A 60597-nucleotide genomic window follows, 5' to 3' on the forward strand; every position below is an offset into this window, starting at 1 on the left:
GATCAGTTACACTATGCAAATTTTAAATGAAATTTCCAATGAAAATATGCCAAACTTTTCTTCACAAATTGTATACATTGTATCCAAATTATATCCATTTAAATGATAAAGTTTAAATGGAATGTAACTGAAAAAATGAAACCAATTATTTGGCTGAAACTAAACTTGATCAAACTTAAAATGTAACTCTAATAGTGTCACTTAAAATTACTTGTAATACTCAAATAATTTCCATGTGATGTTTCTCAACACAAAAAGGTGGAAGTGCACTTGATAAAAATTCTTCAAACCTTCTTTAGATTTAAAACGTATGTTTATGTCAGATCAACTGAATTTAACGTGACACTTATATGTTAGACAGAACAAGAAATTAATCAATCAGCTAATCACTCAATCAATCAGTCAATCAACCCAGACGATATACGAGATGATGATGAACACTGGAGGGGAACATAGGTATGGTGTTTAAAAAAAATAGCCTCCACCACTCCATCAAAACTCCAAAACTAGGAAGTCCAGAAAGTTGAGAAAGACACAGTTTTGCCTGTCTATTCTTTCCTTTCCTTTCAAACCATTTGCATCAGTAATAGTGTAGAGCACTTTAAAAAGCACTGACTGACAAATCTAGACTTTTCTAATCAAAGTTTAACTGCTTTTGTCTTTGAAACTCTCTTGTGCAAAATATAAAAACTAACATGCAACGTCCTTCTCTCAAAAGCACAGCCAGCTTTATGTACAGCTACCATGAACACAAACTTAGAGTTTAGATGATATTGTGTTGGTATTTTCTGAAGTGAAAACTCATAGACTATTATGTGTGTTGATCATTGTTATGACTTCCTCTCTGCCTCTACAGTAGAGCTAAATTTTCCTTACAAATACAAGCAAGTGATTTTGTAAAGTGTAAATGAATTCATGTTTAAGTTAACCCAACAACCCTGCTGTCTGAAGTAACTGGGGGGGAGGGGGGGACGTAGAAGGCAACATACAAAACCAAGAGTATGAACTGAAGAACAGCATGTTCTAATTGAAGCATGGGCCACAACGTTTTCTTGATATACGAATCTATGGTTTGGGTAACAGTTGAAGCAAGCCACCACCTGCCCCTGTATCACTTTCAGTCACCATGGTCCTGGGACAATGGGAGAAACCAGATAGCTTTAACAGTGTCAAAAGCACGCTGACAAGCTGACCACTCATATTTGATTTTAGCCTTCAGTTCTATGACAGCAACCAAACAGTGACAGCCAATGCAAACTGGGAGCTGGTTCCACAGAGCAGGGCCCTGAAAGCTGAAGGTGCTGTCACCCGTTCTACTTTTGCATACCGTAGGAATGACAAGTAAACCAGGAGTCTGAAAAAAATGTTATGATGGGATAGAATGAAACTATGAAATGATACGTGACTATCTAAGACCTTTTATGTAAGTTGAAGGATTTTAAAATTCATTCTCAATTTAACAGAAAACCAAGAGAAGCTGACGGAATAGATATATGTTATCTTATTGTAGTCCCAGCTAATGTCTTTAAAACATTCTTGGAGTTTAACTAACTAACTGGACTGCATCATATTTTTCTTCATGGGTAAATAAAGCTAGTAAAATGTATATTATGCCATCTGACAATAGTGCCTAAATGAAGCCTGGATAATAGGAATAGAAATGGTCCTGGCATAGAACCCTGCGGAACCCCATAATCAGCCTTAGCATGTGATGAATACTCGCCATTATGGCAACACCCCAAAAAACACAGAAAGCTCATGAGCAAGTCAGTCAAGAGTTATGCTGGATACCTCACAGTCAACAATTCCCAAACAGTCTTATTTGGGGAAAACAAACATTGTTCAGAGGAGAAGGTTTTAAAACCGGTTCAACAGGTGAAGCCACTCCAACCTCCCAGACAAACAGGGCAGTGGATAAGACATTTCACACAGTTTTAGTGATCACATCCCTCTTTAACCAAGTCCAAAAGATGCACATCTGTAAATGGCTCTAAATGTTTTGGAAATCAAATGCCATCATCTGTGATGGGGGTCTTCTCTGTACCTGGTTTGAAACTTGCTGGCTCATAAGAGACGCATTAAAAAGAGGAAAAGGAAACAACTCCCTTTTAGGTCAACGGAGTATTTATGGGCCCTGAATTTTCTAAACTACACGTTGATAGAATTGATAGTCTATAACCAAAGAAAAAGAGAAAATACTCACTCTCCCAGTAAATATTCTCTTTAGCAAAATCCCCATGGTGAACCCAATAAATCAAGTTGCTCTTAATTTGAGATCTTTGCTGGTTCTTTGCTTGAGTCCATTATGAAAAGAAATATTTACAATCTGAATAAAAATTATTCAGAAACAATTATTTAGCTGAGTCTAGTGAGCTGTCTCTCTTTCTCTGCAGAAGTTGCAGAAAGGATCATGACAGTTTTCTTGAAAAGTACATCCAAACATAAAATCTGCAGTGAAAGGTGTGAAAACCTAAAATAAACTGTAATGGGTCTTTTGTGGTCAATAATATGATATTAATAAAGCAGACAAAACTGAAACTTTTTTTATTGCTTTTTGTTCACATCACAATGAGAATCAGACAGTTTCAGAAACAAATGATGTTAAAAAATATGAAACGTTAGCTGGTTAACCAAAGAGCATCTGAATCTCAGATGTCTTTAAGTATGTCCTGTCCTGGTGTCTCCTTCCAAGTAGGAGGCCAGGTGGCTTTGATGCTGGGTCTGTTCATCAGATTTTTATAGTATTCTGTCAGTTTTGGGTACCGCTCTTCAGAAAGCCTACAGGAAAGAAAAAGCTGAAGTGAGTTCATTGCTATTTTTATTCCATCCAATCATCTAGCCAGGCTACTAAGAGATGTTTCTGGTCATTTAGTCCACTTACCCAAAGCGGTAGAGATAAGCAATGGCTGGAAAAACAATCACGTCGGCCAGGGAAAAGTTCTTTCCTGCCAGGAAACCGCTTGATGTCTAAAAAGAAAAGGAAAAGTAGTTATGTAAGAAAAAATTTGAAAAAAGCTAGAAAGCACACAAAGTAAAATAAAAATAGAAAAATAGCCATCACAGGGGGTTATAGCCTGGCTTAATAAATGTTCTGCATTGATTATGTTTAAAAAACAAGGCAAGATTGACTTTGATTAATAAGGCTTGCTTTATTCTACAGACATGAAGATTAGCACTGCAGACTGATTCAAACTACCAGCATGGCCTTGTTCAAGTATAACTACATGGATGTCTAAAGATCAATAATTAACACATAAAATTTTGTGTAACACCCTTAAGGGCCAAAGTCTGAAGAGCTAAATTGTTCTTTTACAGCTTGCTGACCAGGATAGTAGTGTTAATGCTGTTAATGCACACCATTTCAAAACCTTTTGTTATTATACCTCATTTTTAAAAATAGTTTTAAAAAAAACTGGTAGAAATATTCTGAGTTTTAGTTTAGCACGTCAGACTGTAGGCATACACGTCATTCACATACCTTCTGCAGGTATCCCTCCCAAAGCTTGACCTCAGCGGTCAGAGCTTCTTTGTTTCTCTTAATGGCAGAGTCGTGTCTCTCTCCCTCTGGGACCTTCCAGTTGTAGTAGATAACATTTGCTAGAAAAATATAACACACAAAAAAAATAAACCAACAAAACCTGACATACAATTATTAAAGTGTATCTCTACAAAACCTAAATAAAATCTACCCACACACCAGCAGGGAATTTTACAAGTACCAAATCGCATGACAAACAAGTGACTTTACATGCAAAGCTAGTCTGAGCATGTGATCACTGGTGGGATTAACATGTGACCTGTTAACACCAGTCTCTGTTATGAGAGTTGCTCACCAGAGAAATGGACTAAGGGATTTCTTATGGCTTAATTATGTGAATGCACAGATCATTAGTGTCTGCAGTGTGATTTGAACAACTAAAGGTCTCAAGGGGAGGCTGAGGAAGGTTGGTTGCTGAAGACAAGTGACAGTTGTTAGTGTGGTGTTGCCAAGTTCAGCAGTTCAAAATCCCAGAGCACAGACCTCTGAATGACAACATCAACCAGGCCACACAGAAAGAGATTTAGCAGCCTTGATATATTCTTTACAGATTCACTAAATCCCTGTGGTTCTAATGTAGTTTGGGGTACACACACTGTGATGAAGGAAGTTCAGGTTTCAACAGTTATGTCACTGCACGGCAAAACAAAACTGAGACATATTCTGCATCTCCGAACTAACATACCCATTTTGTCTCCGAATGTGTTAACCTCAAACACACGCTGGAACATCAATGCTTGTTCCGCATCGCAGTCGGGGATCAGCTTGGTTCCCTGTGACTTGTACTTGGACTGTTGGGGGGAAAAAAACAGCAAGAAGCTCTCGTTCTTTACATCTGTGGTATAGTGTGTCTGTTTTTACAATGCACTGTTAAAAATATAATCACAAGCAGCTCTGCTACCTAGGAACTCCATGGCAACATAGCATTTCAAGTAGGGCCAGATTCAGAGTTCTCACCTCTAAGAAGAAGCATGCACCGCATGACTCATTGATGATTTTGTCCCCACATTTGAAGGCAGGAAGCTTTAAGAGACAGTGCAAGGAAAACCATGAAAACTTTGTTTGGTTCAAGTGTTCTAATTTGTGAATGCCAAGTGAATACTCCATTTACTCCAATTCAGGAAAACAAATGCAGATTTCAGAAATGAGAGTGTTTACATAGTGTGATATGAACCTACCTGACCCCTGGGGTTAATGTCCATGACTTCCTTTGACTTGTGCTCCCCCTTCTCAAAGGAGAGCAGTTTTTGGTTGTATCCTTGCAGGTTCTTCTCCTCCAGAGCAATCATTATCCTCCAGCAGGGAGGAGATCCGGAGCCCCACAGCAGAGTCATGTCCTTGGCCATGATTTCAGAGTGAAGCGCTTAACCTAACAGCTGAAGTTGAGGAAGGTTTAAGACTGAAGCTGCAGTGGATGAAAAGGCTGGCTTTATTGCTCCAGTCCTCTATGTCAGGTTTCCTGGAATAAAGCCCCATCCCATTTCTGTGCTCCAGCCAAAGAGCTGTCACACCAAGATAGCTAATGCCCGTAAAGGTTAAACACGACATGATGTCAACCTGATCCTGATGAATATTTAAGATGTGTATTCAAAAAACAAAATAAAGTGAGATTTAGTAACCATTTCTTTGTGAATTGTCTTTAAAATAGAATGCAGCCACAAGTACTACAAAAGACGTGTGGAGGAGACGTGACTTCTCTTGCTTTTTATAGAAACTCTTTGATCCGAAGGCGGCCAAAGAATGTGAGGGTACACGGGAAAGGGGAAACATGAAAAAACTCCAGCGAGTCAGGAAAAAAACAAAACAAAAGAAAACCCTTAACATTAACGGGTGAAAAACTTTTCTAAGACATTATAAAAGACAACGAAGCCACACGGAAACAGTGTTTAAAGTAGGATATAGTGGAAGTTAGAGTGTTACTGCTATGCGCCCGTCTGGTTAGGGCTCTTGCAGCTTTTTGCAGTTAATTCTCTGAACATTTTATTGCTAATAACTGTTGCATCTCAATATTGATCGTTTAGAAAAGGGAAAAGAGTAAAAACGAATTGTGCTTTAGGTTATATTTGAAACGATTCCTGCAGTAGTTCGTTGTTTTGCTGCTGCTGTTGCTGGTGAACGACGCCCTGAGAAGTGAAACTCACGGTGATTCAACACTTTGTATTCAAATCTGCACACAGTTCTGACATGACCGATAAATCACAATTACACTGAATGCATCTAATAGGACCGTGACAATGCAAATAAAATAAAGTAATAATATTTTATTGTTGGTGCATACTCGGCAGTTTGCTTCTCTGAATCTTTGACCTCTTTGCAGCGGGCACATACGCAGCTGTGATATCATTGTATCACTAAGGCAATGACGCAAACTGTGTGTGCGCCTACATTACTGCAGTTGCTATGTCGGCATTTTGAGTCCGTTTCAAAGGTCAGTTTGTTCGTGCATGCAAAGAACAGTAGTGAATCCGGTTTGATAATAAATCATATTACAAAATTAACAAAGGCAGCATGTACAGAATGACAAATGCTTTTTTTCTCTCTCTCTCTTTTTAAATGCTGTTGGTTTTGTCATGTTGAATTACAACCTGTTCCGCATGCACCAATCACCCTCGTGCATGTTCCTCTTTTGTGTTTGGTGTTTAGAAAAGAAAGGTTTTTTGAAGCATTTTGAAAAAAAAAAAAAAAAATCCCAATATTTTACTTTTATTTTGGAATATCAAGCAAAACTACCCATAAGGTTATAAGAGAGTTCCTGTATTTAAGAATGTAAACTCAATGTATTCTAGTACACAGCTTAAACTAAATTCAGAACTTGTACATGACTGCGATACTCGCTCATGACTCCTCCCACTTTTGTTTTAGTGAGGCTTTTTCATGAAGTGACATTGCAACAATCATGTGGTCTGTGTTTGTATGAGCAGAAATCTGTGCCATCAGAAACTGAATTTGAATAAGTTATATGAATTAGCCTAATTTGAAATTCAATTTATTGGTTTGAAAATGATCATCACTAAACTGAAATTGAATTTTATAGTTTGAAAATGAATTCATTTGCTTTGTAATTGTATTTTATCCTTTAAAAATTTAGCTCTCGATTAATTTCAGATTCACTTCTCACTATTCAGTTTCAGTTCTACAATTCAATTTCAGTTCCAAAATTCAGTTTTTTGGAACTTACATCCAGTTCAAGAGTAATCGAGCGCAGATTAATAGAACTACGTTTTACTAGCGGACCGAAAGTGTTACTGCAATCTACAGCGTCTTGAGCTGAATTAAGACTTCAGAAGTCATTCATCATGTCGAATGACCACCGGATAAACTCTCAGGTTGGTAATAAATGTATTACATGTATAAGGGATGCTGTGTAAGACATAAATAAAGCTAAAATACAAAGGTTTGGACACCGTTTTGCATGTTTCCCTACTGTAGGGGTCTCTGCAAGCATACAGGGCTCTGAGAGGGTACAAGATGACAACTTTGGAATTCTACTCGATCATATTTGTTTGTCAAAGCTGAATTAAGGGGAAACTACGCTAAATTAGCTTTTGAGCTAACAGCTACAATAAGCATAAAAGTTATTGTACAGCTATCATTTGTTAACATGACGCTTGTTATTATACATGTAATGCATACATTCATTTTCAAACTATAAAAGTCAATTTCAGTTTAGTGATGATCATTTTCAAACCAAAAAATTGAATTTCAAATTAGGCTAATTCATATTCAGTTTTTAAAAGCATTTATTCAAGTTACAATTCACATTCAATCTGAGCAATTTAAATTCAAATTTAAGTTATTCAAATTCAGTTTCTGATGGCACAGATTTCTGCCCATATGTTTGTGTCAGTATGCTGAGATGGCAGCAAAGTATTTAGAAGTTTTGTGTGTACTGATATTTATCTTTAGCCACAAGTTCACACACGTTTCAAGGCTGTTTCTAACCTGCAATGCAAATGTAGGCAGAGTAAAGTAGGACAAAGCACAGAGGTTAGCATGCCCGAGTAAACCACAGGCTGCTGGTTTAATTACTACGATCATAAATGTTTTAATTGCAGTTGCATTAAACCCCAAATAAACATAATGAGTAATACATTATCATCAGGTTGTTCTAAAAGTTTCCTGAACAGCCATCAATTAATCCAAAGCTCTGTTGGGTTAGAGTGAGAATGCTGACAGAGAACATTTAGATTTAACATTTAAAATTGTGTTTTAAATATAAAAAGTTACAAATATTTTACTAAATGTTGTAAAAAAAAAAAAGACTCGAAAAAACATGTTTTTTAAGGATTTGAGCTAAATGTGGAGAAATGTTGCCGTTAATTTCAGCGTGTTTCACTTTACAAACGGCACCACATAGTAAAAGGGACTGTGTTTGCTCCCAAGGGGCCGTCTGATTGTTGGGGTTGATTGTTTTCTCTGTGTTATTGCAGATCTTTACCTCACAGTATAAAGCCCCTTGAGGCGACTGTTGTGATTTGGTGCTATATAAATAAACTTGAACTGAAGTGAATGTGCTTATGTCACTGAATAGCCACACCTGTGAGCTGCTATGTGACTCGACTATGTCTTTTTAAAAAAAACTTTTCTCCAACAGTGAAGTGGTTGAGCATAGTTTACATTTATAAACTGCTTGTATAACTGCACAGATAACCTTTCCTGTGTACTCTGCAAACACAGCTACTGGAAAATAATGGAAATGACTTTTTGTGATCCTTTTTTCCTCCATAGGACTTAAGCTGGCTCTCCCATTAAGAAAGAAAGAAAACACACACACAAACACACACGTAGAAGTTTGTTTGTGTCTGTAGACAGACTTCCTGATGTATTGTGAGTATGAATTGTGGGTGGCAGGTTGATATTTCACAATAGAACATGTACCACATTATTTCTTTAATCACATCAAAAGGGACATCTCAGCAGTAATGAAAACAAGAACATTTTGATTTAATGTCCCCTTCTGTCAAGACTGCACAGGTGCAGGATGAATGTAAGGTGGGTGTCTCAAATAACAAATGTGACAAAGTCACTCCAGAGCAGCGCAGACAGCAGGAAAAGTTAGCTCATCAGCTGATGAGTTTTTTCAGTCTAAGATGCTTTTAAAAGTCTCACTCCAACAGTGTCCTTCCTAGCAGGAGGCCAGCTGCTTTAGATGCTGGATCTGTATGTTTTTTGTACATAAATAAAGAGGAAATTTGAAATGAAATGAGTTCAGCTTTAAGCCTGGGCGTGTTGGGGAGTTCAAAGACGATCTTCTGCAAACCCTGGTTGTAACGTGTGGTTAAATTAGTTGCTGTTGCCTTCCTCTCAGATCAAATGTGTCAAGCTCTTCTTCTCTGAGCTCTGGCATCAATATGACTGTTCTGTCCTTGCAGTGAGTTTCCATTTTTAAAACTTGACAGATCACTTACACTATGAAGATTTTCAATGGAAACAAGACTCACCTTGTCTTTACACCAACACGCACACACATGCACACACACGCACACGCACACACACACACGCACACACACAGGTCACCGTGTTTTCTGTTTTCTCTCTAGGCTGAGCCCACATGGTGAAAAAAGAGAATCCAGCAGCAGAGGGCAGTGAGGTTTTATATTCAGCGGGAACAAATTGTTGTCCGTGTGTGCCACACTTCTTTTCAAAGATAAAAATGATTTTGCAAAGGAAACAGCGTAGTATTCTCAATAATAACTCCTCTGGCAATTCCCACATTTGTTTTAGGAATTAAAGCATCCTTAAAAATGGCATAGCCTTTCCGGATCACAGACTGGAGAAAAGAGGACAGAAAAGTTGAGGAGGCACACATTAGAAAATAAGTAAAGCCTTGAGTAGATCTCTCCACTTTACAGCAGGCAGAAATGCTGTAGTGACGTCAGAAACATGGCCTGTTCAGTTTCTTGCTCAGTTACCTGCTCAGGTTGCAGGTCATGCATTAGCTCAGCCATCAGTTCGGCTATTTACTCCACCACCTATTCAGCGATCACCTTCATCTGCTCCTCCTGTACAGCAAATTATGTCAATACAATCCGTAAAGGACTGTTATGCAACCACTAATTCAAAGCAGAGAGACAAACCTGTTAAGACTATTTCGGTTCCTCAAAAGGTGGCCTGCTTGGAGACAGTAACTCTCTCCATGGCTTCCCCAGAGACTGAGTTTCAACTCTGGACACCTGGAGGCTAAGAAGCCAGCTGAGGACTGCACCCTGCTGTCGTTGCCAGAGCAGAGTAAAAGCCCTGCGCAGCTCCAGCCTGCTTTGTGTTTGCCAGAGGTATCTGAGCCTGCTGGTTCCGTTCTGATCCTGCCGGAAGTCCCTGCACCTGCCAGTTTACATTCCAGCTGGAAGGTCTGACGGGCCTGTCCAGCCATCTGCCTCCACTGGAGGGTCCAAGGGGCCTTTCCAGTTGTCTGCCTTTGCTGGAGGGTCCGAGGGGCCCATTCAGCAGCCTGTCTTCGCTGCTGAACGGTCCTGGTCCTGCCTCGTCTGGTCCTGCCTTGTCTGGTCCTGCAGCTGCCACACCACCATCAGTTTCTGCTCAGTCTGCACGTCCATGTCCTTTGCCAGAACCTCGTCGGCACTGGCCATTTTCCAGGCCATTAGCTGGGCGTCTTCGCCATCATGGGCGGCCTCCTGAACTGTTTTGCTGCCACCGGAACCGTGGCAGGCCTCCTGAAGGATGTCGCCAGCATCACCGCCCGCCGGGTAGGCCTCCTGATCTGCTCCGTCGCCTCCATTGACGTAGTGGTCAGCCTCCTGAACTGCTTCTATGCTGCCGCTGCCTTCGGCACGGTCGGCTTCCAGAACTGTTCAGTGATGGACTGTTGTGCTGATTGGCCTCCGGGTTGCCCCTCTGAACTATGTTTTGGACTCTGTTTTTTCGAGTTCCACTGCCTTTGTGAACATTTTGTGTTTGGACTCCTGGGGGTTTCTGTTTTGTTTTGTGTCATTCGGCTGCTTTCCTGAGCAGCTGAATGAAATAAAGCCTTTGTTGGGCTTTTCTCACTGTTGCTGTGGTGTTGAGAGTCCAGCTCAGGTCTGATGCAACCTCCAGCCCCAGAAATCTGTAACCACTGGCCCTGTCCACCTCTGTCACGTTGACGATAAGAGGCTGCAGGGGAGGGGGGTTCTTCGTGAAGTCCAGTATCAATTCCTTGATCTTGTCCGTATTGAAGATGAGGCCGTTTTCCTCACCATAGACAAGAAAGTTGTCCACAAGATGCTGCTCCTTTGAAGATGCTCCAGTCTGTGGTCTCTAAGCAGCCCTGCAGGCTGGCTTTTGCACTGTCAGTCCAGGTGTTAATAGTCCTGACTGTGACTGGGTTTGTCTTGAGCTTTTTGTTATAGGTGGGTTTTAGCCGGATTGCCAGGTGGTCAAACTTTCCGAAATTAGGTTTTGGTTCAGCTGAGAAGGCGTTTCTGATATTGCTGTAGCAGTGCTCCAGTGTTTTATTTCCCCTGGTGGGGAAGGTAGCAAACTGATGCAGTTTAGGCATAGTTTTCCTGAGATTACAATGTGTTTCCCATAAACGATTACAGCAGCGTTTGGGTGTTTATTTTCGTGCTCGTTGATCATGTCGTACATCTCCTTCAGTGCAGCCTCCTCCTTAGCAGAGGAGGGATATACACGACACTCACAATGATGCACTGCAGTTCTCTGGGCAAATAAAACAGCCTTAGCCTTGGAGTCAGAAATTCCACATTTTCAGTAGTTTGAAATGCTCTTACAGTCAGTACACCACGATTGCTTGACGAGGGCGTCCGTTCCTCCGCCGCGGATCTTGCCACTGTCCGTAGCGCTTCGGTCCGCTCTGAAGACCGTTTAGCCGTCTGGTGTTATTGCCACGCTCTTTGGTTCTGTCCATCAAAGGTTTTGGTGCCAGATATGTGAAGACTTATCAAAGTGTCTGAAATCTACAATTTCGGATGAATATAGTCCACATGGCTCTCGCCTCCTCATGCATTGCTAAGAAGACTGTCAGTGTGAACTGCAAAAATAAAATCTGTCCGGGGCGACCTTATGGGCCGAGGTTTTGGTTGGCCTGTGGGACTTGGGTCCTGGCTGGTGTGCCACCGGGGTTGTGGGTTGGTGTATGCACTGAGGCCAGGCCCTTGCCCGGGAGCCTTTGGTGCATTGGGAGGTGTTCACACAAGTGTGCACACAGATACCCACAGACAAACCTTGTGCCACTGCTTTTCCCCAAGTTCACTTTCTTTCTTTTAATAAAAAAGGTAAAAGGTTCTGATAGCCCTTATGGTCTGAGAAGCACAGACCATCATTTCCAAGACACAAAGATTTATAGTTGGGTGAAGTGACCTCTCTGCAAAGCTGATGGAAGGGTGTAGTGCAGATTCTTAACTTGATATCCAAACATCAAACCTAAAGTTTGATTTTGGTTAACATTATATTAACAATAAATATCCCCACTGCAAAGAAACAAAACACAGACGAGCTATAAAATTAAAACTCAGTTTTTATTGCTTATTTTGGTCACAGCACAGTAATACTCACACATTATTGTCACAAATTATATTTAAAAAAATGTATATGAATCACTAGTGCAGTGTGGTAACAAATGAGCGCCTGAATCTCAGATGTCTTTCAGTGTTTCCTGTTTCGGTGCGTTCTTCCAAGTAGGAGGCCAGCTGGCTTTGATGCTGGGTCTGTTCATCAGACCTTTATAGTATTCTGCCAGTTTGGGGTAACGCTGTTCAGAAAGCCTACAGGAAAGAAGAAAGTCAGTGTGAATTCATTTCTACTATTATTCTATTCATTAATGTGTCTGGTCATTTAGTCCTCTTACCCGTAGTGGAAGAGATAGGCAACGGTTGGGTAAACAATCACATCGGCCAAGGAAAAGTCCTTTCCTACGAAGAAACCGCTCGAGGCCTAAAAATAAAAGAAGGAAAATGTTGTGGAGGGTAAAAACCTAGAAATCACATATAATATAGATCATTTAACTATGATAGATGGTTAACACTTGACTTAATAAATATTCAATCTCAATTATATTCTTAAATTCAAAGGCAAGATTGATTCTGTGATATAAGCCTTATTGCTGTGATGCTACACTGCTAACCACCATGCAGCTGTTTTACATCTACTTCTGTTGCTTTAATTATACCTCATATTTACATTTATGCTACTGTTTAAGGATTTTCTTAAAGGGAACTAAAATGAAGCCTCATCACTCCTATCCTGCAAAAATGTTTTTATTCAAAGAGAAAACACTACTTTTTCCAGAGCACCTATTTTCTTAATTCTGGAGCACATGTGTGGCCAGTGTTGGGAAGGTTACTTTTAAAATGTATTCCATTACAGAATACAGAATACATGCCCCAAAATGTATTTTGTAACGTATTCCGTTACGTTACTCAATGAGAGTAATGTATTCTGAATACTTTGGATTACTTAATATATTATCAAGCTTTTTACAACTACATGAACGTACTACTGCTGTGTGATTTATTACTATTACTGAAGGTTACTCGCCATACCAATACAACTAGATTTTTAAATCGGGCTCGTAGCCAAAAACTATCTTTACTTTGTTGTCTGGGTCAACTTTGCTAGCGAGAGACAGAGAGAGGCGTTGAAAGGCTGCTCCAACGGAGCTTATTGTTTCAGAGAAAAACATGAACACAGTGTACAGTCGAGTCTTAATAGCTTACTTACAACTGGGCTACATTACCCATGAGGCTACATTCTTTAGGGCTATGCCTGTAACAATCTGCCTATTGCCTTCATATAAAATAATTTTTATATTTTTGAACAATAATTTTTAAAAAAATATTTTGTCACGTCATTATGCAGGCTGCAAGTAGAAGTGACATGGGCCGCGAGATATAGACACTGGCATTAGAGCCTCTTAATGCGTGTTTTGTTTGGGTTTCCACTGGCGTGGAATTACCAAAAATAGAGAGGGCATAGCCTAACATATGAAACAGGAAAAGAAGGCCGTGTAATCCATTTATTTCAACAAAGTAACTGTATTCTGAATACCGCCTTTTTAATACAGTTACTCATAATTTGTATTTTAAATACGCAACGCCAGTACATGTATTCCGTTACTCCCCAACACTATGTGTGGCTAAAACAACAAAATCTAAAAAGAAATTTATGGACCAGCTTATTTCTGGCTAGGTTTACAATCTACTCCTGTGGCTTTCCAACGTTTGTATTCTGGGTTTAATTTAGTCGTTGAGATCGCGTGCACACAGGTCATTCACACACCTGCAGGTATCCCTCCCACAGCTTCAACTCAGCGGTCAGAGCCTCTTTGTTTCTCTTAACGGCAGAGTCGTGTCTCTCTCCCTCTGGGACCTTCCAGTTGTAGTAGAGAACACTTGCTGGAAATGTGTAAAAAGCAAAAAACAGAATTTAATATTGTGCCAAGGTGCTAAAGTGCCAAATCTCATGACAAGCCAATTACTTTACATGCAAAAGCTTGGCTGAGCATGTGATCACTGGTGGGATTAACAAACATCAACATGGGTTTTTAGTGTTGCCAAGTTCAGCAGTTCAAAATCCCAGAGCACAGACCTCTGAATGGCAACATCAGGCAGGTCACACAGAAAGAGATTTAGCAGCCTTGATATATCCTTTACAGACTCACTAAATCCCTGTGGTACACATATTGTGATGAAGAGAGTTCAGGATCAGAAGTGCGTGAGAACAAACTTACATGATTTCTCAACAAGCGCGTTAACCTCAAACACACGCTGCAATATCTGCGCTCGCCCAACCTCGCAGTCAGGGATCAGCTTGGTTCCCTGCGACTTGTACTTGCACTGTTGGAGGAGACATTAATTTATTGTTTAACATATAATCACAAGTAGTTCTCCAAACTAGGAACTCTATGGAGACATAACATTCAGATTCATTTGAGTTCTCACCTCCAGATGAAAGCATGCAGCACAGGACTCGTTGAGGGGTACATCCCCACATTTGAAGGCAGGAAGCTTTAAGAGACAGTGCAAACCATAAACACTTTGTTCTAGTTCAAGTCTTCTTATTTGTGAATACCAAGTGAATACTCCATTTACTCTATTTCAGGAAAACAAATGCAGATTTCAGATATGAGAGTGTTTACATAGTGTGATATGAACCTACCTGACCCCTGGGGTTGATCTCCATGACTTCCTTTGACTTGTGCTCCCCCTTCTCAAAGGAGAGCAGTTTTTGGTTGTATCCTTGCAGGTTCTTCTCCTCCAGAGCAATCATTATCCTCCAGCAGGGAGGAGATCCGGAGCCCCACAGCAGAGTCATGTCCTTGGCCATGATTTCAGAGTGAAGCGCTTAACCTGACAGGTGAACTCGAGGAATGTTTAAGACTGAAGCTGGAGTGGGTGAAAGCCCTGGCTTTATAGCGCCAGTCGGCTTTGTCACAATTCCTGGAAATAAGCCCCATCCCATTTTTGTGCTCCTGCCAAAGATCTGTCACACTAAGATAAATGACACTTGTTAAGTTTAAACTTGGTGTCATGTTAACCTTATGTGACACTTTTTAAAAAATCTGATTTATTAACCATTTCTGTGTGATTTGTCTATAGGACTCTAGTCCCAAATATCACCAAAGGCATTTGGAGGAGAGGTGACTAGTCTTGCTTTTCTCAGAAAGTCTTCGATCTGAAGGCAGAAAAAAAAATCTGAGGCTAGATGGGAAAAATGTGGGCTAAAGGGAAACATGAAAAAACTGCAGCGAGTCATGACTAAACATTAAACACTTAACTTTGTAGTGTTACTGCCTTCTCCTGTGTGGTTAGGGATCTTGTCGCTATTTGGAGTTAATTCTCGGAACATTTTATCGCTTATAACTGTTGCATATCAGTAACGATTGTTTAGAAAAGGGAAATTTGAAACGATTCCTGCAGTAGTTCGTTGTTTTGCTGCTGCTGCTGCTGGTGAACGACGCCCTGAGAAGGGAAACTCATGGTGATTCAGCACTTTGTATTCAAATCTGCACACAGTTCTGACATGACCAATAAATCACAATTACACTGAATGCATCTAATAGGACCGTGACAATGCAAATAAAATAAAGTAATAATATTTTATTGTTGGTGCATACTCGGCAGTTTGCTTCTCTGAATCTTTGACCTCTTTTGCAGCGGGCACATAAGCAGCTGTGATATCATTGTATCAGTAAGGCAATAACGCAAACTGTGTGTGCGCCTACATTACTGCAGTTGCTATGTCGGCATTTTGAGTCCGTTTCAAAGGGCAGTTTGCTCACACATGCAAAGAACGGCAGGTAATCTGGTTTGATAATAAATCAGTATTACACAAATATAAAAGTATGGAGCCCCGCAGGGGACATGGGAGAAAAAAAAATTAAGACGGACTTTTGCAAGATCTCGCAAAACAAACTCGGGATCTCGCAAAAGTTTTGCGAGGCGTGAACTACATTCACGCCTCAAAATATCTTAAAAGTGTATTTTGTGACCCAGAAAGAGTAATATTACAACTAAGTAGCTGCCGCCATTGTTGGAATTCAACTTTTGCGAGATCTCGCAAAAGTTTTGTGAGATCCCAAGTTAGTTTTGCGAGATCTCGCAAAAGTCCGTCTTAATTTTTTTTTCTCCCATGTCCCCTGCGGGGCTCCGTATAAAAGAGAGCAAGTACAGAATGACAATTTTTTATTTCTTTGTTTTTTTTTTTTAATTGCTGTTGGTTTTGTTGCATTGTATTGCAACCTGCTCTGCATGCATCAATCTTCCTCGGGGAGTACATTCATTAATAACGGAGGGACTGCTCGGTGCACTGCTCAGTACAAACAGGGCTGGATTTATTGTATGCAGTATTTTATGTTTTGTGTGTGTGCTTTTTAGAAGCGAAAAGGTTTTTTTGAAGTATTAAAAAAAATCCTAATAAACTGCAAACCTGTTTGCAAAACTACCTATAAGGTTATAAGAGAGTTCTTGTATTTAAGAATGTAAACTTAATGTATTCTAGTAGACAGCCTAAACTAAATTCTGAACTTGTACATGACTACAATAGTCACTCGTGACTCCTATCACTTTTTTTAGTGAGGCTTTTTTGTGATTTGGCATTGCAGCAATCATGTGGTCTAGTTTTTTCGTCACTATGCTGAAATGGCAGTAAAGTATTTGGAAGTTTGTGTATACTGATATTTATCTTTAGCCACACATTCATACACGTTTTAAGGCTGAGTACAGTGGGACAAAGCACAGAGGTTAGCATGCCCAGCTAGTAACCCACTGGCTGCTGGTTTGATTACCACTGTCATCAATGTTTAAACTGTAGTTGGAGTAAACCAAAGATAAGCTTAATCTTTACCTCACAGTATAAAGCACCTTGAAGCGACTGTTGTGATTTGGTGCTATATAAATAAACTTGAGCTGAAGTGAATGTGTTCATCTCATTGAATAGTCACATATGTGAGCTGCTCTGTGACTCGATTTTTAAATTGCTTGTATAACTGCACAGAACTGAAAACACAGCTACTGGAAAGTAATGGAAATTACATTCTGTGATCCCTTTTTCCCCATAGGACTTAACCTGGCTCTCCCATTAAGAAAGAACGAAAAGACACACACACACACACACACACACACACACACACACACAGACAGAGAAGTTTGTGTGTAGACAGTCTTCTTAATGTATTTTGAGTATGAATTGCAGGTGGCAGGTTGACATTTCACATACAACATGTACCACAGTATTTATTTATTTTTTTACCAAATCAAAAGAGACACCTTGATTAAGTGATATTATGATAAGAAGTCTTATGTGAGATTTATATATAAAACTTTAAAATCTACTATTTTAGAGAACTGCGTTCTTTTCTGTTTGGGAGGGTGAAAGACTATATTGTAAGGAGCTTATAATAAAACATCTGTAGCTCATTTAGTTTCACTTTAAAATCTTTGCACTCAGTAATTGTAGTTACAGCCTCAACATGACTGTTCTGTCCTTGCAGTGAGTTTCCATCTTCAAAACTTGATAGATCACTTGCACTATGAAGATTTCCAATAAAAACAAGACTTATCTTTTTTTTTGCAGACTGTAGGGCAAACAATAGTATTTGACATTATTGTATTCCCATTTGCTCTAAAGTTGAAATGGAATGTAATAGAAAAGGCAAAACAAGTTATTTGGCTTAAACTAAAGGATGGAATTTTAAAAGTCTCCGTAAATGTTTAAAATACAGTCACTCAAAATACTGGCAAGCTGTCCAGAGTACCACAGCTGCTTGTCAATGAATTCAACCAAGACCACCAAGTCAGAGGATGTCTGGCCCCAAGTGTTTCCCCTTCCATTTACATCTATCTTCAGATGTCTCTCACACAACCGTGTGCACTGCAAAGCACTGAGTCTTTATAGTTTAGCCCAAGCTCAATCTTTCTCGCGAGTGTGTGACTTCCATCACTATGGTTGTTTCCTAAGTCTCACTACTGAGTTGAAAGCGCATGGACTGAAATGAAAAACGTTTGCAGGATCTCGCAAAAATGCATCTTCAATTATTTTCTCTCCAATTTCACTTAAGGGGCTCTGTAGAATCCTGTCACTACTTCTACTTTGCTGGGGAAGCATAAATGAAAAGGGTTCTTATATCTCCTATGTTATAGCAGCAGTGAGAACTTATATTGAAAAGAAATAAAAACAGTTTGATTAGTAATTATTCAATTTCCCACACAGACACTTTTTAGCTTGGTCTAGTGACCTCTCCTGTCAAATCTGCAAAGCTGCAGGAAGGATGTAATGCAGATTCTTAAGCTGGGCAAACACTGTGCAATTTTTTCAGTCACGTTATTCAGCTCCTGCTCAAACTGTACGATTGAATCACAGGGGTTAGAAATTTGTAGGTCACGATGATCTCACACTATACGGCCCGATGCTCTGATGCTCTGAGTGTCACACTGCGCGTCCATAACATGAAGTTTATAACATAAAATCTGTCTCTCGCTCTCCCTCTCTGTCTTTCACTCACACAGACACGCACACCACCATCAACTTTGCTGAATTGCTAATGAAAAACATTGACCAGGCAGCTGCAATTGAGCAGCAATGTCCATCCAACTCTTTTCACGGTTGTTGCAGTCATGATAATTTTGTGAGGCCACATCGAAAAGGCTCGGATGAATTTGTCAAAGTTTGACAAGGTGGGCCTCCATCGCTTGTGTCCAGATCACACGCTGCACTGCCGTGCTGCTTTGTCTTTTTCACTTCCATTTCTGTGTTTGCACATGTGCAGTGTGAGAGGTTGCGTTAAATCGGCTCATGGCACTGCTTCAACAGTGTGATACCCTCACGAGGGGCGACCAGGATTTCAAACAGGTTTGATTTTCTTGCGACCGTACGATTGCTGATTGGGAGCAGGCTGTGAGATGTTAATTGCTTCTCGTTACCCCATGTATACTACACGATCCACAACACATGATTAAGGCGAAACCCAGGCCAATCCCCAAAACGGTCGCACAACTGAAAAATCATCTCAAAATGGGGAAAAAAAATCACACCGTGTATCCTCAGCTTTAGCCTGACATCCAAACATCAAATTTGCAGTGAGTGGTGTGGAAAACCGATGTTTGATTTTGGTTAACATTAAATGATATCAACTTAACAAAGTGAACAAAACTGAAACTCAGTTTTTATTGCTTATTTTGGTCACAGCACAGTGATAATCACACATTATTGTCACAAATTATATTTAAAAAATGTATATGAATCACTAGTGCAGTGCAAGGAGTGGTAACAAATGAGCGCCTGAATCTCAGATGTCTTTCAGTGTTTCCTGTTTCGGTGCGTTCTTCCAAGTAGGAGGCCAGCTGGCTTTGATGCTGGGTCTGTTCATCAGACCTTTATAGTATTCTGCCAGTTTGGGGTAACGCTGTTCAGAAAGCCTACAGGAAAGAAGAAAGTCAGTGGGAAGTCATTTCTACTATTATTCTATTCATTAATGTGTCTGGTCATTTAGTCCTCTTACCCGTAGTGGAAGAGATAGGCAACGTTTGGGTAAACAACCACGTCGGCCAAGGAAAAGTCCTTTCCTACGATGAAACCACTCGAGGCCTAAAAATAAAAGATATATAAATTATATCCTTAAATTCAAAGGCAAGGTTGACTTGGTGATATAAGCCTTATTGCTGTGATGCTACACTGCTAACCACCATGCAGCTCTGTTTTGCATCTACTTCTTCTGCTTTAATTATACCTCATATTTACATTTATGCCACTGTTTAAGGATTTTCTTAAAGGGAACTAAAATGAAGCCTCATCACTCCTATCCTGCAAAGATTAAATGTTTTTATTCAAAGAGAAAACACTACTTTTTCCAGAGCACCTATTTTCTTTGTAATTCTGGAGCACATACATATATGTGTGGCTAAAACAACAAAATCTAAAAAGAAATTTATGGACCAGCTTATTTCTGGCTAGGTTTACAATCTACTCCTGTGGCTTTCCAACGTTTGTATTCTGGGTTTAATTTAGTCGTTGAGATCGCGTGCACACAGGTCATTCACACACCTGCAGGTATCCCTCCCACAGCTTCAACTCAGCAGTCAGAGCCTCTTTGTTTCTCTTAACGGCAGAGTCGTGTCTCTCTCCCTCTGGGACCCTGAAGTTGTAGTAGATAACACTTGCTGGAAATGTGTAAAAAGCAAAAAACAGAATTTTATATTGTGCCAAGGTGCTAAAGTGCCAAATCTCATGACAAACAAGTGACTTTGCATGCAAAACTAGTCTGAGCATGTGATCACTGGTGGGATTAACATGTAACGTATTAACATCAGTGTCTGTTATGATAGGTTGCTCATCAGAGAAATAGACTAAGGGATTGTCTTATTGTCTTAGTCTTAGATGGTCTTAGTGTGTGCCGTGTGTTTTGAACAACTAAAGGTCTCAAGGGGAGGCTGAGGAGGGTTAGTTGCTGAAGACAAGTGACAGTTGTTAGTGTGGTGTTGCCAAGTTCAGCAGTTCAAAATCCTAGAGCACAGACCTCTGAATGACAACATCAGCCAGGTCACACAGAAAGAGATTTAGCAGCCTTGATATATCCTTTACAGACTCACTAAATCACTGTGGTTCTAACGTTGTTCGGGGTACACACACTGTGATGAAGAGAGTTCAGGATCAGAAGTGCGTGAGAACAAACTTACATGATTTCTCAACAAGCGCGTTAACCTCAAACACACGCTGCAATATCTGCGCTCGCCCAACCTCGCAGTCAGGGATCAGCTTGGTTCCCTGCGACTTGTACTTGCACTGTTGGAGGAGACATGGAAATTTTTAACATGTAGCAAGAAGCTCTGTTGTTGTTTTTACCTCTGCGGTGTGGGGTGTCTGTTTATGCAATGCATTGTTTAACATATAATCACAAGTAGTTCTCCACACTAGGAACTCTATGGAGACATAACATTCAGATTCATTTGAGTTCTCACCTCCAGATGAAAGCATGCAGCACAGGACTCGTTGAGGGGTACATCCCCACATTTGAAGGCAGGAAGCTTTAAGAGACAGTGCAAACCATAAACACTTTGTTCTAGTTCAAGTCTTCTTATTTGTGAATGCCAAGTGAATACTCCTTTTTCTCTATTTCAGGAAAACAAATGCAGATTTCAGATATGAGAGTGTTTACATAGTGTGATATGAACCTACCTGACCCCTGGGGTTGATCTCCATGACTTCCTTTGACTTATGCTCCCCCTTCTCAAAGTAGAGTTGTTTTTGGTTGTATCCTTGCAGGTTCTTCTCCTCCAGAGCAATCATTACCCTCCAGCAGGGAGGAGATCCGGAAGCCCACAGCAGAGTCATGTCCTTGGCCATGATTTCAGAGTGAAGCGCTTAACCTGACAGGTAAAGTCGAGGAATGTTTAAGACTGAAGCTGGAGTGGGTGAAAGCCCTGGCTTTATAGCGCCAGTCGGCTTTGTCACGATTCCTGGAAATAAGCCCCATCCCATTTCTGTGCTCCAGCCAAAGATCCGTCCAGACCTGATCCAAAGGCAGACAAAGAATCTGAGGGTAGATGGGGAAAAATTGTGGGTCAAAGGGAAACATGAAAAAACTACAGCATGTCAGGACTAAACATTAGACACTGAATTTTAAATAGTGAAAAACTTTTCTAAAACATAATAAAAGACAATGAAGCCAGGGGGAAAACAGTGTATAAAGTAGCTGGAGTGGAAGTTAGAATGATACTGTTGTGCTCCTGTGTGGTTAGGGATCTTGTCAGCTTTTGCAATTTGCATTTAGTCATACTTCAAACAAATGCTTATCCAGAAAATGTAATTTGAAAGTGTGATTTATGCCTTTTTTCTTTTTCTTCTTCTCCTTCTTTGTTTTTTTTTTTAATTATTATTTTACATCAAGGTATTTCCTGTGTCTCCATTACTTTCAGTATGCTGATTTTGCTTACGTTGCATGACATATCAAAAAAAGTTCATTCTGTTCATCTGGATGTAGCAGACACACTATTCAGTTTTCAGTGACTTCTTCAGACTCACTAGAAGTTATGGATTTCCTTACCTGGATGATTCAGCATGCATCGAAACACTGCATACTATACTAATTTTCTGTTGAGAGATCATATATTAAAACAGAGCATGTGCAGAATGACAAATAGACAATGGTAGCTGGGGTTTTTTGTACAGTTGGTTTTGTTATGTTGAATTAGAGCCTGCTCTGCATGCATTAATCCTCCTTTGTTGCCAGTGTGGATGTTTGTTCTGCCTTTTGCACTGGGCTTTCATTAATAAGGGAGCGACTGCTCAGTGCACCGCCCTCTATAAACAAAGTCTGAATTAAAAGATGTAGGATTTTCGAAGAAAGTCTAAACCTTTCATATCGTTATATGTTTGGGTGTGGTGTTTTCAATGTAACTTTGCATATGATGGACATGTTTTCTTTTACCTGGCTTTATTTTGAAATATCATAAGCTGCTTCATGTCATAGTGATGACAGTGAACCTGTTGGACAGATTTGAGCAGTTTAATGATCGTTATTTTTTTTACTTCTCTAATTAATATTACAGATGTTTCCCAAACTGGGCTGATGGGACAAAACAGGAGAACCAACAAGTCCAAAATAAGCTTAGAAAAATTTCCAGAACATTCAGCAGGTAGCACAGGTAAAAGGGCCAAGTCACAGGAAGTCACTTTCCACCAGTGCCTTAACTATGTCAGATAAGAAAATGTTCACAAAGCTCATGAAAGCAAGTCTATTGTGGCCAAAATACAGTACACTCAGTGTTCCTTAAAGAGAGTGTGCATTTAATAAAGCAATGCAAATTCAGGCAAATGGCATAAAAATGATTCATTCAAAGTGCTTCATTTATGCAATGTCATGCTAACTCAGGGCTTCTGAGTTACCTTTGTGTACAGAAAAGTAGTTGCAGCACGCCCATTCAAATAAACTCTGAATACCTTCAGAGTTTGCAAAACACCTAGCTACCATCCTTGCTCCTCTCGTGGGGAACACCCCACACCACATCAAGAACTCCACCGACTTCACTGACAAGGTCCAGAAACTTACCCTGGACCCAGATGAAACCATGGTGTCCTTTGATGTAGTCTCTCTCTTCACGTGCATACCCACCACGGAGGCCGTGGAGACTGTCAGAAAACGACTACAAGAAGACAGCTCTTTGGAGGACAGGATCAACTTCACACCCGATCAGATTTGCACACTGTTAGACCTCTGCCTCACCACTACATATTTCAAATACAACGAAGGCTATTACAGACAAAAACATGGCTGTGCCATGGGCTCCCCCGTGTCACCTATTGTAACCAACCTTTACATGGAGGAAGTGGAAAGGAAGGCTCTTGGCTCTTTCAAAGGAAGAGTACCCAGCCACTGGTACAGATATGTAGACGACACCTGGGTCAAAATCAAGACACAAGAAGTGGAATCCTTCACTGCGCACATCAACGCTGTGGATAAAAACATCAAGTCCACCAGGGAAGACACAAAGGACGACTGTTTGCCTTTCCTGGACTGCGCTGTGCACATTGAAGAGAATGGCAACCTCAACATCGAAGTTTACCGGAAGCCCCCACACACGGACCAGTACCTCCTGTTTGACTCCCATCACCCTCTGGAACACAAACTTGGAGTAATTAGGACCCTACACCACCGGGCAGAACATGTTCCCTCTAAGCCTGAAGGAAAAAAGAAGGAACACACACATGTAAAGGAAGCACTCAAAACGTGCGGCTATCCTAAATGGGCGTTCATAAAGTCAGCAAAGAGGCACAAAAAAGAAGATCAGACACCAGCGAGGGAGGATAAGAAGGACAGACGCAACAACATTGTCATCCCCTATGTAGCCGGTGTATCAGAAAAACTCAGGAGGGTTTTTTCCAAGCATGACATCCCGGTGTACTTCAGACCCAGCAACACGCTCAGACAAAAACTGGTTCACCCGAAAGACAAAACGCCAAAACACAGACTTAACAATGTGGTGTATGCCGTACAGTGCAGCGAGGAATGCCCAGACCTCTACATTGGAGAGACCAAACAGCCACTTCACAAGCGCATGGCACAACACAGAAGAGCCACCTCCACAGGACAAGACTCAGCTGTCCATCTGCATCTTAAGGATAAAGGACACTCTTTCGAGGATGCCAGTGTTCACATTTTGGACAGAGAGGACAGATGGTTTGAAAGAGGAGTGAAAGAAGCCATCTATGTCCACTGTGAGCGACCATCTTTGAACCATGACACCAACTCTCTGCCATCTATAATCCAGTTTTGAGATCCCTTCCCAGACGTCTTAACGCCCACTCACATCCTGGGCCATCTGACCTCAGGAATTCGCATGATAAGGTGGGGCCAGGTTTCACAATGAACTCACCCGAAACTCTGGCTGATTGGGACCCACACCCAGTTCCACACCTTGGCTCAGGCGATTAGAGGATCATCAGGGGGTCCTTTTGTCCCTCTGTGGGGGGAAACTCCCACTAGGTTTAAATCTGGGACTCTCCACCATTTGACCTTAGAACTGAAGAAGCTTCTCGGATGAGAGGTGAAACGTCTTCAAGCAACTTAAAGAAGTCCAGACGCTTTTCTTTGCAAGCTCCTTTGACTATGATGACCTGGATGACTGAGAACCTTCACAGACATATTCTGAATACCTTTGTTGTTTGTTCCTAGAGTATTTAAAAGTAGAATGGGAGGGAGAGTCTTCAGTTTTCAGGCCCCTCTTCTGTGGAACCAGCTTCCAGTTTGGATTCGGGAGACAGACACTATCTCTACTTTCAAGATTAGGCTTAAAACTTTCCTTTTTGCTAAAGCATATAGTTAGGGCTGGACCAGGTGACCCTGAATCCTCCCTTAGTTATGCTGCAATAGATGTAGGCTGCCGGGGATTCCCATGATGCATTGAGTTTTTCCTTTCCAGTCACCTTTCTCACTCACTATGTGTTAACAGACCTCTCTGCATTGAATCATATCTGTTATTAACCTTTGTCTCTCTTCCACAGCATGTCTTTTATCCTGTCTTCCTTCTCTCACCCCAACCGGTCGCAGCAGATGGCCCCGCCCCTCCCTGAGCCTGGTTCTGCCAGAGGTTTCTTCCTGTTAAAAGGGAGTTTTTCTTTCCCACTGTCGCCAAAGTGCTTGCTCATACGGGGTCATATGATTGTTGGGTTTTTCTCTGTATCTATGAAGCGCCTTGAGGCGACTTTTGTTGTGATTTGGCGCTATAGAAATAAAATTGAATTGAATTGAATTAACATATAGATGAGGGTACATGAGATTGGACACCTGAAGCAAACATTGCTTTTCACATTTTCTGTAAGCTTCTGATGACACACTGTAGCACCTTTTAAGTCCCAACTCCACTCCATCTCTAAGCATTAGATTTTGTGCTTTCCTTCAGCACTAAAATGTCTGTTTTATTTGGTTAATGTTGACAACAGAGTTAAAATGCATTTAAACCTAATGCAAGTGCAACCTAGACCTAAGTAGGAAGTAGCCAGCTGGCTTTAACACTACGTGTCTCCTTCAGCAGATTGTAATACTCTCCTAGTTTAGGGTAAAGCTTTGCAGTAAGCCTACAGACAGTGTTGGGGAGTAACGGAATACATGTACCGCCGTTACATATTTAAAATACAAAATATGAGTAACTGTATTCCGTTATAGTTACCGTTTAAAAAGGTGGTATTTAGAATACAGTTACTTTGTTGAAATAAATGGATTACATGGCGGTACTTTCCTGTTTCATATTGTTGCGGGTCAGGACTGTTTGGGTTTTGTTTGATAGCTATATTCTGTTGTTTCAGGCGGCAGTGTTACGGTTGCCATGGTTACAGGGTGACGCTCTCTCTCTGAGTGTTTCCTGGGTGAGAGAGCGCCTTTTTGTTGTTGTGCTAAGCTAATAGGCAGAATGCTACCGGTATAGCTCTAAAGAATGTAGCATCATAGGCAGTGTAGTCCGTGCTGCAGGGAGAATGGACTGCCATACACGTTATGTGTCTGTGAGCGAGGGAGGGAGAAAAAGGAAAAGTACGAGCTGTCATCGAGCAAAAACGGGAGCTGGAAGCATGTAAATATAATAATAACCACTGCAGCCAAGAAGAGTGCCTGACCAGCCCAGTTGTAAGTAAGCTATTAAGACTCGACTGTACACAGTGTTCGTGTTTTCCTCCAAAAACAATAAGTTCAGTTGGAGCAGCCTTTCAACGCCTCTCTCTGTCTCTGGCTAACAAAGTTGACCCAGACAACAAAGTAAAGCTATATTTCGGCTACGAGCCCGACACAGAACCCACCGTATTAGCCAGAGGTCCCTTTACTACGGTTCGGAGCCGCGGACCGTCAGTAACAGTAATAAATCACAGCAATAGTACATTCATGTAGTTGTAAACAGCATGATAATATATTAAGTAATCCAAAGTATTCAGAATACGCTACTCTCATTGAGTAACGTAACGGAATACGTTACAGAATACATTTTGGGACATGTATTCTGTAATCTGTAATGGAATACATTTTAAAAGTAACCTTCCCAACACCGCCTACAGATCATACTGGAAAGTATTTATAAAGTGTTGTGCCTGTCAACACATTTTATACTGACAATACTGCAAGTAACGTCTCCATGTGCTCAACCAAACATGAAAAGATAAACTGATGGATAACTGCTGAGATAGCAAGTTCAGACAGGTGACAGTCTAAGACCTACAAAATGTACAGGCCAAAATCGAATCAGGTTGAGTGAGTTTGAAGTTGTTTATGCTGTACATACACACATTTCTCTAAGTAAGCCTCCCAGAAAAACAAAACAATGACTTCGAAGCTGAATAGTGTGTCTGGTATACTCTGTGGACAAAAGTTTAGGACCACTCATCTTAATCATGGAATTCAGGCGTTTTCAGTCTCATTGCCACATGTGTATGAAATGAAGCATCTAGTCTTGCAGCCTGCCTTGACAAACATTTACAAAGGAACTCATTGTTCTATTTAGCTCATTGAATTCAGCTGTAGGTGGTATTATTGCAAACTGTACTTGGACTAGAAGAAATACAGATAAAATTACCACATCTATTTTCCATTTTTCCTTCTGTGGCTATTTCACATAAGAACAGCTCTCAAATATGTAATCTACTTCATTTAAATAAGCAACTCAAATATGTTAACTCAGAATTGTGATGGTGTTGTTGTTTTTTTGTGTGGGTTTTTTTTTTTGTGTGTGTATTTTTAGTGGGGAGGGCATGTTCAAGAAAATATTGTACATTTACCATGACGTGTAACTTTTCCATCCTTTAGTATAGTTTAGTTTTCAGGACTCTGCTTTATTTTATTCATTTATCTTTTCTCTCTTTCTTTAAGTTATTCTTTCCTATATTATGTCTAAAATGCTTTGTTTTTACTCTACATATTTATGTGGTTACATTTTTACTTTTCTACATATCTACATCAATCATTATGTAACATGATGGTATCATGACCATGTAGTAACAAGTTTGGCAGGCCCTTAAACAAACAAACAGCTTTTTCTTCACTCCACAAGCAATTCCTCGAGCTACTGCAGCTATCTTATCCCACCCCGCCTCAACAAAAAAACAAAAGAGAAAATAAGGACATCTGCTGAGACCTATGCCTTCTTCAAGTAGTTACTAGCAGTGTAGGGACTAACGCGTTATTAAGTAACGCGTTACAGTAACTACGTTATTATTGTGGTAACAAGCACGGTAACTAGTTATTATGCCAAAATTAGGAACGCGTTAATCGTTACTGGGATTTAGATAGGGTCGTTATTCGTTACTTCGTGTGGTGGCTATTATGGAGCTTCCACAGATTCAGTAACATTAGCAAGTGATGGAGGCAGCAGGTGGATGAGGGAAAGGGGAGGCAGGAGGAGCAGAGACCCGAGGTGGCCGCCGGTACGAGTGTCAGGTGAACTGAACTTCAGGTAAGAAGTTATGACCTGCAGTCTATCTGGGTCAGATATGAACCAAGTTTAGGTGGAGTTTATTTTCGTTATGCTAACTTTTTTGTAATGGGTACTAGCTAGCATGACGGAGTTTCTATTTAGCTGGGTGGGTGCTGTGATGTTACTGATGTTGAACTTTATTTTGTTCATAAGGTTAATTATTAGAGTTGCCAACCGTCCCCTAAAAAACGTAATCGTCTCGTATTCAGAGAAAATATTACGCGTTTCGTATTGAGGTGAATAGGAACACAGTTTGTCCCGTACTTCAGCTACAATGAAAAAGACACAAAGCTGGAGTTATTCTGTGTCTTTGCTGCACAGCTGCCTCTTCTTCTCTCATTCTCTCATTCTCTCCCCCTCCCTCTCCTGTTTCTACTTCAATCATGAAACTGATCAATGGTCACTTGCCCCTCCTTTCCTTCCTTCCTTCCCCATCTCCAGCTGCTTCCCTCTTCCCGCTCCACCACAATCATCCACACATGCAGGGCCTTGGGGTAAAGATGTGTCACCAGGGTGCAGGGGAGGCATCCCCCCCTCTGTCCCCTTCTGGCTGCCTGTGCCTCAATTTTATCTCACAACTTAGACATTCACATTACTCACACTCTCATAACACATACATATAGGATCTTGGGGGTGGGCACGCTACACGAAATACAAAAGACCATCAGGGTGTACACCTCACCCCTGGAGTCGTTGTCCACCTCTCAATTTTAAATACACGTAGACATTGAGGGCTAGCAGGAGGGGCTATGCGCTTACCTGCTGCTCTCTGGCAGGTAGCTCCATGCCCTCCTGGGTTTTAAGTGCACCTTAGAACACACATACATCAACACTACATATGAGCGAGCGGAGGGAGGTTTGGAGTCTTCTCACTCCCCCGCTCTCTGTGGCCTGCTGGAGCGGGGGGGCTGGGAGGAGGAGTTGGCCGTCCGACTGGGGTTTGGAATGTGGGGCCTCCCTGCTGCTGCGGAGTCGGAGCGGTCTGTTTCTCCCCACCCCAGGGAAAAGGGTAACACCACCTGGGTCTGGGTGCAGTTTCCCCCTCCAGGGGCAGGGGTACCTAGACCCGGTTCTTAGAGTACGCTTGGGGAGTGTGATTGTGTGTACAGTGTCTCTCTATGTCTGTCTCCACGTTGGGTAAGTGTTGAGTAATTGCATATGAGAGCATGAGGGTGGGAATGAATGTTTGTATCTGTGTGTGCCTGTATGTCTGTGTTCATATGTCAGGTCGGGTATCAGACGCCACCTCTCTGGGGACATCTCGGGCCCTCCAAGGTATGGAGGCCTATCTCCCCCCACCACTTCCCCTGCCAGTGGCAGACGCCCTCAGACATCGGTGCGTTGGTGGTTCTTTGTGTCCGGGGATGGGCGTCCAGGTACACACCGGCTCACTCCTTGGTGACTGCTTGTCGGTGCCTGGAGCCTGGGGCTCGCTCGGGCCACTTCGGGGGTGGGGTGCCCTCGGCCTCTTGGCCTGGGGCTCGGTCACTCTGGCACAGCTGGCTGCCGGCGGAGCTCAGGGGCACGTCACTGCAACCCCCCCCCCCCTGGCTTCTGCTCCACGGCTGCTGAGTGAGCCCTCATCTGGGATCTGGGACTCTCCTCAGCTCTTTCTGGGATAGTGGCGCGCAGTGGCGGTCCTAGTCTGTTTGGCGCCCCATATATATATATATATATATATATATATATATATATATATATATATATATATATATACAGTATGTATGTATATATATATATATACATACACATATATATATATATATATATATATATATATACATATATAAACTAATACGCTCACTTTTTGCGTATAGAATTTCGAAAAAACATCGGTGCAAATTATAAGTCTGTATCATAATGTCTTGTGTTTTCGTGTTTGTTGGGTTTTTTTTTTAATTGTTTTATTTTGCGAGTTGGTTATTAGATGCTGCTCCAGCCAGCCAGAGAATCCCCCGCAGCCCCGCCCTCTCCTCCCTGTGCCGCAAGCAGCAGGCGCACCTCGCAAACGCGCCCTTACTCCCAGCAAATGGACAATAGAAAACCGATCGGTGCCTATGCCATTCCCAATATGTGCTGGCTGATGTCGGGGCAGCATGAGTACGAGCAATTTTTTATTAATTTTTTTGCCGATGCCCGTGAATCCGCTCCCCACTACGATGCCGCCCCGGGCAACCGCCCATGTCGCCCGTATCAAAGACCGCTACTGGTGGCGCGGCTGCCCCTCTGTTGGTCTTCCTTGGTGTCTTGTGTTCTGAGGGCCTCTGGATGTCTGGAGTTTTGATCTCCTCCATACCTGCTTCTTGCCCTGGTGGACGGGGCTGTGGCTCCCCACACCCTCTAGCAGATCATTACATGAAGGAACCTTTTAAAAGCAACTGTGCGCTGTCGATCTGGCATGCTGCACAATAATGTTTAATATTTAGTATTTACTTTTTTCTTTTTTCTTTCTCAACAGGTGATCCAGGTGATTGATATATGTATTTTTTTTGTCTGCTTATTTTGTTGGTTTTCGTTTTTTGCCCTTTATCCCTGTCCCTCTTCTCTGCTGTTTTTCTTTCCCTCTTTCTTTCTCCCTTTTCTTTTCCTCATTTAAATCTGTCCCGTATCTAACAAGTGAAAATAAAAAATAAAATAAACAATAAAAGGTGAATCAAATAGATCATTATGGCAAGGCTGGGATGGTCCATTTGGTAAAGTAAATCCGTTGGGCATTTTTCTTCGCCTTTAGACAATAATTCTAATGGCAAAAGAACCAAACGGGACAGGCAAAAAAAAAGAAAAAAAAAGAGAAAGGACGGTCCCGCCCCTCAGATGGTCCAGCAGATGGTCCCGCCCCTCCCTGAGCCTGGTTCTGCCAGAGTTTTCTTCCTGTTAAAAGGGAGTTTTTCCTTCCCACTGTCGCCAAAGTGCTTGCTCATAGGGGGTCAGGTTTTTCTCTGCATGTATTATTGTAGGATCTACTGTACAATATAAAGCGCCTTGAGGTGACTGTTGTTGTGATTTAGCACTATATAAATAAAATTGAATTGAATTGAAAATTGAAAAAATAAAAACTTTGAGATGTTTGAGTCTAGGGAGATTTACTAGGCAGTAAAGGATTTATTAGGGATCAGTTAGAACAAGTACTTTATTTTAGGCAGAACCATCATTTTAATGGTAGCACTTATTCCCACGAGTGATATGGGTAAAGCGTTCCAATGTGTGAGACTTTCTTCTAGTAACTAAGAAATCCAAGCAATGTGCGGACTTCTCCGACTGTGCGAGGTTTCTTATCTTCCAGAGCCAGAACTCCTTCTAAACCCTTTGGGTCGATCTGAATTCTTTCTCGGAACACCATTCACATGATGTACCTAATTTGTCTCTTAAAGAGTTCATATTTGGCTGGATGACGCTTAATGCCATGTTGTCAAATCCGGTGGAACACTCGTCTTAGATGGTCTACATGGTCATCAAAAGTTTTTGAATAACAAAGGACATTGTCCAGATATGGCACACAGCACTTGTCTCTGTTGCCCTCTAACACTCTCTCCAGCTGGTATATTAGTCAGTCCGAAGGGCGTTTACCCATTCGTAGAGTCTCCAGGGTGTACGACAGGTGGTTAGATCTCTCGATTCCTCACTCGCAAAACCTTGATGGTATGCACTCCCTAAGGGCCAAGATAGAGAACCATGAATTGCTTCCTAGGCTGTCCAATAAATTCTGGATCCCTGGGAGTGGATGGCAATGTGGGATGGTTTTGCTCACAGAAGTCAATACACCGGCGAAAACTATTGTCCTTTTTTTCACTCTACCCCCAATCCACCCTGTATGTAAGAGGTTTTAAATATATTCCTTCACAGTGGCCTTGGAATGGAGTGGTAGCTTTTTGAAATGGAGTGTTGTCAGTCTTACTAAGGTAGTGGTTCCCAAACTTTTTTTGCTAGGTCTCCCTTTATTTTACAAAAATAAAGGTCTCCCCTGCAGAATTAGTTTTTTTTTTTTACAAAAAAAAAACAAATTCTGCAGGGGAGACCTACCTTGGCACTTGTGCAGGTGAAATCAAAGGGAAGACATGCTTCACCATATTTTCTAGTCTTTGGCTTAGAATGAAGTTGGTTTGGAAACCTATTCAGCTATGCTTCATCTCCTGCTTTGTGTTTGTGTGGGCGCCCCCCCCCCCCCCCCCTGCAATGGCTCTGCGCCCCCCCCCCCCCCCTAGGGGGCGGGCCCCGCACTTTGGGAAGGTCTGTACTAAGGGATGAATTCAGCGTCTCCATCATTGTGAGCAAACACGTCTGATTCCTCATAGAGAATTTGCTGTACCTTACTCTGGTCATGCTCAGGCAGGTGATCTAAATCAACATTTGGTTGCCATTTTTCTTCTGCGTTGTCAGCCCTGCAATTATTTCTTCCCATTACTGTGTCTATTACTGGTTGAACTTACTGGGGTAGCGCACAGAAGGGTATCATTGTGTGGTTCTGCGAGCCTCTGTGTAGTTGGATGTATGTTTACAAGTGTACTTTCAACAATTTCCACAGTAAATGCTTTTGGAGGTTAAAAACAAAACAAAACATCATGCCTTGTGGAATTCTGGATTGGAATTTTCCCTATTTTAGAGCCACTAGCCGGCACATCAACAAGCGCAGGAAATAGTTCCAACCCATCTGGCAAGTTACATTCTACATTGGCCTCTCCATTGGATTCAATCAACATGACTCCTCCTCCAGGAAAAGCTCTCATGTGACATTTCACCTTGCAGATCTGACTATTGCGGTGGATGGTGAGTCCCTTCTTGCCAACTCTCAATACTGGGCATTCTGACTCTTCCAGGGGTGGCTTTGAGTTGACCACACAGACAAAACTTTCAGCATCACTGTTCTGAATTATCAAAGCCTCTGAAAGAAGATCCACTAAGTTGGTGTTATCTATTTGATCACAGTTCCCAGCATTTTTCTCTTGTATTACACTGAAGCCTAGTAATGGGCTGCTTGTTGACTTACTAACATGGGAACATAAAGAGCAACTGAGGCTTGTTTGCTACTTGTGATCTCAAGAAGAACTTTTATCCACCCATCAAGTGGAAGAGCTATCCAATTAGTTACAGTGACTTTGAGTGGGTGGTCTGAGAGTACACTTTCAAGTGGCTTAATTGTCACATTTGGCAAGGCTTTCTGCACCCAAAAATTCTCCACTATGCTTGCCTGGGTCCCACTATCCAATAACATCTAAAGTTTGACCCCATCTAGATCACAATTTACCATACACCTACCCCCGATCAGCAGGCGAGACATCCCCTGATCCTCGAGGCTCTTCAGTCGTTTACTTCTCAGAAAGTCAAATATAAAATCAAAGAGCTCCATCTCAGTTACGTCATCACGAGGAAGATTTTCCACCTCTTCTTCTTGACATGATATTGCAAGTTTATGGAGCAATTCCGAGTTGGCGCCACTGGTCAGCTGATTAAGCTGTTGCTGGATCTCCCATTGTAGGTCGTGCCAAGTGGCCATGCCTGGATAGCTGAAGTCTGTCGCTCTGGATAGTAGTGCTGTTAAGCATAGGGACATGAATCCCACGGTTCTTAGTTGATCAGCACCTGACTACCACGGCACTAATACCGGACAAGCGCCCAAATTTGTTGTCTCCCTAAGTTGGTGGTCAAAGGGGCAACTGGTTTCCTTTGCCAGCAACGTATAATGCTGTGATAAAGAGTAGAAACAGTACACAAGTTGAGCTTCATAACAGGAAGTTTTACTCTTCCTCTGTGTCCCAAAACACTACTCGATACCAACAGTGCACTATGCACCCTCTAGCGCCCGAAAGTTCAATAGCATTTTAATACCTAAAACTGCCATAATCCGACAATAATGTTTAAATGACAGGTTACCAAATACAAATGTAACCCCAAAAAAAACTTAAGCTTGACTCTCTTTCTCTTTTTATTTTCAATATTATATTTTAACAGATGGCTATTTTCAACTCTCTAAATTTATATTACTTCAGAAGTCAGATGTTGAAACTCTGGAGTGATGTCAGGTATATGCATTAGTGAGTTGCAGTAGGAAAGTTGGAAAAAGAAGGAAAAACAGGATTTATTTTTGCTTCTTTGGCAGGTAGAGCTATTTGGGTATCACAAGCAATACAGCATAACATTTGTTGTTTGTGCTTCGCTGCAGCACGTCTGTGGACTCAGCATATGGCTTATTCAGCAAGTTATAGTTTTACTGCTGTTTTATAACATCCACTGCCAGCATTATGGATTGTTAACCTCCTGGTGGAGGAGTTGCTCAAACTTTCGAAATGAAAAATCCAGGTTAAGGGGGAGTTCCAGATAAAAATTCCAACTGGGAACTCAGTTGGAATTTAATGTGACTTTGATGTCTTTACAAATCCATGCAGTGATTGCTCAAGTGTTGCTACCTAGATAGGAAAGCTCAGTTTCAAAGAGAAGAATGATAACAATCAAGTAAAGTGTTAAAGTTTTGATTTAGTGGCCTTTCCTGTCAAAACTGCACAGATGCAGGATGGATTTAACCCTCTCACACATAGTGGTCACTGCAGTGGACAGCTATTCAAAGGCTTTTTTTTTGTATTTGTGTCAGTGTTGATGGTATACTTGCAAATAAACCACTACATTGGACACTGATGTGTCACTCCATACACATCAGTTGTCCACCTAAGTGGACATGTAAAAAAGTCTTTGAAAAGTATATGTTAAAAAAAATATTCATCATATTGTACTGAAATACACAGAATAGTAACAAATTAAAAACACAACAAGGAAAGACTGGCTTGTCAGCTGATGAGCCTGTCAATCTCAGATGTCTTTTAAAAAGTCCTGTCCAGGGGTGTCCTTCCAAAGTGGAGGCCAGGTGGCCTTGATGCTGGGTCTGTCCTTCAGATTTGTATGGTATTCTGACAGTTTGGGGTAACGTTTCTCACTTAGCCTGCAGGAGAGATCAAAATCAGAGTGAGTTCATTGCTGTTTATTATTCCATTCATTCATCTTGCCAAGCAGCTAAACGTCAGCCTTAGTAAAGTAGCTTACTTACCCCATGCGGAAGAGAAGAGCAACGCTTGGATAAACAATCACATCAGCCATTGAAAAGCTCTTTCCCGCCAGGAAACCACCTGGTGTCTAAGAGAAAAACAAAATAAAGCGCTGTGAGGGGAAAACACTGCAGAACTCAGATTCTAAATATTCCACAGTGTGTCTTTACCTTTAAAGATAAGTAAAATGTTTACGTAAGATTTTTACACAAACAGCGTTAGCATATATATTGACTGTTTAAATTTGGTACAGATAGTCTGCCTGGCTTTGTTCAAATATCATCCGAACATGTCCTGCTGCTTTGTTTTTCTTTTTTAACTTTTGGTGTTTTTTTCTAACCTTAACCCAGTTTTCTTAAGAGGCTTTAGAATCTGCCAGATTGTAGGAAGGTTTTTCCTGTGACTTGCCTGGCTAAAGAAAAGAGTTGCATCTCTGTAACACAGTGCAATAGGCTGTTTGGGTGTAAAGTACGTGATTTTACCTCCTCCTGCAAAGATTATGTTTGCGTCAAAACATAAACTTTCCTCAGAAAAAGATTCCCCGACTGTTTCTCCCACTACAAAGCAGTTGGAGCACAAAGCCAGAGCAACAAAGCTATGTAGGTATAGGTTTTGTGCACTGGATGCTTGTTTAGCAGTAGAGTGAAAGTGCGTGCGGGTCATTCACATACCTTCTGCAGGTGTCCCTCCCACATCTGCACCTCGCCAGTCAGCGTCTCCTTGAGTCTCTTAAAGGCAGATTCGTGCCTCTCATTCTCCGGGACCCTCCGGTTGTACATAAAAACATCCGCTGCAAAATATCAGAACAGACATTTCATGAAGATATTCACTGTCTAAGGATTTAAAGCTTTGAGAAAAAAGAAAGTTTCCACACACTGCACAGCATCCACTTCCATATTTTGTATTTTTGGTATGTCTGTGCATTGCTGTGTAACATCAGGCTGTAGGCTGTAAATGCTTGCTGTGATAAACGGAGATTAACATCCTGTTGTGAGGGTTACTCCCAAGGAAATAGTGCATTATGCCAGAGCCTAATTATGTGAACACACAACTTATTATTGGGTGGCATGTTTTTTGAACAACGCTGACCTCAGGAAGAGCAGGGGAACCACCTCTGAGGAGGTTTGCTGAACGCATGAAGTATCAGTGGTTTAAAGGTGACAGGTTCGTGCGTGATGTTGCCAATCATTGACTCAAAATCCCAAAAGGCAGATCTTTTAATGGCAGCAACAACAGCTAAGTCATGTAGAGAGTGAACATGTCCCACTAAAACCTCACTAAATGTAATTTGGGGGATCGGACATGAAAGTGCAGGAACTCAACAGTTATGTCTTTGTGGTTCAAAACCAGAGAGAAGATTTAAGCTAACATACCCATTTTCTGGTGAAGCGTGTTACCCTCAAAGGTACGCTGGAGCACCAGGGCTTTCTCGCTGGAGTTCACAGGGATCAGTTTGGTTCCCTGGGACATGTACTCACACTGTTGGTCGAGACAGGAAAACAGTAAGTGTTATAAAGAGCAGCAAAAAGCTCTGGTTTCTTTTACTCTGCAGTGTAGGGTGCATGTCCAAACAATCATGGTAAACCTAGTAATCCCTCAACTTGACCTCCAACAACCTATCTCCTTGACAACAAGGCAGTACCTTGCTCGAGTTCTCACCTCCAGGAAGAAGCATGCACCGTAGGACTCGTTGATGATTTTGTCCCCACATTTGAAGGCAGGAAGCTTTAAGACAAAGTGGAAAAAAATATGAATAGGTTCAAGTTCAAGCATTCAAAGTCCAGATTGAAACCTGTGATGCAAGCCTACCTGTCCCCTGGGGTTTACATCCATGACTTCCTTTGACTTGTGCTCTCCTTTCTCGAAGGACAGCAGTTTTTGGTTGTATCCCTGCAGTTTCTTCTCCTCCAGAGCGATCATTACCCGCCAGCAGGGGGGAGAGCCGGAGCCCCACCAGATAGTCATGTCCTTGGCCATGATTTCAGAGTGAACAGCTTAGTATGGCAGCTGAAATTACTGAAGGTTAGAGATAAGAAGACTGAAGCCACAACAGCTGAAACAGTCTCGTTTTATAGCAAAACTCCAGCCCTCCACATCCGGATTGGTGGATTTAAGTCCCGTCCCATTTTGGTCTTCTGACAAGAGATCTCTTACCCTCTTACATCACAACCCCACAGTTTATATGACATGATAATGAAAGTCAGAGATTTCTGCAGCAGCACAGTTAAATTTATTGACTGTGATTTAATCTAAAGCTGCTCGTATTCACAGGTGTGCAAAACTGTCATTTTTATGTTGAAAAACTTTTGGAAATGCAAACAAAACAATTCACCTTCAGATCAAATCAAGTGCACAGAGTAAAGTGACACTGGGTGCTTTGTTGCCGTGCAGTTCGTTCAGATGTCATCATTCCTGCATGTTACTTGTGTCTGTGCTTCATTAATATGGTTGCATGTCAACAGTCACAACCTTAGTATCCATCTAATGTGCATATGTTAAACCCTTAAAGATCGTTCTTTATGCATTCATATATTCTTACAAGTAATGCTGTTGATTTGTTGAAACTCACGGTGACTCAGCACTTTGTATTCACCCCCTGTACACACATGCACACAATGCACACACGATTCTGGCACGTCTCTCACGTCCATCAATCACATTAGTTCTGAATGTGTCTAATATCAACTATTTTATGTATCTTTGTACTTGATATACAAATTTCATCTAGCACTAAAATATACACAATATAATACTAGTTGCTTTGTGCTTCATTCTGTAAACCTCTGAATTCTTGTCAAAGTGCACTTGAACAATTGCCAATGCCAGTATAGCACTGAAGTAAACTGCAGAGGAAACAGACTGCACATTTATTGCGATCACTATCTCTGCTCTTCTGGGTCAGTTTCGGTGGACTGTTTCCTGAGTGAATGATTGCTAGAGGAAAGGCAAAACTCGTGGTTTTTACTGAAGTCCCTTTGTCCAAGTAACACACACACACACACAGCTGCAGCCCTGCAATATTATTACGTGCAAGTTTCAACAGTAATAGGCTGCATCGGGATTTCTCTACACCTAAAAGGAATGAAAATGCATATGCTGAGAATTTAATTTGAAAATGTGCTTTCCTGTGTTTCCATTAATTCAGTATTTTCATTTTGCAGACGTAGCATGACACACTCCTTTTTTGAGCAAGCGTATATTCAGACAGACCATGCAGCAATGTTTCAAACAAGTCAGAATTGTTGTGGGTTCCCAACACACATACTCAGAAACAATTGTGCTTTTTGGTCTTTGTACTCTCCTTTTCCTGTTGGTCACCTCCATACTCCATTCAGCCTGTTTTAAACTGCTGCCAGCTCTCCTTCTCATTGTAAGTCCGCTTCCGTCTGGTCCTGGTGTGCTACTGAATAAATAATGGAGGCAGGTTAGACAATATGTAACAGGTGTCTCACACAGCCTCTATCCCATAGCCTTGCAGCCTGAATCACCTGCTCTCTCCCTCTTCAAACAGCTGAGCCAAAAAACACAGCCCACCGAAAGACAACCAAATGGGCCTATGAGGTTTTAAACTGTGATCACAGCAAACTTGGTGGACAGATTTGGACACCTCATCTAAATAATATTGCAAATGCATTTTCAAACTGAGCTGATGGCGCAAAAGGACAAGAAACAAGTCCCAAAGTTCTAACATCCAGAAGATTCAGGAAGCAGACCAGATAAAATGGCCAAGCCAGTGGGAGTCAGTTTGCACAAGATGTTCTTTTAGGACTGACTAATTATGTAGGATCAGTAATTGTTTACAAAGCTGATTCATACAAACTTATTTTAACTTGAAGTGGTCAAAGTGGTCAAATTAAAGGACACTCACTGATCCTTAATGTAATAACGTGGTTAGCCTACTCAATGTAAATTACACACGAACAACATGAAGCTACTGACCCAGAGAAGAACGGCTGCTGCTGCCATCATCATCCGTCATCATTTCTGCTACACTAGCAGGGCTCCGGGTCCGATAACAGGCACCACACCCGCAGTAGATGTGCACGGTGTGAGGTCTCGCAGCAAGCTATCAAATACGGCGCATTTCTCGGCTAAAAAACCCCCGCTATGCGTTGCCAGGTGTTTCATCGGATTTGAGGTGTTACCTCCTTTGACAGTGTCACAGTATCAGCTTAAAGCACTTGTTGCAGGCTGCTTAGTTTGCATATTTTGCTGTGAAGTACAGCCAGACTTTTGACCGCTTCGCCTTGGGCATTTTTAATCTGTAGCTCTGCTCTAAAAGAACGTACGCACCTGGACCCGCCTACTATCCTCGGAAAAGTAAAATGATTGGCTAGAATCTAAAGTGTATCACAGCTCAGGGAAAAAAAAGCACCGAAATGTGCGCTGCTTTTCGGTCTGGTTACTACCGTTTATGTCAGAACCGGTGCCATCATGGCACCGGACACCGGTGCCCATCCCTATTTGTTACTGAACATGTCATCTTATTTCTGTTGTGCTGTGAGTAAAAGCAATAAAAACTAAGTTTTATTTTTGTTTGCTTCATTATTTTCAAGTTAAATTTCCACCAATAAAATTTGACCTTTGGCGTCAAACCCGACCCGTCAATGTAAATTTAAAGTTTTGATGCTATTTTTAACGAGAGTACCACTCACATTAGTGCCGTGTAGTCTTGACAGGAGAGATCAATAAGCCAAAACTTTAAATTAAACTTTTTGCTTTGTTTTCTCTGAAAACATCGCAAAATCATGTTTACGAAAACATTTCTATAATTATGCTGCCGTGTCACAATCAGAGCAGTGGCAAAGCCATCAGATTTTTCGTTGGGGTGGCCAGGCCTTTGCTTACATTGCAGTGGTGCAGAAACTGCTTTTGCATTCATTTTGCAGTAGAATTCATAGTAATTTCTTTTCTCACCCACTCTTTTGATATGAATGCATATTAATGCCTACATTATAGGTATTGATGTGCAATAACACTATTATGCCTTCAGCTGATCAAAAAAATCAATAAAACCCTCTAGTGATTGTTGAAGTTATTGTTACTAAAGCTACGATAATTTCAGTGGTGTTGTGCTGCTAAAATATAAACAGGCTTGCTTCAGCAGAAAAGCTTGAGTAGCCTAACTTTATAGTAAAATTCCTTTTTATAGTATTTACAATAATGGATTTAATTTATATAGTGCTTTTCAAGGCACCCAAAGCGCTTTGCAATGCCACTATTCATTCACTCTCGCATTCTCACACTGGTGGAGGCAAGCTACGGTTGTAGCCACAGCTGCCCTGGGGCAGACTGACAGAAGCGAGGCTGCCATATCGCGCCATCGGCCCCTCTGGCCAACACCAGTAGGCGGTAGGGTAAAGTGTCTTGCCCAAGGACACAGCGACCAGGACAGAGAGCCCGGGGATCGAACCGGCGACCTTCCGGTTACGGTCACCCGCTCATTTACAAGGTTAAACAAATAAAGCGCAATGAAAGGTCATCGTATCAAAAGAGTCCTTTATCGATTGGGTGTGGTGCAACCACTTTTCTCTGCACAAAGGTAGCTCAAATGGTCCGTGACAGCATGAGGTTGCATACATGAGGCACTTTGCATTAATCCTTTTTATGTCATTTGTGAATTTCCACTGCTATGTTAAATGCACATTCTCCTTATTAATGCATGTAAGGTGAACTAGCAAACACTGTCGTAGTTACATGCGGCTGTCTTCTTGTTTGATGGCAGATACTCCCTTCACCCTGGCCAAAAAGGCTAAAATGACCAAAGAAAAAGTGGAAAACAGTTAAACATGAGAGGTTTTTGGACAAAGTTTATGTTTTTTCCATTGATTAAGCACTGCTTCCAGCCAAGAGTGATACCATATGTGCCCCATAGCTGCAGAAAAGGCTAACATTGTTATCTTTTTACAAAAAAACAGCTAAACATGAGGTTTTTGGACCAATTTTGTGTTCTCCATTCTTTAAGCACTGGTTTGAGCACCGTTTAAGCACCAGCACCGTTTCAAAAGTACCGGTTTGGCACCGGTATCGGATAAAACCTAAACGATATCCATCCCTAGTAACAAATGTAACAAATGTTCAAATATCCACTGCAGAGCAGCACAGGGACTGGTAACAAATTAAAAATGCAACAGGAAAAATGTGCTCGCCAGCTGATGAATTTCTCAGTCTCAGATATCTCAGATAAATTTCCTGTCCTGGAGTCTCCTTCCAAGTAGGAGGCCAGGTGGCTTTGACGCTTGGTCTGCCCTGCAGCTTTTTGTAGTATTCTGCCAGTTTGGGGTATTTATCCTCGCTTAGCCTGCAAGAAAGACGAAAGTTGGTGTGAGGTTGTTGCTGTTTGTTATTCAATCCAGGCAGCTACAAGTCAGTTTTGCAAATTTAGCTTACTTACCCCATGTGTAAGAGAAGAGCAACACTTGGAAAAACAATCACATCAGCCATGGAGAAGTTCTCTCCTGCCAGGAAACTGCCTGGTGTCTGAAAAAAAGAAGACAAAGAAAAAATGATTTTGGATGGAAGCTAAAAAAATTTTTTTTAAATAGTTGGTGAAACTTGGCTTACTAATTCTTCTACATATATTGTCTCCTTAACAGCAGCTGCTGAGCATATCTCAACAAAAGACTTCAGACAATCAGCTCGTCATCATCCAAGTACTGTGCATCAGCCAACTGTCAACATTTGGTACTTGTTTTTTTGACTTACCTCTATTTCCTCTTGAGGCAGTCTGGACACTATTGTAAATAGGAAGGTTTTGCCAATGACTTGCTTAGTTAAATAAACATTACACTGACTTCCTGCACAATCTTGTACTGTGAGTTGGTGTTTTCAGGAACGTAAACATCAAATGTTCAACATCAATTGATATCTCTGTCAATAGATGTTTTGGACATTTTTTCCCCTTTAAATCATTATAATGAGTCAAAATACTGAGGGAATGAAAAGAAAAGAAAAGACAAAGTGCTTTTACACGGTAGCACCCATTACATCCAACAGCTTATAATTTCCTGCTAGGGTTATTGCCTGTTTCTGCAGCTTTGTAGCTGTCGTGCTCTGGGTGCTTGTGAGTGCATGCGCGTCATACCTTCTTCAGGTATCCCTCCCACATCTGCACCTCAGTAGTCAGCGTCTCCTTGAGTCTCTCAAAGGCAGATTCGTGCCTCTCATTCTCCGGGACCTTCCAGTTGTACATATAAACCTCCGCTGCAAAATATCAGAACAGACAATTACTGTCTAACATCAGGCTGAAGACTATAAAAAGGTACCCAAATAACATCTATAGCAGCTTATTTAAAAATGAGTGTTCATGTTAAGCAAATGTTCATTTTGGTTACATGGGATTTTCTGGTGTCATTTCGACGCTGTCTCAGGAATTTACTTGCGAGGCTAATTTGAGCAGAGATTAACATCCCAGCATGTTGTGAGGGTTACTCCCCAGAGAAATAATGCATTATGTAACACTCTTAAGTGAAGGCACAGCTCTTTTGTGTGTTGCACGTGTTTTGAACACCTCGGACCACGTCGGTGAAAGTTGATGTCAAAGCCTCTGAGGAGGTTTGCTGAAGACATGAAGTCTCAGCGGGTTAAAGGTTACAGGTTTGTGCGTGATGTTGCCAAGCATTGTTTAAAATCCCAAAAGGTAAATCTCTGAATAGCAACAACAACAGCTAAGTTATACAGAAAGAACTTTATAAGATTTTCTTTATAAACTCTGTAAATCCCCTGGTTTCAGTGTCCACATCAGCATACAGGGATATCGAGCTCAACAGGTATGTTCAGAAGGCCATGACAGAGTTAACATACCCATTTTCTGGTGAAGTGTGTTGCCCTCAAACACACGCTGCATTATTAAAGCTATCAAAGCGCAATTGTTGTCGGAGCCGGCGCAGTCAGGAATCAACTTGGTTCCCTGGGACTTGAACTTGGACTGAAAACAACACATGAAAGCGCACGGAAACACATGAAATGAGCAACTGTTCTGAGGTGCAGGGCACCCTGCGGTGTAGGGTGTCTGCTTATACAAAGCATTGCAGAGCATGCAATCACCAGTCGCCCTCCAACTTAACAACTCCTCAGTGACATGAAATTTTAAGTAAGGTTCTCACCTCCAGGAAGAAGCATGCACCGTACGACTCATTGATCACTATGTCCCCACATTTGAAGGCAGGAAGCTTTAAGATAAAGTAGAATGAATGTTATTAATATATACTTCAAAATTAAGCATTATTATTTGTAATTGCACAGTGAATATAAAGTACTTCAGGGAGTTTGAGTGCAGTTTAAAGGTATGAATGTGATGCAAGCCTACCTGTCCCCTGGGGTTTACATCCATGACTTCCTTTGACTTGTGCTCTCCTTTCTCAAAGGAGAGTAGTTTTTGGTTGTATCCCTGCAGTTTCTTCTCCTCCAGAGCAATCAGCACCCTCCAGCAGGGGGGAGAGCCGGAGCCCCACCACAGAGTCATGTCCTTGGCCATGGTTTCAGAGGTTAACCTGAGAGCTGAAGTTAAAGGGAAGTTAAAGATGAGAAGACTGAAGCTAGAGCAGGTAAAGAGCCTCATTATACAGCAAAACTCCAGCCCTCAACATCCGGATTGGTGGCTTTAAGTCCCGTCCCATTTTGATTCTCTGACAAGAAATTTCTCACAGATCGCGCGGTGTGAATTATTTATTGAGCAAGATCACGCACCTGCATTTTACCTGACATGATGCTGTCGGAACATTTTTGTAGCAGCACAGTTTGAAACATTTTGTTTGATAAAGATTGTTGTATTCACGGCTATTGCAAAACCGCACCAATATTCTGAATTTCAGTGAATAATAATGTTTATAACGTTAAAATCAGGTGTAGAACCTAAAGTGAAAGTGAAAGTTTTTGTGGGGTTTATCAGAACCCAACTTTATTCCTGTGGGCTTTATTATTACGGTTGCATGTCAACAATCACAGCTGTAGTTGACATCCATCTGTTATACGTATGTTACAAACTGTTATCATCCTTGTTCGTGCTTTATAGATTCCTGCAGTGTTGTTGCTGATATTTTGAAACTCACAGTGACTCAGCAGTCGTGTATTTACAACTTCACACGCAGACACTTACGCAACACTGGCACAGTTTTCACGTCTCTCTGTCTGATACCCCTGATTTTAATGCATTCTTTCATTTGACATCCACATTTCTAGCTTCACCAAATCCCTGCTTCTGTTTTTATTTTCTTCTTTTGTGCTTCTTTTATGGGTGGCTGTAGCTCAGGTGACAGAGCAGGTCAGCCACTAATCAGAAGGTCGGTGGTTCAATCCCAGGCTGCCTCCTGGCTGCATGCCAAATATCCTTGGGCAAGATACCATGTTTGCCTACTGGTGGTGGTCAGAGGGCCCGGTGGCGCCAGTGTCCGGCAGCCTCGCCTCTGTCAGTGCGCCCCAGGGCAGCTGTGGCTACAATGTAGCTTGCCATCGCCAGTGTGTGAATGTGTGTGTGAATGGGTGAATGACTGAATGTAGTGTGAAGCGCTTTGGGGTCCTTAGGGACTAGAAAAGCGCTATACAAATGCAGGCCATTTACCATTCTTTCTCGTGTTAGTGTGCACTTGTGTGCGCATGGACTTCTGCATGAACAGCGGTGAAGAGAACTGCATGTTTGCTGTGATCGTGGTCTCTGCTATCTTGGGCTCTTTTTCAAAGAAGAGCTCGCTGTGGGATAAACTTCTGCAAGATTTCCCCATACATGTCAGAATAAGAAGCAGGTTTTTCTTCTTGCCTTTGACTGATACATGCATACACATATATTGTGTTATTGTGCATTACTTTCAGTGTTTTCATTTTTGCTTAGTTGGCATGATGTAAGCATTTTTTTGCTCACTACAGCAACAGTTTGTTTCTGATGTTTTTATCAGATAACCTGGTAACCTGGTTGCATGCCACACGCATTACTTGTCCGTTAGTGGAATTTTATTTCCGCTCTTTTGTTTTCTTTGTCACACAAGGCACTCATTGAAAATAGAGGAACTCCTTAGTGCACCACCTTATATGAATAAAGGTCAACTGAGAGGATAAACAGAGGGCAAAGTCACTAGGTGGAAGTATTTTCTGATCTACTATACATCTGAACATTTCAAATTCCTGTGAGTCTTCATGCTTGGGATTGCATTTATTGTTATTGTTAGCAACCGCAGTGAACACACATGCGCTCTCCTATTCGGCAGAGGCTGTCGGGCAGGTTTGTGCAGCTCCATGATAGTTACTTTAACCTTTCCAAGCAAGTACAAAACCAGGTGAAGCTCCAAGAACTGAGTACCTGACTCAACTCAATTCAACAGGTACAGCGGAGGCACGTACTATGAAACATATTTAGCATAGTAGTGATATTTTGGGCCTTATCTGGCTTCATTTAACCATAACAACTGCATTCAGGATAAGCGGTCACACACAGTGTTTACCAGCTTGGTAATCCAGCCCAGGCTTTTTCCAGCACGTTCACATGAAAGGGGCAGAGCTGGCCGCATATAACCAGTCACAAACTGCTTCCTACAGTTTGTGACTTTTTTACAAAGAAAATCAAAAAATATGAAGAGATTAAATGAACAATACAGGCTATAAGCAACAGAGCTGCTGCTGCTGCTGCTGCTGGGTGTGGTAGCATTGTACAGTATAGTATTAAAACATGCTGCATGAATGTGTGGAGACTTGAAAATGCCGTGGTTACGACTGGAAGGCTATCGTATACAGACGTGACACCAGGCGAAAAAGAAAACTGCTGCTGTCAGAATGAGTGAAATGACGTTGGTGTGCGACAAAAAAGCAAACAAAATGCTGCAAAGCAAAAGAGGAATAAAACCTGTGTGAACTGACATTAACTGTGTCCCTCTCATACAAGTTCCCTGGTAAGAAGTTGACCAACTTTATAAAACTAAAAAGTCTGTGTTCATCCTGAAATTACCTCACTCAGCTTCTGATCATGCTTTGCCAAAAAAAAGAAAACCCCTCACGTAAAAGGGTTTTAGTGGTGCCTAGATGTGCAGGATCTGAGTTCATGTTCAATGAATGATAAATGAGGCTGTGAATTTAACATAGTAATGTAAAATCATGCAAATGATATCAAATTGAAGCACGAGGCATTGGAGTTCCCTTTGTGTACAGAAAACTAGTTCTTAGTCCTTTTCTTCTTTAGCAAAAAATGTTCTGATTCTAGTTCACTGATATAAATTTATTAAAGGTTAAAAAAAAGTGTAGATTTCATTTTTTGACTGTTGGTTGATGCTACATGACATCTCATATTAAAAACAAACAAACAAACAACAAAAAAACTGCTGTTAATGGAACCTGAATCAGTCAACAGAAACTGTTGTTTGATATACACACAAACAAAAGCTGCAATATTATTATGTGACATTCATTCACGTCTGCATGAATGTCAGATGTCTTTCAGTGTGTCTTGTCCATCAGGGTTCTCCAGCCAATGAGGAGGCCAGCTGGCTTTGACACTGGGTCTATCCTTCAGCAGATTGTAATACTCTCCCAGTTTAGGATAACGCTTTGCAGACAGCCTACAGATCAGAGCAGAAGGTAGAATATAGAATATAAAGTTCAGTGACTACAGATCATCACTTATTATACTGATGAAACATGAAGGAGAAGCAGCTGTCATTTCTATTTCCTTCTCTGCCACTCTTACCCAAATCTGAAAAGATAAGCAACTGTAGGAAAAATGACCACATCTGCCAGTGTGAAGGACGGTCCTGCCACATGAGAGCCTGAGCCCAGCTTGGATAAAAGAAATGCAAATTACAGCACAGTTTGAATAAACCAAAGCAGGCAATGTCAGCTTGTTTCTGTGTGTGCGTGTGTTTGTGTGTGTGTGCGCCTTCGCATACCTTCTGCAGGTAACCCTCCCAGAGTTTGAGTTCAGTGGTCAGAGCCTCTTTGTTTCTATTCAGAGCCGATTCATGTCTCTCACCTTCAGGAACAAACCAGTCGTAGTAGATAACCGCATCTGAAAATAAGCAAAACTCAATCACATGATGCTAAAAACATTTTTTACTGTAAAGGCATCGCAGCACTATTTTTATCATTGCCCTTTTCTGTTCTTATAGGAAACACAGACAAAAGAACAGCTTCCACTGTGTCTATACTGACAAAAGGGAATATAAGGTCACTGTCTCTGTATATAAGAAGTGCAGAAAGCTCAACAGGCACTTTTTTCTTTAGTTGAACATGTGATGGATACCGCAATATCTTCAGTTTTATCATGCTGGGATAAAACTGAGACCCTGAAGACACAATGAGAAACGCCTACATGAAACAGGATACATCAGGCCTGCAGCTTAGTTACCTATAGTAAAAGACTACCCACTCTCCAAGAGCCCACACTGTGACTTTGAGTTCACTGTTCTTTACAATATTGGTGTTGATTTTATTGGGCAGCTGTAGCTGAGGCGATAGAGCAAGTCATCTACCAATTGGAAGGTCACTGAATTTTATTCCATGACTACTCCAGACTCCAGGAGTTTTCTCGAGCAACATCCTGATGATGACCAACTGATGCATCTGTATGTGCGCACAAAAGCATTTAGGTACAGGAAAAAAGTGCTTTTGTGTGACTGGGTGATGAATGAGGCTTGTAGTAAAAAGCACTCTCCGTGGTTTGTTAGTGTTATATAAGCAACACTCCATTTACTATTGTACCATTTCTTTTATCAACTCAGAGTCATTGCCAAGATAAAGTCCGGACTTCCTCAAAAGGGCCTGGAAAAACCCTTTTATCACTTCCCGCCTGGACGACTTTATTACTTCTACTTTGGTACAGAATAACCATCTCTGTGCCACCTGCTGTAAGTCAAGAATACAGCAGTTCATCTTTTCACTGGTACTGGAAATCATGAACATGTCCCTTCATTGGTTCCTTGTCCATTTTGGAATTGACGTTAAGATTTTATTGCTAATGTTTAAGATTTTTAAGTGGACTGCGACCTTTGTATCTGTCTGAGCTGCAATCATAAAACACATTCATAAACCTGTAAGAGCTCTGATATAAATGACTTTCAAATACATACAAAATCCATTGCTCATAAACTGTCTAAAATGTTTTGTTTTGGGTCTGGACTTATTTCAGTTACTTATCTCCATCATCATCTAACGTGATGGAACGCCAGTCTTGTAAGTTTGGCAGGCTCTGAAGGGAAGAGACTGCTTCCTCGAAGTTCACCCATATCTCCTCAAGCTGCTACTGCTAAGTCAACTGTAGAACTGTGTCAGGCAGTCGGCTACATGCATGTAACACCAACTGTTCTGTTGTTTGCTGAAAGAGCGACAATCAAGATGCCACGCACTCCTCACATATTTAGTGTTAGCATGGCGCACAGCTAATGTATTTGATGTTGGCAGTTGTTTTAATGTATCTGTGTAATGTAATGTATTGTTATTGCTTAAAAATTAGCACAAAAAAAAGTTTTTGTCTTACTGAGTTTGTCGTAGAATGTGAGACCCTCAAACATGTGTTGGTACATCACAGCTTGTTCTTCTTGGCTGTCCGGGATCAGTTTGTTTCCTTGGGACTTAAACTGGCTCTGCCATTGAGGAAAGAAAAAAAACGTGCACACATATGAGCTAGTTACTGTTTGTGATGTTGAATTTAGTTGTAGGGTCAGTATAATTCTTAATGAATTAGCATCCTCACCTCCAGGTAAAAACAGACTGCATAGGAGTCGTTCACAATAGTGTTTCTATGTTTGAATGTTGGAAGCTGTGGAAAAAAAATTATAACGTGAGCAAGACAAACTATCAAAGCTGCCATTTGAATCACTTGGATACCCGAAGTTTGCTATGTTAATTGCACTGAGAGCCGCCAGTAGCAGATTGCTATGATTACATGTTGTAGTGCATCACAAAGTGCAACATATAACATATTGTAGTTTGTTTTTGCCTAAGTTAGCTGCTAAAGCTGTAGCAGGCGTGTCACCCCTCACATCTGCAGAACAGGTCAATATACAGTACTGTCATGCTAATAACGTCTTGCTAACCTTTAGCTTCACAAAGTATTTGACCCTGTTGTAAAAAACGAAAATCCTCGTGACTTCGACAGCTTTAACTACACTCCAGGTTCTTGGTGCTAACCCGCCTGTGCTGAGCAACTTTTAATCCATTATGCCCAAGGAGAAATCAGGTGAACAGGCCAGTATGTTAAGATCTACATTGGATAAGATTTTGTAATATACCAACAATCAGTGTTGACAGAAGGGCACTGAACTGAAACAGCTGCTCTTGGGACACAGCCCACCATTGGCCAAAGGTCAACTTTCACAGCTGCCTTTCTAAAAGTTAAAAAAAACTAAGAGGGGCAGGCTGAATAATGTTGTGTAACCAGCTTTACTTACCTAGTAGAGCAAGAATACATAGATCATGTTGATGAGGATGAGGTTGTTGAGGTTATTATGCAAAGTGATTTTAAGCATTAGACTTAATAATATTGTATGGTACATTAGCTAAGATGTAATTTTCTTAAGGCCCTACCTGTCCCCTGGGATTTATATCTAACACTTCTTTGGACTTGTGCTCCATTTTATCGAAGGACAGCAGTTTTTGGTTGTAGCCCTGCAGGTTCTTCTCCTCCAGAGCGATCATCACCCTCCAGCAGGGAGGCGATCCGGCCCCCCACAGCAGAGTCATTGCCTTAGCCATGGTTTCAGAGGGAATTCTTACAACTGAAAGTGAAGTTGTGGAGGGATGATGAAATGAAGACAGCAGCTAGAGGAGCACTGACAGATAGATTTATAGCAAGCTACAGCCCTTCCCATTTTATTGTTACGTATAAAGATCGGCGCCTTAACACAAGACAGATCAAACACGAGCAGCCCCCTTAGTAACAGCACTGCTGATTAACTATTAACTACATCTGTGTGGATTATGACTCGCCGTGGAGACATTGTGGCTCCCTCTTCTTTACAACGTTGCTTCAGTTCATTGTGGTTTGTGAGCATTCATTCATGGACAACTTTGTTTTAAAAGGCCTGCAACAGCATTTCAAGGTTGAATCCAAGTTTCTGACTGGGACTCTGCAACACATTAATTTTTTTCTTTTTCTGTTATAGATTTGCTGTCTTGTCATTTTGTGGCTTGAACCAGGTTCAGCCAAGCTTTAGCTGTTGGACAGATGGATTCATTTCACCCCAGAGGACTTTGGGATCCAGAGGAGTTCATGGTTGACTCAACATTTAACATGCTAGCTGAGGTCCTGTGGGTACAAAACAAATCCTCCTCAGCCCAGCTTTACAGCTGGTGTGAGGTATTTGTGCTAATATGCTGCATTTGGATTTTGCTACATGTGGCGTTGTGCATTACATCGACTGTACAATTTGGTCTTGTCTGTTTAAAGGACACTGTTCCTGAAGTCTTGTGTTTTGTTGCAGTTTCTCTGAGCATTTCCAGTCTGACCTAGGGATGAAATTACTGGGATGTCAACTCCTAAGAAGATTGTGGCGTTGTGTTAACACAGTGTGGGCCAGCACACTGCCAAAACCTTCCTTTTTATAGTGGTGCTCAAAAATATAATTAAACATTTAATTACCACTATAAGCCACAGCCAAGTAATTGGCTGTGGCTTATTACTTGGCTTATTACTTGGCTCCTCTCAGTTTCTATGGAAGCAGAAAATTTGAACTTAGTTTTTCATAGGACTGCATAGAAGACTTTTTTCTCACATGACTATATAAACTGTATTTTTTTAAAGTGACAAAACCTGTAAAATATAACACAAAAGTTTAGTGAGTGTGCACATTGGTGGCTAATTTCAGGTTTATAGAGCCCTCGAGTTGTTTTATTTGCAGTTCCTGATACCTCTCAAAATAGTCTTTGATCATGGTTTATATTTTAACAACCTGCTGTTTCTACATTGCACATCCACTGGTGATATCGCTGGATGATTACAACTGATAAAGGTTATACGGGGGGGGGGGGGCAGATAACTCACGTGATCATCTCTTAAAATCGGTTGAAAACTCACGATGACTTAGCATGTCATGTACATGGAAACTGTCCAATGAATGTCTCTGATGCCATCTATGTAAAAGCAACCCCAGTTTCTCTGTGACGCGTCCTCACAAAACTCAGAGTAAATGTCCACCTGAGCAGTTCCAGAATCAGTGTGGCAGTGGAAAAAAACGCAATCACTCTCCACTACTCTAGGTCTGTTGTGGCTTCCAGATGATAATCTACCACAACAAAAGCACACTCCTGCAAAGTATTATTTTCATGTTTTTAATGGGTCTGACATTATAATTAAAATTTTCTCCATAATAAGAACTTTTGCACAAGTCTTCTTTAGCACGTCATGTTTATTTATTTATTTTTTATTGGCTCAAAATGCAAGATTGCGTAACACTGAACTATGTGATTTATGCAAAGTCATAACAACACATGCATTGCTGTACTGTTATATGACTGAGGGGATGAGCCTGGATAGCTACTATATGACTAATGGAATTCAACTTTTGTTAAAATGCAAAATCATGCAAATGGTGCACTACTGAACTATCAGCCCAAAGCAATGGTAGCACAATGGATTTGATCAACTGTCGAACAGGAAAAGCCAGTTCTAGTCACGTAGCAGAATTCCTTTACTGTGGTGTGACTAGGAGGATGAAACTGGATAACTACGTGGGTTACTATTGAAGTAACCTGAACATGGTTAGATCACAGATTGTCTATTAGGGTAACAAAAGCTGCTGTGATATTACATTAAGTGTGAGGAACTCCCAGCATGAATCTTACTATAATGTGTGACTGCCTTCATTGCTTCTGCTTGAATTTGTGCAAGTCTAGCATACAGTGTTTCCCGTAAGGGTGAGACCTTCCGTCATGCATCGGTACATTAGTGCTTGTTTCTCAGAACTGTCAGGGGAGGAGAAATATTCAACATTTTCCATGTTTTTATTCTTGCCGTTTACCTCGAGGTGTAAACATGCTGCACGTGGGTGAATGCAGGGAGCTAATAGAAAGAAACTGACAGAAGAAGTCAGGCTGTGCGGCTCAACATTGTGTTCCATAAGCATCTTAAGACTTTTGTTTGTTTCAGAAAAACAGAGAAAGATTTGCACTACACAAAGAGTACTCACAGTAAGAGTGCAATGCCTGAGAATTGATCAGTCAGCAGTTTCCTATATTTGTGATGCCCCAGATGTGAAAAGAGAAGCAAATGCACCAAAATGGCTTCAAATATGCGCTACAGTTATTTATAGAAGTTCATAGATTCACAATAAATCGACAGCTGTTAATGAAAAAAATCATTTAAATTATTTAAGGTGATAATTTATTTTGCCACTCTTTCCTACTTCCAATATTACAGTGCATTTTAAAACTAGAAGCAAGCTTCAGTCTATTCTCTGAAAGCAGCAACAATAAAGCCAGGAGGTGTAAAAACTAGCAGTGATTTCTGGAAGTGATCCTGGGCCCACGCAGTGATTTCCATGACAGAATCATGCCAGTTTTTAATGCAGTGCCGCTTGAGGCAAAACATCCTATAATGATTTTTGGTCTGGGTGCTCGCACACAGAGCTTTCTCCAGATACACTGAACCTTTTGATGACATAATGTGCTGTTTTTTAGGCTTTTTCTTCTCTCCTTCTTTTTTAAGATACATGGTAACTCGTATGGAGGCACAAGAGTTACATTGTTTTAAATGTGAAAATCCTAATAAAAAAGAAATATCTCCACAAAACAAGTGAATGTTTTTGTTTCTTGGAAGGTTTTTTATTGACATCACAGAAAAAGATGCAAAGTCATGACTTCTGCGGTGAAGTTAAACTGCTGTCAGAAAAAACGGAATAGGTATGAGTTACCAAAAGCTGCAAGCAAAAAAACAAGAGCTGCTCTGTCATTATGTAGCATCATCTATGGATGAATATCAGATGTCTTTCAGTGTATCTTGGCCCTTGGGGTTCTCCAACCAATGAGGAGGCCAGCTGGCTTTGACACTGGGTCTCTCCTTCAGCAGATTGTAGTACTCTCCCAGTTTAGTATAACGCTCTGGAGACAACCTACGAATCAGAATTAGGAAGACTTTCAAGTCCCATGTCTACAGATCATCTTTCGTTTTACTGATGAGACCACATGGAAATACAAACAGCCTCTGCGTGCTTACCCAAACCTGAAGAGAGTGCCAACTGTTGGAAAAACGACCACATCTGCTAGCGTGAAAGACGGTCCTGCCAGGTAAGAGCCTGAGCCCAGCTTGGAAAAAACAAAAAACAAAAATACAGTTGGAACAAATCAAAGTCTGTCTGAGTTTGTGTGTTCATGCACATACCTTCTGCAGGTAACTCTCCCAGAGTTTGAGTTCAGTGACCAGAGCTTCTTTGTTCCTCTTCAGAGCCGACTCATGTCTCTCACCTTCAGGGACATACCACTCATAGTAGATAACTGCATCTGAGAAAACACAAAACTTTATATGTAAAATATTAACGTTACAGATGCAAAATGTTACCACTAGATGTCAGATTGCAGTCAACTGAAAACTGTTCTCCTACCCCTCCCAATTCAAGTGCATAATCGCCCCTATGGTGGCCGCTGTAGGACAAAAATATTTCAGTGAGCCGACAGAGATCATAATAATTACATTTAGACTGTTTCACATCACAGCTACAGCACTGTTTCTAGTGCTGTTTGTGTAACAAAAGATTGTTGTGCACACTTGATTTTAACATATTCACATAATATCAGCACTTAGTGATAAATCAGGAAATTAAAAAAAACATATGGTTAATTAAATACACTGCTCAAAAATTACAGGAACACTTTGAAAACACCTCAGTCTCAATGGGAAAAAAACATGCTTGATATCTACACTTATAGGGAGGAAAATGTGTCAGAAATTAAAATCACCGAGCTACAAAGGGCTGAAATCAAAGATGCCCTGAAAACCAAAGTGAAAACGATGATGTAGCAGGTTAGTCCATTTTACTGAAATGTCAAAGCAGCAACTCAAAATGGTGTGCAGAGGTGCTGAATTGGATTTAGGTCAAATGAGTGTGAGGGCAAGCTGATGTATCAATTCCTTCATCCTCCATGAACTCCCTGCATACTCTCATCATATGAGGCCGGGCACAGTTGTGCTTCTCCAGACCCTTTCCACGTCTGTTACACGTGCTCAGGGTGAACCTGCTCTCATCTGTGAAAAGCACAGAGCACCAGTGATGAACCTGCCAATTCTGCTAGTCTATGGCAAAAGCAAATCTGGCTCCATGGCGTCAGGCAGTGAGGACAGGGGCCACCCTCATGAAGTCAGTTTCTGATTGTTTAGTCAGACATTCATGCCAGTGTCTTGCTGGAGGTCATATTCAAGCTCTGGCAGTGTTCACCCTGTTCCTTCTTGCACAAAGGAGCAGATACTGGACCTGTTGATGGGTTAAGGACCATCTACAGCCCTGTATAGGCCTCCTACAGTAACTTCCTGTCTCCTGGAATCTCCTCCATGCTCTTGAGACTGTGCTGGGAGACACAGCAAACCTTCTGTCAATGTTTTGCATTGATGTGCTATCCTGGAAGAGTTGGGCTAACTCTAGGGTCCAGGTATCACCTCATGCTAGCAGTAGTGATAATGACCCCAGCGAAATGCAAAACTAGTGAAAAAAAACAGTCAACAGTTAAATTCATCAACAGCAAAGCAGCTGAAACTGATTAAAAAAAACCCCTCTGCTACTAAACTGACCAGATCAATATCCCACAAGTGTAACTGACTTTATGCAATACTCTGACTAAAAATTGTTCCTTTAAAATTTGAGATATGCATTTTGCAGCATTCCTAAGTTCCTTGAGAGAATTGAGGCTCAAAGGAATAATTTATAAAAGCAGATATCAGGATGTGAAAATACAGATAACACTTACTGAGTTTCTCGTAGAATGTGAGACCCTCAAACATGCGCTGGTACATCAGAGCTTGTTCTGCTGGGCCATCTGGGATCAGTTTGGTTCCCTGGGTTTTAAACTGGCTCTGCAAGACATTAGGAAAAGACACATTTAACTGGGGCACATTTTGTGATGTTGCATTCAGTGTGAGTGAATATTTTATCAAAATGACGTTCTCACCTCCAGGTAAAAACAGGCTGCGTACGATTCATTGATGACATTGTCTCCATGTTTGAAAGTGGGAAGCTGAAAAAGAAATTATAATAGTGTCAGCAAGAAAACTGTCATTAGGTACTGTATAACAGGTTTTAATGCTAAGGCTACTGGGTGTTAATTAGGTTAACTGTTTGTATATCAAACAAATACAATTTTTAAAAAATTGATTAGTTATTTTAACAGAACTTTACTGGGATAAAATAACACTCTGCAGTGTTTCCAGTAGTTATGGTTAAAGGCCAGTTTCCAGTCTGAGATTTGGAAAGTGTAAAGAAAGATGCAAATTAAACTGCTTATTTTACTGAACTTAGTCAGCTGCAGGTTATATTTAAGAACACATATTCAACGATACAACCCCTCATTTCTACATTTTATTAAGCACCAAATGCTTTTGAGCTGTTGCCTAATAAATAAATTCAATAACACGCATTTAAAGTGTGATGAATATATCCTAGTCAAGTTCAAACTGGTTATCTTAAAGCTTTAATATGCATTTAAACATTTTAAACTAGTCGGTTTTTATGATAAATGAAGACAGCTACACGGTGAATTTCTCGCCTCCGATGCTTTTTATAAACACGTTTCCGTTAACTTTTCTCTAATGTAAACGAGCCGCCATGTTGGTGCAGTTCGGCTGCAAACTCGCGTGCTCATTTCTACACGTCAGCTCACGAGAAATGCTCGTCCAATCAGGTGCAGCAGGGCGTGTCCTGAAGTGTTTTCCTGCAACTCTTTATCCGTTAACCCTCCTGCAGCACAAAAGCGCCGATATCAGCGTTTATAACCATGACGTTAACGTGAGATTATTATATAACATTATGGCGCAAAGTCAAGTGTTGTGTTAGTTATAAGGGGCGGTGTGCTAAAAGCTCCTCCCTACCTGTCCCCTGGGGTTTATATCTAACACTTCTTGGGACTTGTGCTCCATTTTCTCGAAGGACAGCAGTTTTTGGTTGTAGCCCTGCAGGTTCTTCTCCTCCAGAGCAATCATCACCCTCCAACAGGGAGGAGAGCCGGTCCCCCACAGCAGAGTCATGTCCTTGGCCATGGCTTTAACTTGAGATTCACAGTTTGGACGGTCACTGAACTGGACGCACAAAGCAACAGCGCATAAGAAAAATACCCAGTTACTTTTCTTATGGTTTGTAGGAGGGAATGTCAAGCTTTTATAAGAGCGTGATTGCCATCTACTGGCTGGAAGAAAAAACTACAACTCTATCATCATCTTTCAGTTGCCTTCTTTATATTTTTGATAGTCACCACTGAATAATTTGTTGAAATAATAATAATAATAATAAATATTTGTTTGTTTGTACCTTCTGCACTTTGTGTAGTCGATGACAAGATGGTAATCACATTGTACACTTCCTCCCCCAAATATTCACATATGCTCTGCCTCTATCCCAATACAATATAGTATTATATAGTATTTTAGCATAATTAGAAAGGTGACTGACCTGAAATAAACAAGCTGTTTTTATGAAGAATAACTGATGGAAGCTGTGTCAACATTTAATGCTATAAAACTTAATTCTGTTCCCGAACATTACTTTAAGTTATTTTATTTGTAAGCAAATATATAAACAACAAGCATCAGCCTCGGTGATGTAAAACAAAAATTTAAGTTGGTTTTGAAGACAGTGGTCAGGTCCTGATGTGAAGCAGCAAGCAGATCCAAAGTTCAGTGGCAGCTACAGCAAAGGCCCGATCTCAGGTATATGCAGAAGCATCTGGTCAGACGACCTCAGTGATATTTTGGGAGAGTGTGTAGTTAAAAGATCAAGAAGGTTGAGATGATGATGTATTCGATGACTCAGAAACAATAAATAGTCATAATTTTTTTTTAAATCACCTCTTAAACACATCAAAAAAGCCAAAGCAATGGGACTATGGTCTTATGTGGTGACTGGCAACAAAAACCCAAAAACAAGCTGTTTTTGGCCAATGCCAAAATAAAGCCTATTTTAAGTGTCAACCCTGGATAAAATAAAAACATGAAATGCTTTCTCAAAGCCAGCAAAAAAGAGAAAGGGCTTAGCATTTGTAAGGAACCTCAGTTTGAAGAAACTAGCTCTGATTTGTTTATCAACAGCTTTATTAACAGCTTTTATTTGTTTATCAAACTTGAAGCTTCCACCTTTAGAGGAGGAGTGAGGGTCAGGAGGCCCGAATACTTCCACTTGTGTTTTTTGCTCATTTAGGTTTCAAAATGATTTTTTTTTTTTTTTGAGAGGGAGATAGATCAGTGAGTCATCAGCATAACAGTGAAATGAAATTCCATATTCTTTGAAAATTGATCTTAATGAGAGAATATAAAGGGAATTAAGTCATCCTAGAAATGACCCTTCCAGGACCCTACGTGTCAGTGGAGGAGGTGACGATGAAAACCACCCAACGTTATGGAAAGATTTCTCCTCAAACTACAAAAAGGTCATATTGCCACCCACTACATGGGACAAGGACCCATGACTAAAGTGCTGTATCAAAGCTTTACCTCTTATAACATGATTTGCTGCTGCTGTGGTTTTAAGTTTTAAGAATAAAAAAATAAATAAAAAGAAAATCTCGTGAAAAAATAAGTTTACAATAAGCAAGCTGTTAAAAATTTTTAAATATTTTTGTTTGCTGTTTACTGGGCTTCAGGTATTCTCTGGAATTATGAAGAGGGGATTCTTTGTGTTTCAGAGGTTCTTCAGGATCATGTACTTGGCCATGGTTTTAACTTAAGATTCACGGCTTCACGCAAAAAACAACAGCGCGTGGGAACTTCTCTTAACATGTAAAAACAAACTCCAATTGTCACAAATCCATTTGACTTATTCATATTGTGCATTGCAGTGGTCACTTATCCTTAGGAAGGCTCCGAACTGACTGAGGAGACCCAGATGAACCTGCGTGGCGGCCATAAAACAAGCTGTTCTAATCCCTCAACATGTTTGTGCTCTCTGCTCGTATTACCTTCATATTAAATCATTTTGTGGATTTTTTTTTTTTTTTTTTGCCTGTCCCGTTTGGATCTTTAGCCATCAGAATTGTTTTCTGAAGGCCAAGAAAAATGCCAAGTGGATTTACTTTACCAAGTGGATCATCATGGCCTTGCCATATTGGTCCTTTGATTGACCTTTATTATAATTATGTATTTATTTGATTTGATTTTAGGTTGTTACAGACGGGACAGACATGACTGGGGGATAGGACAGGGAGAAAGAATGACAGAAAGAGGGAGAGAAAGAAAAAAGAGGGGGGAAGAGATGGTGAGAAAGGGGGGAAGAAGAAAAAAAGAAAAACAAACAAAACACCTTGATCACCTGTATGGAGATAAAAAATAAAAAAAAACAGAAGAGAAAACAAACAAAAAAGAGCAACATAATAAATAAACTAGCTAACAGTAGATACTAAATATTAAATGTTGTGCAGCACGTAAGATCGACAGCGCACAGTGTGCTTTGAGGTAGGAGCCAAAAAGGGTGTAGTTTGTGTGTGTGAGCACCCGTGTGTACACCTGTGAGCATGAGTGCGCTAGTATTCAAAAGGTTCCTTCATGTAATGATCGGCTAGAGGGTGTGGGGAGCCATAGCCCCGTCCTCCAGGGCATGAAGAGACATCCAGACATCCAGAGACCCTCAGAGCACAAGAGACCAAGGAAGACCAACGGAGGGGAAAGAGCTGAGGAGAGTCCCAGATGAGGGGTCACTCAACCGCCGCGGAACAGAAGCCAGGGGGGGTTGCAGTGACATGCTCGTGAGCTCCGCCGGCAGCCAGCTGTGCCAGAGTGACCAAGCCCCAAGCCCAGAGGCCGAGGGCACCCTACCCCCCGAAGGGGCCCAGGCGAACCCCAGGCCCCGACAAGCAGCCACCAGGAGTGAGCCAGTGTGTACCTGAACGCCCATCCCCGGACACCAAGAACCACCAATGCACCGATGTCTGAGGGCGTCTGCCACTGGCAGGGGGAGTGGTGGGGGAATGCCTCCCCTGCATCCTGGTGACACACTTTCACCCCAAGGCCCTGCATGTGTGGGTGATTGTGGTGGAGCGGGAAGAGGGAGGCAGCTAGAGATGGGGAGGGAAGGAAGGGAGGGGCAAGTGGCAAGTGGTTTTAGCCATCCAGAGATAAATTGAAGCCTGTTGGCTAAGAAGTAGTGCTGAAAGTTAGGTAGATCTAATCCTCCTTTATCCTTGGTCTTTTGTAGTGTTTTTAAGCTTATACGTGGGGGTTTATCTTTCCAAAGGAATTTAAACATATATGAATCTAGAGATCTGAACCAATCTTGTGGCGGTTTAGTTGGGATCAGTGAGAATAAATAATTTCTTTTTGGTAAGACCATCATTTTTATAGCGGCAACCCTTCCCATGAGTGATATGGGTAGACATTTCCATCTAGGCAGATCGCCTTCTACTTTCTTTAAAAGTGGGATATGGTTTAATTTAGTTAGATCTGCAAGCTTGGGAGAAACATTAATACCTAAATGATTGCAGTGGTGTAGAAGAATAATTATGGAAGCAGCAATTAATCGGAAGGACTGTAGATTTTAATCAGTTAATTGAGTAATCTGATATTCTGATATTCTGCATCACAGTTTGGTACGGAAGCTGCTCTGCCAGCAGCCGTAAAGCACTACAGAGGGTGGTGAAGGCAGCAGAGCACATCACTGGCACGAGGCTTCCTGCCATTCAGGACATTTACCTCCAGCGATGCCTCCGTAAAGCACACAGCATCATCAAGGACCACAGCCACCCAGCACATCAGCTGTTCTCCCTGTTACCATCTGGCAGACGTTACAGATGTCTTTCTGAAAGCGCTGTAACTAAGTTTAAGAATATAATCCAGCCACTGTTATCATCGTCAATGCCCTGTACCAACACAGAGCAGAGCAGCTATCTGAACGCTACCCCAACAGAGGTCGATTATCTTGTTAATAATTTCACCTCCTCACTACGTACGACTCTGGATACTGTAGCTCCTGTGAAAACTAAGGTCTCTAATCAGAAGTACCTGACCCCGTGGTATAATTCTCAAACACGTACCCTAAAGCAGATGACTCGTAATCTGGAGAGGAAATGGCGTGTCACAAATTTAGAGGATCATCATTTAGCCTGGAGAAATAGTTTGTTGCTTTATAAGAAAGCCCTCCGCAAAGCCAGAACAGCTTACTACTCATCACTAATTGAAGAAAATAAGAACAACCCCAGGTTTCTCTTCAGCACTGTAGCCAGGCTGACAAAAAGTCAGAGCTCTTTTGAGCCAACCATCCCTTTAACGTTAACTAGTGATGACTTCATGAACTTCTTCACAAATAAAATTTTTATCATTAGAGAAAAAATTACCAATAATCATCCCACAGATGTAATATTATCTACAGCTACTCTTAGTTTCATTGATGTTAAGTTAGACTCTTTTTCTCTAATTGATCTTTCTGAGTTAACTTCAATAATTACTTCCTCCAAACCATCAACGTGTCTTTTAGACCCCATTCCTACAAAACTGCTCAAAGAAGTCCTGCCATTGATTAATTCTTCGATC

General features: G+C 41.2%; 6 protein-coding genes across 8 annotated transcripts; all 6 read right to left on the reverse strand.

Moving 5' to 3' along the window:
- Positions 1–2528: 2528 nt before the first annotated feature.
- On the reverse strand, positions 2529–4967 carry LOC146493533 (glutathione S-transferase A-like). Its single transcript, XM_085147726.1, has 6 exons — positions 4717–4967; positions 4496–4561; positions 4224–4329; positions 3479–3597; positions 2882–2967; positions 2529–2778 (listed from the first exon to the last, which is right to left on the reverse strand). Exons 1-6 carry the CDS (start codon positions 4882–4884, stop codon positions 2649–2651), a joined length of 675 nt encoding a protein of 224 aa, XP_085003852.1. The 5' UTR covers positions 4885–4967; the 3' UTR covers positions 2529–2648.
- Positions 4968–11993: 7026 nt separating this feature from the next.
- On the reverse strand, positions 11994–14884 carry LOC146493534 (glutathione S-transferase A-like). Its single transcript, XM_085147730.1, has 6 exons — positions 14651–14884; positions 14434–14499; positions 14223–14328; positions 13772–13887; positions 12342–12427; positions 11994–12258 (listed from the first exon to the last, which is right to left on the reverse strand). Exons 1-6 carry the CDS (start codon positions 14816–14818, stop codon positions 12129–12131), a joined length of 672 nt encoding a protein of 223 aa, XP_085003856.1. The 5' UTR covers positions 14819–14884; the 3' UTR covers positions 11994–12128.
- Positions 14885–19137: 4253 nt separating this feature from the next.
- On the reverse strand, positions 19138–37026 carry LOC146493535 (glutathione S-transferase A-like). 3 transcript variants are annotated; one of them, XM_085147729.1, is made up of 6 exons: positions 36780–37026; positions 36630–36695; positions 36340–36449; positions 20033–20144; positions 19491–19576; positions 19138–19407 (listed from the first exon to the last, which is right to left on the reverse strand). In XM_085147729.1, exons 1-6 carry the CDS (start codon positions 36945–36947, stop codon positions 19278–19280), a joined length of 672 nt encoding a protein of 223 aa, XP_085003855.1. In that variant the 5' UTR covers positions 36948–37026; the 3' UTR covers positions 19138–19277. The 3 variants fall into 3 exon arrangements, with proteins under 3 accessions (XP_085003855.1, XP_085003854.1, XP_085003853.1); XM_085147728.1 differs by lacking the exons at positions 36340–36449; positions 36630–36695; positions 36780–37026 and adding exons at positions 20665–20770; positions 20947–21012; positions 21164–21398 and having other exon boundaries at positions 20033–20148; XM_085147727.1 differs by lacking the exons at positions 19138–19407; positions 19491–19576; positions 20033–20144 and adding exons at positions 34388–34867; positions 34973–35058; positions 35642–35760 and having other exon boundaries at positions 36344–36449.
- A 3421-nt stretch (positions 37027–40447) lies between these two features.
- On the reverse strand, positions 40448–43512 carry LOC146493536 (glutathione S-transferase A-like). Its single transcript, XM_085147721.1, has 6 exons — positions 43279–43512; positions 43076–43141; positions 42774–42897; positions 42055–42173; positions 41365–41450; positions 40448–41271 (listed from the first exon to the last, which is right to left on the reverse strand). Exons 1-6 carry the CDS (start codon positions 43444–43446, stop codon positions 41049–41051), a joined length of 786 nt encoding a protein of 261 aa, XP_085003847.1. The 5' UTR covers positions 43447–43512; the 3' UTR covers positions 40448–41048.
- Positions 43513–44373: 861 nt separating this feature from the next.
- Positions 44374–49719, reverse strand: LOC146493537 (glutathione S-transferase A-like). Its single transcript, XM_085147724.1, has 6 exons — positions 49473–49719; positions 48640–48705; positions 48424–48529; positions 46838–46956; positions 46639–46727; positions 44374–46510 (listed from the first exon to the last, which is right to left on the reverse strand). The coding sequence occupies exons 1-6, from the start codon at positions 49638–49640 to the stop codon at positions 46378–46380; spliced, it is 681 nt and encodes a 226-aa protein (XP_085003850.1). The 5' UTR covers positions 49641–49719; the 3' UTR covers positions 44374–46377.
- Positions 49720–52684: 2965 nt separating this feature from the next.
- LOC146493538 (glutathione S-transferase A-like) lies at positions 52685–56237 on the reverse strand. Its single transcript, XM_085147723.1, has 6 exons — positions 55957–56237; positions 55041–55106; positions 54840–54945; positions 53263–53381; positions 53098–53186; positions 52685–52993 (listed from the first exon to the last, which is right to left on the reverse strand). The coding sequence occupies exons 1-6, from the start codon at positions 56122–56124 to the stop codon at positions 52861–52863; spliced, it is 681 nt and encodes a 226-aa protein (XP_085003849.1). The 5' UTR covers positions 56125–56237; the 3' UTR covers positions 52685–52860.
- Between the last annotated feature and the right edge of the window lie 4360 nt (positions 56238–60597).

This window comes from Neolamprologus multifasciatus, chromosome 22, assembly GCF_963576455.1.
Source record: "Neolamprologus multifasciatus chromosome 22, fNeoMul1.2, whole genome shotgun sequence".
NCBI lineage: Eukaryota > Metazoa > Chordata > Actinopteri > Cichliformes > Cichlidae > Neolamprologus > Neolamprologus multifasciatus.

Bases quoted from the DNA above. Each gene is read 5' to 3' on its own strand.
- LOC146493535 (XM_085147727.1), bottom strand. From the start codon at position 36,947: ATGGCCAAGGACATGACTATCTGGTGGGGCTCCGGCTCTCCCCCCTGC. The intron at 36,696-36,779 runs GTAGGCTTGCAT...TTTGTCTTAAAG, and splicing joins ATGTAAACCCCAGGGGACAG to CTTCCTGCCTTCAAATGTGG. The intron at 34,868-34,972 runs GTAAGTAAGCTA...TCTCTCCTGCAG, and splicing joins GCTCTTCTCTTCCGCATGGG to GCTAAGTGAGAAACGTTACC.
- LOC146493534 (XM_085147730.1), bottom strand. From the start codon at position 14,818: ATGGCCAAGGACATGACTCTGCTGTGGGGCTCCGGATCTCCTCCCTGC. The intron at 14,500-14,650 runs GTAGGTTCATAT...TGTCTCTTAAAG, and splicing joins AGATCAACCCCAGGGGTCAG to CTTCCTGCCTTCAAATGTGG. The intron at 12,259-12,341 runs GTAAGAGGACTA...TCTTTCCTGTAG, and splicing joins GCCTATCTCTTCCACTACGG to GCTTTCTGAACAGCGTTACC.
- LOC146493536 (XM_085147721.1), bottom strand. From the start codon at position 43,446: ATGGCCAAGGACATGACTCTGTGGTGGGGCTCCGGCTCTCCCCCCTGC. The intron at 42,174-42,773 runs GTATGTTAACTC...GATATTTTGCAG, and splicing joins CACACTTCACCAGAAAATGG to CGGAGGTTTATATGTACAAC. The intron at 41,451-42,054 runs GTATGACGCGCA...TCTTTTTTTCAG, and splicing joins GGGAGGGATACCTGAAGAAG to ACACCAGGCAGTTTCCTGGC.
- LOC146493538 (XM_085147723.1), bottom strand. From the start codon at position 56,124: ATGGCCAAGGACATGACTCTGCTGTGGGGGACCGGCTCTCCTCCCTGT. The intron at 54,946-55,040 runs GTGAGAACGTCA...AATGTCTTGCAG, and splicing joins CAGCCTGTTTTTACCTGGAG to AGCCAGTTTAAAACCCAGGG. The intron at 52,994-53,097 runs GTAAGCACGCAG...TCTGATTCGTAG, and splicing joins GGCACTCTCTTCAGGTTTGG to GTTGTCTCCAGAGCGTTATA.
- LOC146493533 (XM_085147726.1), bottom strand. From the start codon at position 4,884: ATGGCCAAGGACATGACTCTGCTGTGGGGCTCCGGATCTCCTCCCTGC. The intron at 4,562-4,716 runs GTAGGTTCATAT...TGTCTCTTAAAG, and splicing joins ACATTAACCCCAGGGGTCAG to CTTCCTGCCTTCAAATGTGG. The intron at 3,598-4,223 runs GTATGTTAGTTC...ATATTTTTCTAG, and splicing joins CACATTCGGAGACAAAATGG to CAAATGTTATCTACTACAAC.
- LOC146493537 (XM_085147724.1), bottom strand. From the start codon at position 49,640: ATGGCTAAGGCAATGACTCTGCTGTGGGGGGCCGGATCGCCTCCCTGC. The intron at 48,706-49,472 runs GTAGGGCCTTAA...TTTTTTCCACAG, and splicing joins ATATAAATCCCAGGGGACAG to CTTCCAACATTCAAACATAG. The intron at 46,728-46,837 runs GTATGCGAAGGC...CTTTTATCCAAG, and splicing joins GGGAGGGTTACCTGCAGAAG to CTGGGCTCAGGCTCTCATGT.